Raw genomic sequence first — 72,089 nt, 5'->3', positions numbered from 1 at the left:
GAAGGGCTAACGTTTGGAATACATATTATACATAAAAATGCAGGCAAATAAACGAACAAAAGTTGGGGGGATCGCTGGCATCAAAGCGTCCTTGGGCCAGCTTGGACCCGAGCGGTGAGCCGTGTGTCTTTGCGAGCAGGAGTCTTGGAGATGTTCGGCACATTTCAGAGCCCTGCTTTAGGGGTTTGCAGCAGCTTATCCACAGGTCTTTGAAGCCCAGAACCCACCTGCTCCAATCCCAGCAGTGCTGCCCCTCCGGTTTCCGAGGCTGTGGTTCCATTGGTCAACACAAACAGCACCTATGAGCCTCAACCCCGGGGGAGCTCCTGTTTATTACTGACCAAAGTCAGGATGGGGGGCTCTACACCGCCCTTCAAAGAACAACCCAGCAAATATGCTCCTATGAAATGTGAATCCACCGGATGAGTTGCTGGGAATTTGACATTATTCAAGCTGTATAAATCTGTCAAACAAGGTTCAGCATGTCTTCGTGCAATCTACCATAATGAAAGTGAGATAGAAATCCCCAGAAAAGACAATATAAACTAGGGATGTAGTGAGAGGGCAGAGGGCACATAGCTTCATGTAGTATATGCATCCGTATACTCCACTCTAAAAGCATTTACTTTGTTCAGAACTTTACAATGCGCCTCTGTCATTGTACACATCATTGTAATTGAAAACCCAACTATGAGATTGAAACATAAATGTACTATAGGTGTACAATGTATCATGAATAGAGATGAAATACACACTCCTGAGGTATGTGTCTCTCTCTCTCTCACTCGCACTCGCACTCGCGCACACACACACACACACACACACACACACACACACACACACACACACACACACACACACACACACACACACACACACACACACACACACACACACACACACACACACACACACACACACACACACACACACACCTCCCATCAAAGGTACAGAAACAGTTTAGTAGCCTAAAAAGAGAGTGGAGGACAAGAGAGAGAGAGAGAGAGAGAGACAGGGAGGAGACAAGAAGAGAATAAACAGAGAAGACAGACTTGAACATTAACTAGACAAGGTGATGCCATAATATACAAAATAAAGAACTCAATACTAAGGAGTCAAAGCAAGTTGGTATGATCCATCACAGTGCCACTATGCATGTTTTCTTTTGCTCCAGGCTTTATGGATCAGATGTGATATTGTGAATTTAAACATTTAAATAAATTGCTATCATGGGACAGACCTACACGGGATGGTACTTTCACAACAGCCACACCGACCGTTTCAATATAGTGGTAATATTCCAGAGCGAAACTGTGCACATAGATATCGCTCCTGCTCCGGCTCCTGCAATCATGTCCCGGTTTTCACACACATAATTAAAATAATAATAGTTGTTTTGGGTAGTCGTATAGACGTTTGTGATGTTCTTTTCATGTAAACATGCTCACCTAACCAATCAGAAACATGAATGCATTAGGTGTCGGAACCTATTGGTGTGTGTACTATGCATGGTGTGCACGTGCATGAACGTGCATGAATGGGTGCACGCATGACATCATTTAAGAGTCCCTAATACACACACACACACATACACACACTATGAGTGAGAGAGAGAGAGGGAGAGAGATAGAGAGAGAGAGAGAGAGAGAGATGGTTGAGCATAGTGACTGGGGGAGACCGTGAGAGGATTAAAAAAATACTTGTGTGAATGGCCAATGCTGATGCAAAATGTCAGTGAAACTGCAAACTACCGTCAGGGGCCTGAATGAAAAGGGGCCTGAATGAAAAGGCCCATCTCACATGCTACCTTCACGGTAGAATGAATAATACATGGGATGGCAATGGACACAGAGAGGGTTTATCAATATTTTAATACTCCTGCCTCTAATTTCAGTCTCCCTCACCCCTATTGCCACTACTAGTACTGTCCCAACACAGATTCTGAACCGCAGCTTCTGCACAATGCGTACTGTATACACACAACACAGGAGAGAACACCTTCCAAAAAACTACAGTACACTGACTTCCTCCGCCGGGAAAAACCCTCCTCCAAACTGATATTTAGAACCAATAACCAACGTAATCTTGCACATGTAGGGTAATCATAATCGAGAAGCACGTACATCATAATTCATCGTAATTAAGTCAGAGATAATAGTGATCTAATTGAAGTCATATGTCTACTATTGAGGAGACAAAGGCCAGGTATAATAGCTGATGAAATGAGTTGCAAAGTATTTTCAGTAAATGGTGCAGGCCTACAAATCAGCATAAATACTGCAAGAATTCAACTCATATTTACAAATAAATTATAAAACAGGCCTATAGGGTAAAAAAAAAAGAGAGTGGTTAACAAAGTTTGCAAAATGACAGTGGGAATTCAATTACTTGCACCCAATGAGCTACGGGTGGCGTGCTGGTGTTTGGGAAGATGTCAAATTAAAAGTTGTTGACATTTCTAGGTAATGCTTAATAATATTATGTCAAAGGGAAAATATACATGCTCTAATTCTAGAGCCTGTCAGTATCAAAATCGTCGCATGCAAATGAATACATGCAATTAGGCTAGATTGGATGCCATCGAACTTCATTTCCTTTCAACTTTCTTTGCTTGCGGTTCAAACTCTGGAGGCAAATGAGATCTAGTCCCTGACCCGGCGTGTATGTGAACGCCTTTGTCGTCCCCTTTTATAAAGTGTCACTGTCCTGATTACCCTGCAGTGCGGCAGAGAACGGAGCGGGTGGGAGAGAGAGAGAGAGAGAGAGGGGGTGATGTGTGAGTGAGATGCTCAGTGACCTCACTCACGCTGCCATCACAAAACACCAGTCTGATCTAATAACCTGGCTGGCTGCGTGAGACAGCCAGCGAGAGGGGGGCTCGCTCAACGTCAGCCCATGCACCCAGCCCTGCTCCAAACCTCATCTCAACACACACACACACACACACACACACACACACACACACACACACACACACACACACACACACACACACACACACACACACACACACACACACACACACACACACACACACACACACACACACACACACACACACACACACACACACACACACACACACACACACACACACACACACACACACATTAAGGTAGCCAACCTTGTCACAAGTAAAAGTGCTCGAAATCTTACTTGGGTTAAAGTACATACTAAGGGTTAAAGTATACTAAAGTACATATTAAAATGTAAGTATAGCAAATGTAAAAGCAGGAAGCTATTGGCCTATACTTAATCACAGTACTCTTATATTATTAATGTTTGACTATTAATTACTATTAGTGTTTAATTATTATCCTTTTAGCATAATATAACTGACGTTACTTGGCTGGAATGAATGCAGTACAGACAGGTTTTTCTTTCTTTTTTTTACAATATAAACGCTGGCCACTGGTCTGTGTTTCTATTATAGTGTACTGGCATGGATTGTGTTAACAAATCTGCTAATAATGGTATTTTATCAATCAAACAATTTCTATTTAGCCAATAATGTACACTGTGCCAGTGTACATTTGCCTCTGAGATGTAGTGGAGTATAGAAGTAAAAAGTATCAAGACATTGAAATACACAAGTAAAGTAAAAGTACCTTGAAATCGTACTTGGGTAAGCTGGGTATATATACTTTGGTAAATGTACTTACTCACTTTACATGACTGAGACCCAGCCCTGTTCCAGCCCTCGTCTCTCAGCACCAGCAACTCACCATTCAAAAAATTGCAGGTCTAGTAAGCAAAGGCTGAACTTACTGTAGGTTACACTATTAAATTCTGAGTATTGAGAACAGACGGAACCATTTTTGTTCCCCTTTGTGCTCTCTGAGTTACAAATGTATGAATTAACACTGAGGACTTGACTGTGGGTTTTCAAAGAATTGCAGAAAGCAGTTCAGATTCTTGAAACGCACACACACACACACACACACACAGTAGCATTACACTGCGGAATACTCCTCATGTTCATTATCTACTGATAACTCTACAGTCTGCATTGGATGGTTTGGCTGCTTTGAAGGTTAGCCAATCAATATTCTAGACTCTTGTCATTTATTAACAAAGCCGGGTCTGGTTGGCTAATGACGACCATGCAGGCATCCAGAGACGGCTATGTGCAAACAGGCCATTAGAAGTATAGCAGAGACCTCCGGATGAGTACGGGAAAAGGGGACTCTAATTGAGAGTATGATTGTTTGTGTGCAGCGCGGTCACCTCGGATATCGCAGAGCTCATCTCCAGAGCCAGACCCGTCGGGCAGATTAGCGTCCGTGCATCAGTGCCTGAGCCGTGCCAAAGTTAAAACACTCAACCCCATAATAGATGGGATAAACTTAATTATTTAATTAGGCACAGCTCTGGAAAAGTTTGCATCCGTCCCCCGTCCCCCCCCTTCCTTCTCAACTCCTCCAGCCCAGCCTTTGAGTCCTGGAAGTGCTGAGCAAAGAATTGGTTCAACAACGCAAAAGAGAAAAAGGCATAGCCTATTAGACGGCAGCGCCACCGTAGACAGACAGGCCAATGGAATGCCAGCGCCATGGACATCAGCGCGAGGGACTGGATGCATCCCATGTCTGTTCGGATTAAACCAGTAACCGGCGATGTTAATTAGGCAGCGTAAACTTAAACATCAGCAAATGATGTAAGCGGCTAGAAGCGGAGAGCCCCGAGTAACAAAGCGTGATACCAGCCAACACAGCTTGGCAGTCCCTTGCCCTGCCACTTCACGCTGATGTGACCATGGTCGATCAAGCAGAGGAGCCTCAAATGCCAATTAGACATGAGCGGGTAATTGTGTCAGGGGGGGCTGGTGGGGGGGCTGGTGGTGGCACCAGGGACTCCATGACAATGTCCTGAGGCGCTGTGTGTGCATGTTTTACTCAGGCATCGCAACCGACATAACCGAGTCACTAATAGGTGAATATATGCACGTGCATGTTTGCATGCATATTCATACACAAAAGATCAATACATCTAGAGGTAGAGAGACATTGATGAAAGAGAGAGAGCGCGTGAGTGAACATGGCAGGAAAAGGCCAGCTCATATGGACACTGGGCATGCAGGGGTCCTGTCCAGAGCCTGGGCAGAGGCCTTTTTGGGGGCGGTTCTGGATAACCGTGGGTCCGACCGCCTCGACACCGGGCACTGCAACCCCTGTGGTGGTGTGGAACGTGTGTGTCGAATTTGAAGTCGGTGGGGCGAATGGTTTTCTAGTTACGTGGATTACAGACGTGCGTAGGTATTACATACACACACGCAGAGACTTGTACATTGTCTGATCATTAACCACTTAGTGTAAGGCTTATTTCATACTTAGGATATTATTTAAAAAAAATAGCAGATCTGCAAGCTCACAACGCCTCGCAAATCGAAAGATTTTGAATATATTTACTAGTTATACTAACCTTGTACTGTACCTTGGAATTGAACTCAAGTACAGTATTTGAGTAAATATACTAAGTCAGTGGTTTTTAACTAGTGGTCCGTGGACCAGCAGTGGTCTTTGAGGAGGTTCCAGGTGGTCCGGGGACCAGCGGTGGTCCTTGAGGAGGTTCCAGGTGGTCCAGGGACCACCAGTGGTCCTTGAGGAGGTTCCAGGTGGTCCGGGGACCAGCGGTGGTCCTTGAGGAGGTTCCAGGTGATCCAGGGACCAGAGGTGGTCCTTGAGGAGGTTCCAGGTGGTCCAGGGACCACCAGTGGTCCTTGAGGAGGTTCCAGGTGTTCCGGAGACCAGCGGTGGTCCTTGAGGAGGTTCCAGGTGGTCCGGGGACCAGCGGTGGTCCTTGAGGAGGTTCCAGGTGGTCCGGGGACCACCAGTGGTCCTTGAGGAGGTTCCAGGTGGTCCGGGGACCACCAGTGGTCCTTGAGGAGGTTCCAGGTGGTCCAGGGACCACCAGTGGTCCTTGAGGAGGTTCCAGGTGGTCCGGGGACCAGCGGTGGTCCTTGAGGAGGTTCCAGGTGGTCCGGGGACCACCAGTGGTCCTTGAGGAGGTTCCAGGTGGTCCAGGGACCACCAGTGGTCCTTGAGGAGGTTCCAGGTGGTCCGGGACCACCAGTGGTCCTTGAGGGGGTTCCAGGTGGTCCGGGGACCAGCGGTGGTCCTTGAGGAGGTTCCAGGTGGTCCAGGGACCACCAGTGGTCCTTGACGAGGTTCCAGGTGGTCCGGGGACCAGCGGTGGTCCTTGAGGAGGTTCCAGGTGGTCCAGGGACCACCGGTGGTCCTTGAGGAGGTTCCAGGTGGTCCGGGGACCACCGGTGGTCCTTGAGGAGGTTCCAGGTGGTCCAGGGACCACCGGTGGTCCTTGAGGAGGTTCCAGGTGGTCCGGGGACCAGCGGTGGTCCTTGAGGAGGTTCCAGGTGGTCCGGGACCACCAGTGGTCCTTGAGGAGGTTCCAGGTGGTCCGGGGACCAGCGGTGGTCCTTGAGGAGGTTCCAGGTGGTCCGGGGACCAGCGGTGGTCCTTGAGGAGGTTCCAGGTGGTCCGGGGACCACCGGTGGTCCTTGAGGAGGTTCCAGGTGGTCCGGGGACCACCGGTGGTCCTTGAGGAGGTTCCAGGTGGTCCGGGGACCAGCGGTGGTCCTTGAGGAGGTTCCAGGTGGTCCGGGGACCAGCGGTGGTCCTTGAGGAGGTTCCAGGTGGTCCGGGGACCAGCGGTGGTCCTTGAGGAGGTTCCAGGTGGTCCGGGGACCAGCGGTGGTCCTTGAGGAGGTTCCAGGTGGTCCGGGGACCAGCGGTGGTCCTTGAGGAGGTTCCAGGTGGTCCCCAGCTAAATGATGGGTCGGTAACCAAATTGACCCGTATTATATCTTTTACTGTTGAGAGTGTAACATTTATTTAATGATTCTTATTTTTTCCAATCTTATCCAACGTCAACAAAATATTCTTTAGTCTTGGGTCGGAGAGGCTAAGGGCTCCATTTTCGTCACCGCTAAACCCCTTGCCTTAAACTTTTGCCTTTTTTTTGCTATTTTGCTAAACATTTTTGAATAGTAAAAATGGCCAGTCTACAAGCTCACAACGTGTCAATGTAGATTGGATAGTTGAACTATTCAAAAATGTTTTTCAAAATAGTAAAAAAAAAAAGGCAAAGCAGTTTAGGGATAAGGGGTTTAGTGGTGACGAAAATCTCATCAAATGGTGCTTCTGTGGCTCAAATGCAGAATAACTAATGGGCCTTGATATGAAATAGGTTGAAAACCACTCTACTGACTGAGTTACCTTCCATCCACCACTGATGGTCTGTGCATCTCTCTGACCGCCACAGCAGGACACATAGCAGGATAGGCCTCTCGCTGAGAAAATCCCACCACGACCCCCCACCACCACCCCCGCATCTCTCCTCTTTCTTGACTGCTCCTGATTCTAATTGGCTCAGACCATGCCAGTGCCTCGGTAATGTCTGCATGTTAATATTCTCTACGGTTAACATTCTCTTGCCTTAATGGCCGCACAGCGAGAGGCATTTTCAACCGCATTACCTCTTATCGAGTTACGGAGCCCCATCGTTCCAAATAAGACAAATTTAATTGATCCGGTCTATAAAAAATCCAAGTGCCGCTGTGAGGGACGACTGGATCCTTAAGGTTTTATTTATTTATTTATCTATCGGTGGTTTTCCACCACCTTGGCCCGAGCGTGGCCCCGCATGACGCTCGGGGAAATTAGGTTCATTCAGCAACATGGAAGAGCGCGGGGAGCTAGCCGGAGAAATTCAAAGGTTTTTCGAAATTAGATCAATGGCCTTGACAATCAATCAAAAGGCAGTGGGTTCTGCGGGCGCTCGCTTCTGATGTTAGCTCAAAATGAACCTTTAAAACAGCAGGCGGAAGAGTCCGCCCTTCAGTGAACTTTGCAGGGGGGGGAGACACAAGATTGTAGCATATAAAATGTTTTTTTAAACTAGAGAAAAATTCAACAACAAACACCATTCACTTACCCTCATACATTTTATGTACACTAGCAACCAAAGAGGAACCACATGCACTCTGTCTCTCTCACACACACACACACACACACACACACACACACACACACACCTCAGCGTGTCGCCAAGGACAGGCCTGGCGTGAAGTCGTCAGTCCGGCAGTTGCCTATAGAACCACCAATCTGACCAATATGCCCATATACTGTAGGTAGGTATAATATATGGAGATCGCCTGCCGAGCTGTCGGATATGCCCATATATCCATATATGGGCGTATACTGAAGACAGGGATCTCCATACATGTGGGCATAGAAGAGAGACATGGACAGATCGTTACAGAGATCTCCATATATGGGCATTACAAGGGGACACATGCAGACAGAGGGGTAATACCCGTACTTCAGAACTGGGTGGAGCATCCCACTGAGCAATTTTCGGCTTTTAGACGAATTGGGGTGAAAATTAAGTTTTTTAGCAGTCTAGGCTTAGATTAGACGTTGAAACAACGTCGTTTCAACGTCTATATATAGACGGTCTACATTTAGACCTTGATTAGCCTGGCTAATCAAGCTCTATATATCTATCTATATATAGACATTGAAACGACGTTTTTTAGCCGAGTTTTTTAGCCTAGACTGCTAAAAAACTTCAGTTTTTAGACTATTTTCACCCCCGTTTATCTATTACCTTTTTTTGCCATTTAGACGTCTATTAGACTACAAAAATGCTCAGTGGGTTGCATTGGTTGCACGTATCGTTCCCAGCGTGCGTGGTCCCTGAGAGGCCACTGCCCAAAGGGCACCGGTCAGCAATAAGACAACTTGTGATGGTTTAAAGAGACACATGCATAGTGCATTAAGCATTCGAATCCCCAGTGAAGTATACTAACTGAGAATGAATTCACATGGCGTGCAGGAGCTGGTGAAATAGCCATGAACTACAAAATAGTGTTAACAGCCAAGAGCATTTACAGGAGAAAAACATTACTTTAAAAAGTTGTTTTAATACGGTATATATAAAAAGTGTCTGCCTTGCCCTCAATTTCAACCCGCATGCATCCAATCCTGTTACTGCCCGCTGAAGATATTGCGCTCAGGGATACTTAGTGATTAACCAAAATAAATACTTGATCCGGTGTAAAAGCTAGGGATTGAATAGGAGATGAACATTAAAACACTGGATTTAAACTCGCCTGCTTAGAATAAAAGGTGATAGTGAGGGGAGAAATGCTGAAGTAATCCTACCAACAGAGTGGTTCCCCTGTGAAGGATTTAACTATTCCCAGCAACTAGATATTACACAGTACAAAGCTGTGTGTGAATGTGTACCTCTCTGTGTGTCTGGTATGTGTGTGAGTGCGTGCATAATTACGTGCGCCCGCCTGCGCGGTTTGTCGTCATGAAGTCCTTCTTTTCCATGGCCAGGCCTTGGACATATACAGTACAGCTCCTCTGTGCTGACAGATATTATATAACAGTCTGTGTCCAAAACATATGCCAATACATTTTACCACTTCAAACTATTTCAAGCTCTGTCGTACGGTGTCACACAGTGACTACTGTACAAGCTTACTGTACAATGCATCACAATGCGACGTGTTGTGAGCTTTATAGATTTGTTATTTTTGAAAAAAAACGTTGAAAAAAGGTTGAAAGTGGTCCATCAAACTAGACCGCTCTCATACGTAACTATTCCACGGCGTAGACGAGGACAGAGAGAGAGGAGGTCTGGTGGTACGAGCGAGGGGTTATAATTTGCCTAGGGGGATTTTCATCCTTGCGGTGTTGTGTAAAGAGGGCTGAATTAAAACCCTGTCCATTAAATCCCATGTCAGGCTAGAACATTCCCTTTCCATTCCCTTTCCTTAACCTTTTAGATAAATTTCCATCAATCTCATTTTACGCACGATTACAGTTTTAATGAGCGATGGGCAGTGTTATTGCTGGGGTTAATCTCAACTTTCTCTTTTTTAATGCTGGTAGCTGGGCTAAACAGCCGCTGATAAAGCTCGCGGCTGGCGATGGAGAAAATCCTTCAATTTACCTCTCTTTCAAAGCAATTTTTCTTTCAACTTATTCGACAATGCCAGCGTACAAGTCGTAGGAATTTAAAAGTTAATTGCCTATTACATAAATCCAGATTTATCAAAACAATCAAATCCCCCTCCTGGATTTCATTAAATGCTTAATCAATTCACGATTGATCTAAACATATCTCATAGTAACGGGCTTTACTCAAAGCTGTCCGCTAATGACCAACCGCGCTCTCCAATGATCCTGTGCCTCGGCTGTGCGTTTGATCTGGCTTGTTTCAGTCTATGCTGCTGTAAACCCGGCATTATGAAGTCCTTTTCCGCGAACATGACAGGTATGGCCCTGATGTCAACCTTCCTCTCCGGCTTCTCTTTGAAGATAGTCTCCGTCTGATGCACTCGTAACAGTTACCAAACCTTTCTTAGAGAAGACGGTAAACAATGGCTTGGGTGTGCTCGGCGCTCAGAGGCCCCCGGTCAAACCTGGTTCAAGTCAGACCAAATAGAGTGTAAGGCTCATCTAAGGAACACAGGCGGTTAAGCCATTTAGAACTGCTTTCGATTCTACAAATCGACCAAATCGTCTTCCAAATCAGACAGTTTTCTGAAAAACCTATGTTTCTATGTCAGTGGTTCTCAAACTATTTCATTTCAAGGACCCCCAACATCATATGTAATAGGCCGCAGACGCCTGAAAATGTGTTGTTCCAGGGACCCCCCAGAAGCAAAGATTTGATTTAAAAACGTTCGCTCTGAAAAAATATATTCAAAGATTTGCACTGCATTGTCACGACTTTTCAAAAATAGCAGACCTACAAGCTCGTAGCGCGCCACTCGGTGGCGCGCTATGAGCTTGTAGATCTGCTATTTTTGAATAGCTAAAGTATAACATAATGCTTAGTTAAAACACCAAAAGGGGTTCCCGTTCAGAATGGGTTAAGCTAATCAGATCTGAACAATCTCAGGAGTGAAGGGGGCCACAAACATCTGCACTGTACATGTGGCTGGGTCCAGGATCCCTCACAGTCCCTCAGGGTGGGTTCCAACAGGTCTGTAAATCCAGCTGTGCACTCAAGAGTTATAGGGGGGGGTACTTGAAATAAAATGGTTTCAGAAGCAATTTGTTTTGTTTTTTGACGAAACGAGTAATCCTTTTAAAACGACTGCCCTCTTGAATACATACTGTAGCGTGAAGAGCATTCAGGATAGAACTAATGTGTTGTATCGAGTCTCTGCCTCTCCATCCTTTCCCTACAGTGTCAAATCATCAGGATTAATTTAATGCTAAAGAGTGTAGAAATGGACCCTTATTGTGAGTCCATTTGTACTCTCTTCGCAGTTAAATTAACACTGATGATTATGACGGGCCAATCCACCAAATAACTTTTCAATGCATAACATGACATGACATGACATGCACTTCTGGTGCCGGGGAATCTTTCAGAATGAAGGTACTATTATGCCAAGCAAATGAGGGGGATTTTACTCTGAAAACCCCCACCTTCCATTTCTTCCCAAAACCGGCAACGGACGTTTAAAAATATATATATGTTAGTGCTCCCGTTTTATATCGATAAAGAATACTTCAATACGTGCCCATACGTCTTTAGCACCCCACAGTTTTTATTTAATAAGACGTGTGTGGACATCCTGAGCATCAGAAGTATAAATTACTGCACTAGACAATCTACACCGTAAGATCTGTAGTATTATTTTAACTCCGAAAGTGTAAACATTTTGACCCTTTCAGAATCAAATTAACCAATCGTGTACTGAACTAATTTAAACTTCAATGCTTGAAAAGGGAATCAAATCATACAAAGGGTGATTGTGAAAATAGATTTACCTGTACATTTAAGAAGTGGGAGTATCACACCAAAAGTTTCAGAAACAGGGAGTGAAGAGGAGACATCGGCGACATCTCTCCTTCTCACACGCCTTCCAAGACGAACGCTAATGAACTTTGGAGAAGGGGCTGATGAACAAAACGGGTACGGGGCAATTAAAGAACGCCTAAAGCAACTTTATTGAGGACAAAGCACCCCGTCTTTCTAATTAAATTCTGTGGCAGACACCTGGCCTTTCACCTCCTCCTCCTCCTCCATTTCCTACTGCTCCCCTGTGACAGTCACAGGGGGGGCGGTGAGGGAGGGAGGGGTGTCTCACTTGTTCTTTACTCCTCGTCTTCCTTAGAGTGGCTGGAAAAGCCCGTCTTTTTCATGGACAAAATGCTCCCCACAGATCCAATCAATGCTGGAGAACCATGGGGTCAGGGAGGGGATAGATATCAGAGCCACCGTTTACTGCTCCTCTCTGCTTCCCACATGGTTCTTCTTCCCCGGTGTGGTGTTTATGAGTGGAAAAGACTGTCAGCTGCTGGAGGCCATCAGAAAGCCGTGTAGGCTGAGACCCGTTCTCAACATTTGAGATTATTTCCCCCCCCCCCCCCCCCCCCTGTTCTCACAGAATCCCTCCTATACAACAGGTCTTAAAACTATAGTTAAATATCCAATATTGATGTCAGCTCGTCCTTGGTGTGGAGCTCACAGAGGGTTCGATGCATGGTGTCTGGTGTCTGGGGTTCTGAGGCTGGCCTCGAAGCACAAGGCCAGACGGGACGGAGCCCCGACACTGTGCACAGCGATTAAAGAGAAGACAGTGGAGAGGGTACCTCACGTTCACTGTGCTCAGCGATTAAAGAGAAGACAGTGGAGAGGGTACCTCACGTTCACCGTGCACAGCGATTAAAGAGAAGACAGTGGAGAGGGTACCTCACGTTCACTGTGCTCAGCGATTAAAGAGAAGACAGTGGAGAGGGTACCTCACGTTCACCGTGCACAGCGATTAAAGAGAAGACAGTGGAGAGGGTACCTCACGTTCACCGTGCACAGCGATTAAAGAGAAGACAGTGGAGAGGGTACCTCACGTTCACCGTGCACAGCGATTAAAGAGAAGACAGTGGAGAGGGTACCTCACGTTCACCGTGCACAGCGATTAAAGAGAAGACAGTGGAGAGGGTACGTCACTTTCACTGTGCTCAGCGATTAAAGAGAAGACAGTGGAGAGGGTACCTCACGTTCACCGTGCACAGCGATTAAAGAGAAGACAGTGGAGAGGGTACCTCAGGTTCTAAGCAACCACATCCCACTGGGGATCTCGTAGAAGTGGGAGACGGTGAGAGGGAGTAACCGTCAAAGGGAAGAGAGAGTGGTAATGGTACGGAAGTTAATAAAAATGAAGCCCAGGTAATGGAAATTGGTTTTAAACCACTGGCCAAGTTCCTCCTGAGATAGAGATGGCTCGGGCTAATGAACCCTGACAGCCCATTCCAGGGCACTTCCACACTTACAGCACATTCACCACCCAACGCCCAGGAGCAGCCAGGGGAAAGAGAGGAAAGTTACAACTTCACTCAGATTAACTACTCCCCATTTCCTGGTTATTTAACACCCAATCGAACTTCAAAGTCGGCAACGGCAACAGAGCTTCTCTCACGTCAAATACGCCAGCACTCTCTCTCTCTCTCATTCTGGGTAATTAGGTAAATGTGGCTTGCCCTCCGACCGCGACCCCTGGAGCGCTGCTTAACACGGAGCAGAGCAGGGCACATCACCTCAAATCACACACACAGTGTGGCAAACCCCACCAGCCACCAACCATCTGGCACCTCCAGAACATCCAGAGCATTACTTCACTACAGATCTCCAGGGCCAAAATCTAGGGATTAAGGGCCCAGCAGAGCTCCAACATCATGGGGCCATGTTCAGACTGGCAGATTAGATTTTTGGCCAGTCCAGATATAGGAATGAGATTTCATAATGAGATAGTTTAATGTCCAACATTGTCTTCTCATTCAACAGTAAACAAACCAAAATACAGTATAAGTGTATACAGGGTATCCTTATCTGTACATTTTTAAAGTAACAATTTCATGACACATTAACGTTAATTAAAGCATGTATTAAAAACATCTCAATAAAAGAAAGCAGCTAACAGAAGCGCTTTAAGTGTAAAATAACTGAGCGTTGCAGCAGACCTGCAGTTTTCTGAGAGTTTGTTCCAGAAAACTGACTGCTACTTGTCCACGTTTAGCTCTGATTCTAGGGACATAAAGCAGGCCTGTCCCAGATGACGCCAGAGGTCTGGATGGTTCATGATATAGCACAACATCAGAAATGTATTTCATAAACCATTCAATGCTTTATAGACCAACAGTAGTATTTTTAAATCAATACTTTGACATACAGGGAGCCAGTGTAAAGATCTAAGAACCGGATATTGATATGCTCAACTTTCTTGGTATTATTAAGGAATGGAGCAGCAGCCTTCTGAATCAACTGCAGTCTGAAGATCCTGAAAAGACTTGAGAATAATAATATGCCTGTATATGTACAGTATGGGATATAGGAAATATCAACACAAATAGGGCACTATCATTCTTAACCCATTTTGGCCTGACATCGAAAAAAAAAAAGCTTCTTTAAAATGTATTTATTTTCTGAAAAACCACCATCAGTGTTTCTCAATATTACATGTCAAGAACCGCCGACCCCCATCTGAAATGTTGTTCCAGGGACACCCCAGAATCAAAGATTTTAGTTAAAAACTGAAACTGTGAAAGAATATATATTCAAAGATTTGAGGCACATTTTCACGACTTTTCAAAAATAGCAGACCGAGAAGCTCGTAGCGCGCCACCGAGTGGCGCCCTACGAGCGGCGCCCTACGAGCTTGTAGATCTGCTATTTTTCAATAGCTAAAGTAAAACATAATGCTTAAAACACCAACAGGGGTTTCCGCCCAAAATGGGTTAATTTAAAAGCATCGTGAAAGGTTGAGGTCACTGATGAGAAATGATGGAGACTAAAAGTTCAGTGCATGCGGTATTCCTTAGTGGTTTGGCCAGACCCTCACTGGTCTATTTACCTTGAAGATAATTAACCATTTTTAGACAATTAACTCTGGGGACTACAGTGCTTTTTAAAATGAGAAGTCTATGTAAGGTTAATTGTGTGTGTGTGTGTGTGTGTGTGTGTGTGTGTGTGTGTGTGTGTGTGTGTGTGTGTGTGTGTGTGTGTGTGTGTGTGTGTGTGTGTGTGTGTGTGTGTGTGTGTGTGTGTGTGTGTGTGTGTGTGTGTGTGTGTGTGTGCGCTGCTACAAAACAGAGCAAGGGAGAAGAAAGGAGAACCATTTAAATTATTAATCCTTTGTCACGTAACTTACTTATCCATAAAACAAACAGTTCAACAACGCAGGAGTTGAAAGAGTCGTGAAACATTTCACTTAATTCGGTGGAAACGTTGGATAATAATAAATATACAGCATCGTGGCTATGTGTGTGAGGGCCTTTTTCTCATTTTTACATTTCACTTCATTGCCTTTGAAACAACGAAGAGAGAAAGTTGTAGGGAAAACGCAGAAAGGAATGAGTTCTACTGAGGTGCAGTTAATCTACTGCACATGGCAGAGGAGTTGAGAAAACAGGGGGGGGAGAGAGAGAGAGAGAGAGAGAGAGAGAGAGAGAGAGAGAGAGAGAGAGAGAGAGAGATGCTTGAGCAAACGTAGGTTTTTAATATGTCCCTGCCTGCTAATATTCCCCAGCTTCCCTCCTGCGGTGGACTTCCCCTAACCTCCAGCTCCTCTCCGTTCTTCTGTTTCATTCTGTTCCAAGACGACCTGGAACTAATGTGTTGTTTATTTCCCTCCAAAGAGAGTGTCTGGAGCTCTCTGCTCACGCAACCTGTCTTCATCTGCAGACGCCCAGCCCCAAACTGCAGGTGGGGAGGTCTAAACAGAAAGCAATGGGGACAGGGGTGGGTGTGTGAGGGCTGAGAGGGGTGCTGCGGCGGGTGTGAAAGTGTGCTGTGTTTCCAACTTTTTGATTTCCTGTTACTCTCTCACGATACACACAAACACACACATGTGTGTACACATATATATGTTAGAGAAAGAGAGAGAGAGAGAGAGAGAGAGAGAGAGAGATACTGTACATATTGGCATATTTATAACTATAAATGCACCAAGTCTCTGTGTGTATGTATATCTGTAATACACGTATCTTGAGAACCGTTTGCTCCACCTACTTCAAATTTGACACACGCGTTCCACACCCTGACTTTAGCCATATCAAAAGTGCAGATGTATAGTTTGAACTGTTCTCTGTGAGCAGGTTGACGCCTTGCATGGATACCTCCGCAGTCGGTGTGTGAATGAAACACACATCTTTGGACAACGGCACTACAGTACAGAGTACAGAATAGCCATAGCTAACGTCTATGATATACATCTACCATTGGTGTAAGATGCAAGAACCAAACTACATCTACAACGTTCAGTAACGGTATGTCTACGGTACGGTAAGTAATATGTTTGTCCAAGTGTCCCCGAGCAGGACACAGAACCCCCTAACTCCTTACTGACCATCTGAGTAGTCATCAGCTGGGTGAAGCTGAAACTGAACTCCTGCGGCAGGAAAAAGAATAAAAGAAATAACACAAATAATCAAACGTTCTATTTCATAATAATGTACCATTCTGTGATTGAGGGAGTGGCTATGCCTTGGTTTTTGAATGAAGGAGGAATCACAAGGAGAAGAATCTTAAGGCAGATCCAGCCCAGATCCAATAAAAAAAACGGACTGCTGCTTTCAGTGGACGTAATGCATGCTCTTTCATGGCTCTCAGAGTGATAAAACATAATCTCAGATTGTATACCCTGATAAAGGTCCTTCTTCACAACCCAGTGAAAACACAAGGGGGACCTTTGAAGTGGAGAGACTGTGGGGGGAAGATGCAGTCCCCCGTTACTCAGGGCATCAGAGAGACAGAGAGGGGATCTCATCTCAGCCCCAACTCTCCTGAACATTCATAAATAAAATATCAAGGAACCGAGACCCTAACACAATCCTCTCCGTGCCACAGCAGCAGACGTCTCGTCCTGACGGGAGCAGGCAGGAAGAGTTTGAAACCCAGTGGCGTTGGAGCGTTATTCCTAATGAATTGGAAACAGGAGCTTTTTTTTCCCTTTTTTTGTTGCAGACCCCAGGTTGAAGAGTGGCCCCCACAAGACCAAAGCCCAGCCTTCAGAGAAAGGTGCTCCGGCTAATCTGGCCTCATTTTATGCCTTTTTAACCATGACCAATGTATTTAAATGGCTGTTCCCTTTGACAGATGCTCAGTTCAAATTATTCCTAACTGGAAATTTGCAGGAGCGATATTAAATATCCTTCAGGCCAAGTCAGCCTAAAGAGAATGTGGAAAACATCAAAGACCTCTGCCCACCTCTGGGGAGCAGGAGGGCTCCAGCCTTCTGCAACATCCTCCTGGCCAGAAGGAACTGAACATCACCCCCTTTGTGGAGATAAACCCACCGCTCTCATTTAAGATATGTAATGTAAGATATCTAATGTCCGTCACCTGACTATCAGAATCTACAGCAGAGCAGCGTGTGTTTAACCCACAGGGGAACATCTTCTTCTTATCTCACACGTTAAAACCAATCTTCCCTCAACAACAACAAACTTATGATGAAGAACGAACGCCACAGTATTTCAGCACTTTGAAGTTTTTGTGTGCTGCAGACAGTGTGCTATACTTCAGCATCGACAACTATAGAGAGCCTTTAATAAAGTTTTTGCTGGGTATACTGTATATATTCTGTATACTGTTACAGTACTCACCAAGGACGGAGCTTCACCACCACCGTGTGGAGCATGAGTGGCAGGGTAGAGAGAGGGTAGAGAGACCTAGAGAGAGAACAGGAGAGGACGCGGTATAGATTGGGAGGAAAGAGAGGAGCTGAGTGTTGTTTTTGACAGCAACATTTAGATTTTAGTTTCAGTCATATTGTCTCTTGATTGGTTTTCATTTAGTTTTAGTCACATTTTAGTCAACTGGAATGTTTTTGTGTCAAGTCTAGTTTCAGTCGATTAAATATCATAAGATTTTAGTCGTCTAAATCTACAGTTGATTCAGTCGACTAAAATGTATTTTGCAGGGCCTTGATGCCGTCGTAATGACTCATTTTACACTTACGCTGAAAATAGCCCATCTACAATCGATCTGTAGCCGATCTGCAAGCTCACAACACAATGCGTTGTGAGCTTGTAGATCGGCTATTTTCAGCATGCAACCAAAACGTAAAATGACTTTTGTCTTTTACTTACTTATACTGGATCTCACATTTTAGTCTAGTTTTTATTTGTTGATGAAATTTGTCAATATATATAGTCTCAGTTTTAATCATCATAGCTTAGTTTTAATTTAGTTTCCATTTAGTTTTCCTCAGTGAAAAAAAGGTTGTGGACGAACATTTTTCGTCATAGTATTAGCCGACAGTGGCGTGCACAGATAGACACTAGGGGGTGCTAGAGCACCTTTCCCTCTGGACAAATGTGCCCTTTTGATTTTTTTTTCTTTGTACAGTGTACAATGTACAGTATGTGGACCATGGTGTCATTGATCAATTCTTGATAAAAAGCTTCTAATTTATTACTTACAGTAGGCCCCAAAATCTATAAATCTCACACTTTAAGGCAACCGGCCGGTTCCACGCGCTGCACAAGGTGCCCTTTTTTCACTTGAGCACCTGCCCCTCTAAATGTCTGTGCACGCCACTGTTAGCCGACGAAATCAACACTGTAGAGGAGTGCAGGTAGAGCAGCTGGCAACATTCATTTTAGGCTTTGATGGGATGTGACAGCGGTGATTAAGTCATAAAACTAGCCCAGCTCCAGTTTGTGAGTGAGGTGATTACACAGACCCACCTGGTCAACGGGGTAAGAGGTGAGGAGGGCAAGAGGCAAGCAGGGCAGCCGTGACTCCTTCAGTCCTCTAGATCCAGGAACAGGTCTTGGAGCTAATATGAGTTGAAGGGCAGGAGCCTGAAATGTAAATGTTAAGCAGTTCAACAACCATGCACACAAGAGCATAAACAAAATCCTTAATCAGTGTTATATAGTCTGATGTTGAATAATTATGTGCATTATCACAAATGCACATAATTGATGAAGGTTAAGAGAACCACAATTAGTGCTACAAATTTAACAATTAGTTTTACGACCAATGAGAAGATTTAAAATTGCATAGATTGAGACTCTGATGTAGACTTTAATCCATTTAGACCCTGAGTTGAAAACATTCACTTTGAAAGAATATATATTCAAAGATTTGCGCCACATTTTTTACGATTTTTCAAAAATAGCAGACCTACAAGTTCATAGCGCGGCACTCTGTGCCACGCTATGAGCTTGTAGATCTTCTATTTTTCAATAACATAATGCTTGAAACACCAAAAGGGGATCCCGCCCCCAAAATGGTTTCCCACATTATTTCCCATAATGCCTTCAGAATATTGCCAAGAGACTGTGATAACATGCATAGATTATTTCCTCCGATAGGTTTCCAAGAACATGTCATAAAGAATTCAGACAGGGAAACTCAAGCGTTTCTGTAAAGGACAACCTATGCACATTAGTGACATTTTGAAATATTAACAGTGAAATGAATGGACACCGTATGGCGGGCTGAATGAAGTGCTGTCTCTGCCAGTGAAAGGCAGTACGGTATTTTGTTTCTTCTAGCGGTGGAGGTTAAACAAAAAGCAAATGTTAAAACTTTCATTCCTCTGAAGTTGTGCCTGGCTTTGAAAAACAAAACCTACAACTCTCCAGGCTGGCCCTCACACCCAGTCAAATTGAATGCCTACACACATCAGTGCTCAGAATTTATGACAGTAGTATTTTAAATGCTATTGTTATATCGTTGCTAGTGCTACCATAGCAGAACGAAGGGAGAAACACTCAAATAGGCCATAATTTAGGCAGCTATGTGTAATAAACAGAATATTGATGCTTTCAGGGAGGTGGTATCCACACAGGCTGCCCAGCCCATGGGCTAATATTTGGTTTAGGGATGTCATGGTCAGACTGAACACAATGCATTCCAGCATAACGTCAAAGCTATTCCAATTCTCACACATACTTCTATTCTGGTCTGGTCCTTCCATCATTCCTTTGTGTTTAAATTCATAATGTATATACGTAGCTTCAAGATATTCCAGTCAGTAACTTAATACAAAAGGACCAATATAATGCATCTGCAGATGGTGTGTTAAGTAATACTGGAGAACTATTGTCATATTTCAAAAACATACAGTTAGAGTTAAATTACCCACTTTTGCCAAAGAATGAGGTTCTTTGATTCATATTTCACTCTACTAAGAATGTCTAAGAATGTCTAAGAATAACTAATGTCTTCGGGGCTGGAAAAAGAATGGCTTTTTACTGTGAAATATTACAGTGCTATTAATTATAGACGAACAGCTCACCCTGGTAATAAATGTATCTTCCTTATGATACATTCCTCTTAAAAACAGCTACGCGGTCCATTAGACCCCACAGGACAGAGAACATCTTAGCAGGTGGAGGCGTTGCGTGGGACTTAAAAGCGACGGAGGACCAGCTAAGGGGGCCGCCACAGAAGAACAGGCCCCTTTTCTGCCAATCACTTTCAATGAAAGACATTTCAGCAATTTAAAGTAGAGCCATTTGGCAGTCAAGAGCTTGAATATTTCACAGGCACGCCTTGCAAGAGTCTGAGCTCTCTGGGGCCAGAAGTGTACGAGAGTTTGGTTTCATCCAGCCATTTTTGAAGTTTTGCTCAATGGCCAATTGTATCGTTCACATGACCTTTGATGACAACCAGTGGTGAAGGAAGTACTATATTTTTTTCTTTTCTTTTTTTTTTTAAGTAAAATTATCAATTCCACTATATAGAAATACTCTGTTACAAGTAAAAGTCCCGTATTCAATTTTCTACCCAAGTTAAAGTACTAAAGAATTGGCATAAAATGGACTTAAGGTACCAAAAGTACTCGTCTCATACAAGTTACAGTATATTCCTAAATGTGTCAAATTGTTTTTGAAAATAGCAGATCTACAAGTTCACAATGCGTATAGAAAAATAGATATACTCAAGTAAAGTAAAACAACCTCAAAGTTGTACTTATACAGTAAGTACAGCACTTGAGTAAAAGTACTTGGATTTCACCACTGATGACAACAAACTAAAAGTTTGAAAATCTGCAGATGTTTTAACAGCTCATTTCAAGGAATTAGACAAATATGTGTACCAAAGCGGTAGCAAGCCGTATAGCTCTAAAACTAAAACTTTTTTTTTTTTTTGCCCTGAAGTAAATTCATTTAAAAAAAGATATCTTGGCAATGCATGGCTCGATGTAAACCTTTAAATATTAACCTGGAACAGGCGTCCTCTGGCCCTCTAGCCCATTCTGACACTGAGATCAGATTCAAAAAATGTCTTCTACATCCTGACTGTTTTCTGAAAAAGCTATGTTTCTATGTCAGTCGTTCTTCGATTTTTAAAAAATAGCAGATCTACAAGCTCATAGCGCGCCACCGAGTGGCGCGCTATGAGCTTGTAGATCTGCTATTTTTCAATAGCTAAAGCATAACATAATGCTAACACCAAAAAAGGGGTTCCCGCCCAAAATGGGCTAGAACTGCAGGGTTCACCAGAAGAAGAATAAGCTCACAGTCCTGTTAGCCACATGCCGCATGGATTTAATTTTCGCCATCTGCTGGCTTCATGCTTCTACGCTTTCCATCCCAACTGCACATTCTTCACAAATTCAGTAGCTTCCTTCTTCTACATTTGTAAATGTTGTTGACTGTGGAAAGCGTCCATGTTTACTTTGAATCCCCGGCCCATTCGTAGGGCCCTCTCTAATTACCTACAGCTGTTCACTTCTCCACTGCTTACTTTGGCCTTTGCCTTCAAATGCAAGGTCCTATTTTTTCAATGTAAATTATGAGATCTGTAACAGACTAAATAGAAAAGTCTCGCTGTTATATGGGAAGCTACATCATGGCTCACTGTGATAATGATATTTTGAGATTATGTTTTCACGACAATATTGTGATTTTTTTTTCTGGCACACTTCTACACGGATATTATAAGTGAAATAGTTTTAGTTTATATTATTTTTTGCTTTTGTGCCCCCTGATCTGGACGCAGGTTCACAAAGGAGTGACTGAGTTCTTTCTCAGGTTGAGATCCATTTAATGTGTGACACCATGTCAGTTTAAATGTACTCACACATCAGAGGTTTTAAAAACATGTAAAAAATTGTGAATTCATAATTATTTTGTATTTCACTGTGATTGGTAGACACTAACAATGTGTATGTTCTACAACCCTATGTTAGTGTGTGTGTGTGTGTGTGTGTGTGTGTGTGTGTGTGTGTGTGTGTGTGTGTGTGTGTGTGTGTGTGTGTGTGTGTGTGTGTGTGTGGTTTAGAGAGAAGTCGACTGTTCTTTGCCTGAGGACCTTGTCTGCACTCACCTGCTCTGTTGGGCAGCAGTAACGGCAAATTCTACACCGTCTGGGACACAAATTGGCATTTTGAATTCTGGTTATTTCTCCAGTATAATCTAATTAAAGGACAGTGCCAGCGGGGTACAAATCAGAGCATTATAAAGTTTGATAGACAGGGAGGCATAAAAATGTCTGGAGCTCTTTTAACAAAAAACCTCACATCAGAACTGGTCAGAGGTGTAAAACTCCAGAGACCTCGGCTGGAAAAGGTTTAGGCAAAACTAAATCAGCCAAACTGCACACGTAGTGGTGAGGATAAGCACTGCAGTGCAAGATAACCCATTTAGGCCCGACGTTGAAATTTAAAAAAATTCTTTTTTAAAATGTATTTTTTTGTGTCAGTGGTTCTCAATATTTCATGTCAAGGACCCCCAAAAATATCTGAAATTGGCCGCTGAGCCCCATCTGAAAATGTATTGTATCAGGGACCACCTCCCAGAAGCAAAGACTTGAGTTAAAAACGTTCGCTCTGAAAGAGCATATATTCAAAACTTTTTCATGATTTTTCAAAAATAGCAGACCTACAAGCTCGTAGTTTTAAACATTATGTTATAATTTAGCTATTGAAAAATATCAGATCTACAATCTCATATGAGCTTGTAGATCTGCTATTTTTCAATAGCTAAATTATAACACAATGTTTAAAACACCAAAAGGGGTTCCCGCCCAAAATGGGATAAATTACAATGTTTTGGCTTTGAAGTCCTGCCATAGGCTTTCTGCCATAGACTGACATTAAACTATGAATGGGCAAGTGTTTTCCTTTTCAATTCCATGCATGGCTAAGTGTTAGATTCACCTGAAATGCTGAAAACAGCTACTTGCAGTATAAAAACTAGGAAAATATGTGCTGAACAATACAAGAACATGTTAATTTTGCTCCGTAGTAGTACACTAGTTTTCTGGAAGATGTACTGTATACATGACAACTTTTGTACATTAACATCCTAACGTGATTGTATCACATTCACACCATCAATGTCTGTCAGCTCTGAACCCTGAGAAATTATATAATCACCCAAGAGATTATTCTGGATATTGAAATATCATATTTTCCATCATTCCCTATCCTATCTGAAGCAGTAAAACCACATTATAATTAGAGAGTGGGACAAAGTGTTTTAAGCTCAACTGAGACTACTGTACTTTCTGTACATATCAGACAGTTGTGGGACTATACAGCTTATCATGTCAAGTCAAACCTTCTGGTCTTATAAGAAAAATAGACCCGACGCACTTAAAATGTTTTTCATCAAAGAGAAACTGAACAAACGGTACATTTGAATGTCATTTGGCAATGTGATGCAAAATGTCTTCCAGGGCAATGTGTCCCATAATATATAACTTAATGATGACTACCACAGTAACACATCCAAAATCAATTAAATCAACTGTGTGATATAAATCCACTGAATGCAGTGTAACCTTCATCAAACAGGATAGTAAATGTATCAACAACTCTCCAGGATAGCTGAATTCTATTGCGATGTATTTTATTATAAATATAAAATTGACAGCTTTCCAAAAATCCAATATAGGGGCAACATTTTAGAATGTTGGGGTGGCTGAGCCAAAGTGTTGTCATACCAATTTATTAAGCAATACAGTGAGTACATAGTAAGCTGACTATCATATATCATTCATCTTTACTGTCAATCTGCACTTTAACCCATTTAGGCCTGACGTCATGTTTCTGTATCAGTGGTGCTCAATATTTCATGTCAAGGACCCCAAAAATGATATGTATTTGGCTCCCATCTGAAAATATGTTGTTCCAGGGACCCCCACAGAAGATTTGAGTTAAAATGTTCGCTGAGCAAGAATATATATTCAAAGATTTGCACCACATTTTCACGATAATTTTTTTTTAGCAGACCTACAAGCTCATAGCGCGCCACCGAGTGGCGCGCTATGAGCTTGTAGATCTGCTATTTTTCAATAGCTTTAAACACCAAAAGGGGTTCCCGTTCAGAATGGCTTAAGAACTACAGAGTAATCCATATGACAAAAATATGCTAAGATATATGGGAATGTTAATCTGCAGTTAGAATTGATAGTCAAAAGTTTGAGTTTTTTACAGGAGACCATACAAAAACCTTGCCAATAAAAAATAATCAAAGTTTTAATTACGGCAATGCCATATGGCATTTGGCTGGACACAAAAAATCTATGAAGTGCATTTACAGCAGATTATGTTTTATTTGATCTCTCAGAACTACTAAGCTTTCAAAAAACACAAGTGATTAAAAACCTGTTTGAGAGACATAAATATGTCTTTCCAAGGACAGATAGTTTGAGAGGGCCTCCAGGCACTCTTTCTTTGCATCCCAGTAGGGTGCTTTCATTTGACTGCCATGAACTAATTCAAACAAGACCCATCACAGCCACGGCTTCAACCAAACCACCCCTCTGAGAGCCCTGGCCCAGAAAACCCTCCTTTGACTCACATTACTCCCTAGGTTTCACATCACAAACTACCACTCACACTCTAAACTGAAAAATAAGAGTGGGCTTTTCCATTCTAATTGTTTCTCCGTTCAACACAGTGTCTCTGGTCATACCAGGGGTTGATTTGAGGGTAGTTATGAAACCACACCAACCCATAAAGGCTCCACAGTCTCTTCCACTGTCAGCTCTGATCAGCAGGGAAAGAGTTAAATGGCCCTGGTGTCGGAGCGGGGACCACTAAGCTGTCCTAATGAGATATCACAAGCGCCTCAAAGCCACCGAAAGTCTCCGACCAATCTAACCAAGCAGCTACACAACCACAGCCCATCAAACAAAGTGCCCTAGAGACAAGCGTCTCAAACAGAGGCTCCCCCTATTGCAAGTATTCATGGCTATATGGCTGTCCAGTGTGCATTAAGAGCAGACACTTTCCATGGCACATATTCACTTTCAGAAACAGGGTATGGGATATCTGCCCCTAAAACCACAGGACCTCTGAGATCTTTTCTTTTTTCTTCTTCTGCAAAGCCTTAAGCTTAAGCTATCAGTTGCATCTCGGAGAATTAAGTTGAAAACACATGGCTGAATTGCAAGCCCCCTAAATGAGACTGCAGGAGGGAGATTGCAACAATAGTCTACTGCACAACTTGGGACCATTTAAGGGACTATAAATAACCATATAAGACTCTCGGAAATGTCAAGGACAGCTGTGTGAACTGTGAAAGGCGGCATTAAAACAAGGCAAGCAGGCCACAGACATGTTCAGCTGGTTGAGAAACCAAACAACACACAGATAATACTTCACAGGAGGAGGAGGATATCGTAAATCCCACTTCTGGTAAACACATGAGCAAAATGCCTGTCTTCATAAAGACGAAAGGCCTATCTCATATATTCTGCAAGAAGATAAACATGACCCCTGAGAATTATGACAATTATCTCAAGCAAAGCAATACATCACTGCTCCAATTAGTTGTGTTACACGCTCAATTAAACATTTCACATTCAGTGAGTGCCAAATAGCACCACAGCCTAATTCCACTAACGACAAGGAATCTGGTGTTTCAGTAAGAATAATACAACAAATGTCCAAAACAATCTTGTATTGAGACACAATTCTTGTAATTAGATGTGTGCTCAATAAGAAGGAATCTATAGGCACCATGGGCTACGTTGTTGAACAGAGTTGGTCTGTATGCATGTTGTACAGTACAGTGTGTACAGTATGTATACATACTTGCGTACGGTAGGCCTGTATGTGTTTATTTATGTACATCATGTATGTACATGTCCGTGTATGCAATGCATGTATGTGTGTGTTTGATAGGGATGGGTCATAATATGGAATATTCGACTAATCGTTAATAGGATAAAAAGCTAATATTAACAAAATATTATTATTTTATTACTATTATTTTAAAATTAAAAAAAATCTGTTGCAAAGGCTTTATTGTCTGGCCATAGTAAACTACATTTAGAGGATACCTAGTACGGGTGTAATATTTATTTATTCTATATTTTACATGTACAGGAAGTAGGTCTAATTAAAAATCAAAATGTACCTAGGATGGTCATTTGATGAAAAATATAAACAAATCCACAGATCAAATTTCACGCAAACCCCCCCGCCCCCCCCCCCCACCCAAAAAAACGTTAACTTAAACACGTTGTGAGTTTGTAGATCTGCAATTTTTGGTTATTTTTAAATAGGGATTAAGTGGCATTAAGACAGGATTTGACTGCAGTGTCTTGAGTCACAGGATGAGAAAGGCTTCATCAGTGGAGAGAAATGCTTTGAAAAACACCATAATGTTAATATTGACAGCATGCCAATGCCTTTACTACAATCACATGTGATCGCAATGAAGCATTTAGGAGATTGTGATTGACCATCTGGATCACTGGGACAAGCGCCCGGAGGCCGGCGAGTGTCACTGGTGGTCTGGGTGGAAAAAGCAACTCACTGGCATGTCGTCTCCGGTTCAGACAGACTGAAATTCCAATCAATAGACTTTATGGATCTTTATTAGACCGATGATGTGGCCCAGTAGTTTAGGGGGACGTTTGTCATCTAAATGAAATGCATCAACATAAGGTGTGCTGCAACCTTTCCCAAAGTGAGTCAGCTCAAAATGAGATCAACAGGCCATAAAACTTCAAACGGCAATAGTAAGTGTCAGCATGTACCAGAAGCAACTTTTACTGTTGCCTCTGCCTCGAGTCTGGCTGCCCGGAAAATGCCACTTCAACTGCTGTGAAGTGGTGCAAGGAGACCTTTCTAGGAGACTATGCCATTGTTGTCTCCACCAGGCAGAAGGCATGGGGAGAGAGTATGTTTTATTGTCTCCACCAGGCCGAAGGCATGGGGAGAGAGTATGTTTTATTGTCTCCACCAGGCCGAAGGCATGGGAGAGAGTATGTCTCCACCAGGCCGAAGGCATGGGGAGAGAGTATGTTTTATTGTCTCCACCAGGCCGAAGGCATGGGGAGAGAGTATGTTTTATTGTCTCCACCAGGCCAAAGGCATGGGGAGAGAGTATGTTTTATTGTCTCCACCAGGCCGAAGGCATGGGGAGAGAGAATGTTTTATTGTCTCCACCAGGCCGAAGGCATGGGGAGAGAGAATGTTTTATTGTCTCCACCAGGCAGAAGGCATGGGGAGAGAGTATGTTTAGTTGTCTCCACCAGGCCGAAGGCATGGGGAGAGAGTATGTTTTATTGTCTCCACCAGGCCGAAGGCATGGGGAGGGAGTATGTTTAGTTGTCTCCACCAGGCCGAAGGCATGGGGAGAGAGTATGTTTAGTTGTCTCCACCAGGCCGAAGGCATGGGGAGAGAGTTCGTCTCCACCAGGCCGAAGGCATGGGGAGAGAGTATGTTTTCTCTATGTTTCCTCTGCCCCAAATTGGGCCTGTTATAGCGTCACCATTTTATCCATACATCAAGCTAATCGGTACACAACATCTCTAGTCATGTGATCAACACGGTTCTGATGGATTGTCAAATTCCATCCCGATTGGCTAAGATTGCCTTCCAAAGTTTGCAGGATTGGTCCGTTTTGAAAAAAATGCCTCAAATCATGAACACAGCGTGCAATTTCTGTGAAATTTTGCACACACATTCCCACTAGGCCGAGAAAGAAATGGCAATTAAAAATGTTCAAACCAGCCTCATGGTGGCGCTATAAGAGGCTGCTTCATGTTTTTATCTAGAACTGCACCGATCTGTGTAAATTCTTTGTTTTCTCATATTCCATTGGCTACGATTGACATCTCAAGTTTGCACGACTGGCCTGTTTAGAACAAAATGCCGCAGATCATGAACGCAGTGTCCGATTGCGTTGAAACTGTGCACGCACATTCCCACTTGACATTTTCCAAATCAGCCTCATGGTGGTGCTATAAGAGGCCAAGTCACGTCATTACCTACAGTATAACTGCACGGATCTCTCCCTAGAGGCAAAGGAAAAAACATCTGGACTACATTTTTCAAATCTGCCTTTTATATTTATATTTATTCCGGTGAGCCGCCCGGAGTCCGAAACGGTCGAGAAATGACAGTTACTGTGTGGGGGAATTAGACACGACACCTCTCTCTCTCATGCACAATCCACATTGTAATTAGCAGGTAACAGTGCTAACACTATCACTCTCTCTGTTTCTAGCACAACAGCGCCACTTTTGCCCCTACTGGTACTCTAAACATACATAGGGATGGACGGACGGGACATTGCTGTTCTTTGGAGTGGTTGCACCACTAAAAAATCATGATACTGTAAGTGCAATAGAATCCTCTTAGTGAGAAAATCTATCCAATGAAAAGCCTTTATCAATAAGAGCTGAATGTACAAGATCAGATTCTTAAAATGTCTTCTACATCCTGACAGTTTTCTGAAAAAGCTGTGTTTCTATGTCAGTCGTCCTTCGATTTTTCAAAAATAGCAGATCTACAAGCTCATAGTGCGCCACTCGGTGGCGCGCTATGAGCTTGTAGATCTGCTATTTTTCAATAGCTAAAGCATAACATAATGCTAACACCAAAAGGGGTCCCGCCCAAAATGGGCTAATTCGGCACAGGATTTCCCGGGACTCTAATAAGCAAGAACAAACCCAGAGTCGAGCATGAAAATAGCCACTGGGTTCCCCTCCTCTCCCCTAGCCCAGGGTTTTTATTAATTTTATTTAATTATGCCACAAAGCTCTTTTTTACACTGTGCCATATCTGCCCGTGCCCTACTCCCATTGTGTGAGCTGTGTAATTTAATAAAGCCTCATTTAAGAGAGGAGTTGATTAAAAAATTAAGCTCCAGTGATCACCCCAGCCACCGCCCGCCCCGTCTACATGACAAGATCCAATATTTCATATTGTGAATATGTCGAGAAGAAATTACCACCGCAGGACAAATTAATGCTTTCCATAAGATCACATGATAGTGACAGCGAGTCCTGCCATAGAGAGTGAAATATGTTCCATAGTAATGACACCTAGAGGGAGAACTAGCTCAGGTACTCTCTCTCTTTTCCATCTGCTGTCTGCCACCATCATCAGTGGTGGAAGAAGTGCATTCTTTTTCACTTAACCCATAATATTGGACTGAGGTCGATAAAAAAAAAGGCTTCTAAATCCTAACATTTTTCTGAAAACCCCATGTTTCTATGTCAGTGGTGCTCAACCTTTTTCATGTCAAGGACCCCTAGAATTATCTCTATTGGGCCACGGACCCCCATCTGAAAATATGTAGTTCCAGGGACCCCCCAGAAACCAATATTTTAGTTAAAAATGTTTGCTCTGAAATAATTGGTATTCAAAGATTTGTGCCACATTTTCACGTTTTTTCAAAAATAGCAGAGCTACAAGCTCGTAGCGTGACAGTTGGTGGCGCGTTATGAGCTTGTAGATCTGCTGTAAAAGTAACAATACCTCAATGTAATACTGAGGAAAAGTATTGGCATCAAATACAAATATACTTATAGTACCAATGTAAAAGTACTTAAAATAAATATAAATGGCCTGGGCCATGGCTCAGTGGTCCAGTGTGCCGCGGGTTCGACTCCCGATCCCGACGGCCTTTACTGCATGTCACTCACCCCCCACCCCCCATCTCTCTCCCCATTTCCTGTCAGCCTACTGTCTGTCCTTCCATAAAAAATATAAAATTAAGACGAAAGCCACAAAAAAAAACCATTTAAAAATAAATATAAATATCTCACTTGTTTTAAAATGTAAAAATGTTCAAAGATTTACGAAAACAACTGAACTACAATCTCACAATGTAATGCGCTGTGAGCTTGTAAATCGGCTATTTTCGAATAGCCATACATATGTTTTATAATAATAATCTAAGTGACTAAATTATTCAAATAACCATAGTGGAGTAAAAAAGTACACAATATTTGCATCCGAGATGTAGTGGAGTAGACATATAAAGTATTGAAAATGGAAATACTCATGTAATTTAAATTAGTAAATGAGTTACTTTTCAGCACTGCATTCATGGGTTAGCTTTTCCTCTTGTTTCATTCATAATTTACAACTTCCTACTTCATCTGACAGCAGGTGACTGCCTGAGAGTGCATCAAAATGGCTGTGATGGAGTTGTGCGAGTGAATGACGACACTGGACTGCAATCTCAAACCAAGAAGGAGGAGACATTTCAGCCAACTGCCCGCTGCTTGGCTTCAGGAAAGAAAATTGCACCGATGGCCTAATTGTTTACACACAGCATAATGGCGCTTTGAAATACAATCTGTCTAAGCTATCCCATCTGTGCAGCAAACTGTACACATGCACATAAACTCACTGATATAGAAAATGTGCAAGCTGTCATTTCCCATTGTGTGTGTGTGAGTGTGTGTGAGAGAGAGAGAGAGAGAGAGAGAGAGAGAGGGGGGGAGGGGATTCAAAGTTAAACGCAATATCTACACTGCAGTTTAAAGTTAAATACCTTCTCACTGCAGGAGAAACATAATCCACACAATTAATGCTTGAAAATTACAGCCTGGATCTCGTGGCGGTTTTGAACCATAAGTTATTGATTTGGAAATGAAAACCTGTAGTCTTCAAGGTTAAACCCAGTCCACCCTCATTACGGCTCTGTCCTTGAGAGGCCCGCATTAAGGTCTGCTGCAAGGAGCAGAGAGGACTGCTTTAATGAAGGTGAATTTAATGGGATTTAATGTAGCTGGGGGCAATGGAGCAGCAGAGATATGGTTTTAACAAAGAGCAAGGGACCAAGGGTATAGCCCATTCTTTTTATTTATTTCACATTTGGCCAGCCGTAGTAAAAGGCACACCGACCACATCTTAGTTGTAAGTGGATCCCGAGGGTCAGTGGTTGCCCTTCTGCTCTGAGGACGGCATCTCCACACCTTGCTATTGACCCTGCTATTGTACAGCGTGATATCGTTTACAAAATATTGGGGGGGAAATGTACAGTACTCCACAGCCACATGATCTGAATCAAGAGAGTCACTGTTACTCAGTGGCTTTAAGCAGTATTAACCCATACTGAGGTCGATTAAAAAAAAGGCTTCAAAATCCTAACATTTTTCAGAAAACCCTGTGTTTCTATGTCAGTGGTGCTCAACCTTTTTCATGTCAAGGACCCCCAGAATTATCTCTATTGGGCCACGCAGGGACCCCCCATCTCAAAATATGTAGTTCCAGGGACCCCCCAGAAGCCAATATTTTAGTTAAAAATGTTCACTCTGAAATATATATTCAAAGATTTGCGCCACATTTTCACGACTTTTCAAAAATAGCAGACCTACAAGCTCGTAGCGCGCCACTCGGTGGCGCGCTATGAGCTTGTAGATCTGCTATTTTTCAATAGCTAAAGTATAACATATTGCTTAAAACATGGGTTCCCGCCCAAAATGGGTTAAAACACCTGTGTGTAGAACTATTGGCAATTACTTTTATTACTTATGACTAATTGTGCTAATCATGTAAATGATATCATATACATCATATAAATATAAAAAAATGCATATTCTTTAAATCATATTAGTGTTTCACATTTTGCAAGAGCTTAAATAATTTGGACAGACGAGGCCTAGTAACGAGGCCTGTGATCTTTGACCCATTATAGTAGGCTTTAGGACACTTCACGGGACACGGTACTGTATAGTCCAGACCACGGTTGTCAGTTTGAAACCCGGTCCCATTGTTAACCGTTTGTAGTTCTCACTAAACACTGAAGCCATTTTACTTCATGCAGTCGCAGGCCCTGTAACATAACAGCAAGGTCATGGATGACATGGCCGTGCCTTCGGCTTTCGCAAAGCTTGATGTGAACAATGTGTGCTTTCTGCAAATAACATTAAACAGCCCGCTCCTACAGTAATGCCCCATAAATATGCCAAAATCTTGAAGAAAAAAAAAGAAAAGGAAAGGAAAAAAGAAACTCGCTCTCATACCTGGAAGTGAACCTCGATCTTCCCCTTCTATTTTTTTTTCTTCTTTTCTCTCTCCTGTCCACAAATCTGCTGGTGAACTGGCGGCTGGTGGCAGGCGGCTAATTCGAAAAACATAAAGAGAGGAGAAAGGCAAAGAGGTGATACAAATGTCATCGTTCCAATAAGTCATACTAGGTGCCGTTATCAGCAACCATTCTTAATGATCACATTGGGCCAATGACCAAACCCATTACTGTTCTTGCCTTCCGTTCTTATTAAACGCTGGGTACAATGTACGGGATAAATTACTGTTCCATCCCTCACTTTGCTTCCACGCGCCCTCTCCTTGAGAAGCAAAGGACCAAAGAGAAATGCTTCAGCCCCTGCTTGCAGAGAACACCACTTCTATCTGCATTTTAAATACTGAATCACTCTGCAAGATGCATCATTTGGAAAATTCCATGAATCTCAGCAGGCCAGTGGTAGTGAAGACACAGGACGGACTGGAATAAACACTAGTTCAAAAAAGAAAGAAAATCTCTGTAAAAGGTCAAGCACGGGGTACATAACTAAAGATATATACCTGGACGTGGCCTCGCTTAATTAATGTGCGGGCACGCTTTTCTCCAAATGGACTGAACCTCCGCCAGGTTCAGTCCATGTGTGGATATGATGTTTCAGACCAGGGCTAACGGTAATGAGCGAAGGGGGTAGAGTTAATCCAGCCTGCCCCTCACCTCTCTATCCTGAAGCGTTTGGGGAAGAATCAAGGAGGCCTTTATGTCAGGGATAATAACCCCAGGCCAAAGGGTCACACTAACAATTCACAACGCACATATAAGACAAAATCTACTCAGAAGTCTGAACCCGATAGCAGAGCCCATCACACATGCACGCATGAGGCCCATATGAAAGTGATTCGCTGCCCAGATGATCCAATTAAAGTGTTGCTTAGCACTTCTCTCTTTTATGTTCCTCTGCCTGTTGACTTGAATTAGGTCAAACTGGTAAACATCCCACGCAGCACATGTGCCGTTTCAGAATAGCCACCTTAACCACTGATCAGATTCTAAAAATGTCTTCTACATCCTGACAGTTTTCTGAAAAGGCTATGTTTCTATGTCAGTCGTTCTTTGATTTTTCTAAAATAGCAGACCTACAAGCTCGTAGCGGCGCGCTATGAGCTTGTAGATCTGCTATTTTTCAATAGTTAAAGCATAACATAATGCTAACACCAAAAGGGGTTCCCGCCCCAAAATGGGTTAAGCCCTATACTTCATTGTACGACAAATCCACAGCCGATCTACAAGCTCACAATGTGTCGCAATGCAACGTGTTCAGAGTTTGTTAATGTGCCATTTGTTAAAATAAATGACAAAAATTAATGAATTGAAAAGCGATGTTATAATATATATATATATTCGGTTTCCATCGTTTTGTAATCAGTGATCACATATGCGGGCATCAGGAACATAATGTCAACCTCCATTATAAGTGAAGAGAACATTAAATGGCTGGGATCTGGCCTCATGTTTATGAAGTCATACAGCTAATGTAGATGAAAAAGTAGGGAAAAACTAAATTTTGCTACAATGTCTGCGTTTTCCACCAAAACTCATTTCTATTTGCATGAAGTGGGATTAGGAAACCATGTCAATCCAGGTTAAAACATTTTTTTAATAATTGCTAACTAAACAGTTGTGATGGCTATTGAATGAGACACATTGTTCGCACATCTGCATTTTCCATTTAGTCCTTGACTTTGATTGGAGCTGTCTGTAATCCTTCAAACATGACTAATGGGAAACATTAAGTACAACTTTGGAAGCAAGTGGTTTTAATTAAAACGCTGCTTTCACAGAGGACCTTGGACAGGGGGGGATTTTTTTTCCTCTTTATCCTTCTTCAGAGAAATCTTCATATGTTTTCCCTTTTATTAGCAATCATGGGCACACTCAGATCTCACAAAAAGGTACATTTTCACAAGAAAGAGGGAGAAGAGTGAGAGGCTTGCAACCAGTTCAGTATTCAAACCACATTTCAACCCAACGACTCCTCGGAGAGTTGCACAATAAAGGAAGTATACTCCAAATGAATTAGCAACTAGATAATGAAGATGGAACACAGGGCCCAAACAACAACAGTGTTTGGAGAATGTTGCATTTCCTAAATGCGGACATAAAGAAAACAAGAATAAAATAGCTAAAACAGACGAGTGGCATATATGAAAGAATCTTCAGAGAGCGAAGAACTAAATGACATATTTTCCCACTTCCGAGGAGGTAGAGGGGGAATCGTTCACGACCTTCTGCTGGCTGGCTGCAGCCGGTTCCGCCCACATGTACAGTGAACTCAACAGTATGAGACTTAATGAACAGCACTTGCAGACATTTTAGCATATGTCTGTGACACTGTGACCCGGCAACTTTAAAGGATATTACATATGGGCGTAATCACCATAGCAGATCCTGTCAACATGAGTTTGTGCTGGGCGGCGCCGTGAGCCACCAGGAGGAAACAATGGCTTTTCAATACATCCAATTTGTTCCATCACTGTGATTGAGTGAGAAAATGCAGAGGTTCTTCGTGGGGTCAACGGCTTACTTCACAGTCATCTCATATGGTTTGGACTGATATTCAAATGTACGGTTGATGTTGTCACTGCCATGTGATAACGTTGTATAGTATAGTCCTAAACAGCTGCTTTTCATTGGTTAACAGACAGATTTAACCACTCAATATTGTGTCCCTTATTTTGGTAATGCCATCTCAAGTCATTTGCAAATATAAAGAAATCAGACACGTCTGAAGTGAGTGGTGCTGTTGGTACTGTACTATACTGTACTGTTCTTCGTAGTACAGTACTAGTACTGCACTGTACTTTGAAGTAGAGTACAGTACAGTACAGCACTAGTACTGTACTACACGGTACTGTACATTGTAGTGCTGTACTGTACTTTGCTGCACTGTACTTTGTAGTACTGTACTGTACTGTTCTCCGTAGTACTGTACAGTACTTGCACAGCAACACGCTGTGAGCTTGTAGATCTGAGAATATTTGTACTGTGCATGTGTCTGTTCGGCTGAGCAACAGTGTAACGTGGTGGTGAAAAAAAAAAGGTACTTCCGTGCTTAGACATGCATACAGATACAGACACACAACACAGACAAACATTGCTGCGTGTATGAGTGTTTAGCACCACTCAAAAAATATATATATTTTCGCTAATACTCTAGAATAGAAGAGTATTAGCGAAAATATAAAACACAAGATCATCTAGAGTCTAGATGATCTACTTAGAACTATTGTGTAAAGCTTACAACTTGTTGCAATGCAACGCGTTGTGAGATTATAGAGTGGCTATTTTTGCACGACGACATCATACAATGGCGTATGACATAGAAATAGGGCATTAATTTATGAAAACATTAAAAGAAGTAAATATGGAGATACAAGGCTTCCACCTGACAACAATATTCTACTTCTAAAGTAGAATATACAGGAGTATAATTATTTGTTGCTGTGGTGTTGTCATGTTGTCATGGAGGTACAGTAAACATAGACATGTCACTGTGGAAGACAACAAGCACTCACACTGGAACACATCTCTAAACATGCCCCAGCCTGACAGCTGTCTGGCGCTACACTACAAAACTTTGTAAACAATTCAAAAAGTTTGCAATCTTCTTAACCACTTAATTACCCAGTCCAGTCTTAGTGAAACGGACCAGAGTTGCAACTTGCAACTGTATAGTTGGACCGCTTTTTTCCCTGTCTACACCACATCTGGTGTTGTTCCCCCCAGAATGCATGCTGGGGTTAAAAAAGTTACATAGTCTGCCCAGTGGTGCCCAGGTAAATTAAAGCATTTGTTTGTTGTTGGCTAATTTGTCCAGGAAAATGACAGAAAATAGTGTAAGAAATACAATCATCATTTATGCTAGTTGCTAATGTGTAAAGACACTATACAGGAAAAACTTTGACACTGTACGATACGTAGTATCTAATAAGAAAAGAAATTTGTTTTCAGACATTTTAACATTTTTAGTATTTTTTATCAAAAGAACTGTGCTGTGTTTCTGTATAAATCTTTCAATGAAATATGAATGCTAGTCTCAAACAGATGCGCAGTCAAAAATGAATTATTTATTGTTCTTGCCATATACCCACTGGCGCAACGCCTTTCAAGAATTTGTTATCCCCATTTACAGCAAGCACCACCTTTCAGTTTTCAAAAATGTAAACAAAATGTTATAAAACAGCAAATCTACAAGCAAATCTACAAGCTGAAAAGTGAATAATGTTAAAAAATTATCTGAGGCATCTGCTGAAGAATGCATTTGCATTATTTCTGTAAAATATTCCATCTATGTATCAACTATCTACAGAATGGTTCCCCGAGCCATGTGGCCCATAGGTCAGGAGCCAGTCCGCAGTTTCGTTTAGCGTGAGGTAGATTGATGTAGAAGTACAACCCCCTGGACATGACGCTATGTCACAGGGGCTTAACCCCCAATCCAACCCTTGATGCCGAGTGCTAAGCAGGGTGGCATTCAATACCATTTTCACAGTCTCTGGAAGGACTCGGCCCAGGGACTGAACCATGACCTCCCCTGAGTCTCACAGCGGACACTCTAACCACAAGGCCACTGAGCCGCATACCCTCTGTATTCATACAGTGTAAACAGATCACCAGCAGAGGGCTTACAGAGGGTTACAGCCCTTGTTGTGGGGCCTTTCGTGTGGTTCCGAGTACCATTGTGATGGGAGGAGATGGTTGGCTGAAGACAAACCATTGGTCTATCCGTGTCCATCTGGAAAAGGCATTGGATTAAAGTAGGTTTTCGGGGGTCTATTGGAGGCTCTCCTGGAGGTTGTCTCCGAACTGCCTCTTAGACCTGGCCACGTCCGTGACAGCCCCTCTCCCGGTGAGCTAGCCGCTATGATGAATGACCACCTCTCCGTTCTTTATTGCCCCTCTAAATCATACGCTTACCATGCTTTTATAACCAATTTTTGCTGCTTTGTTTTATTTATTTTTTTAAACCTCAGATTTTTGGACTACAACTACAAAACACTGCTCTTTCTCCCTTTGTTTTCCTTTCATAAAAGGGGATCATGGTAATCTCGGAGGATACAGCATCACATTGGTATTCAGATGGAGTGTTGGGATCTGGCCGTATTAATCAGATTTACAGAGACAAAATATGTCATATCTCATTGTGATAGACTGGAGAAATGCTCTGGAGAAAATGCTCTATCTAAAGAACATATCTACAGTACACATACTGTATATCTACAGCATTTGCTTTTATTCATGTTGTTTTGTTGTTTAGTTTAGTTTTTTTGCCAGTATACCCACTGTGCAGCACTGCTTCTGTTTCACCTATAAAAGCAACAACTGGAGTAGCATACAGAAATAAGTTTATTGTAATTCTGGAATAATATTAATTATTTATGTGAGGGCCAGACTTGATGTTTCAGAGAGAACACAGATTGACAGGCAGACAGCATGGCAGACAGTCAACTCAGAATGACAGGCCAGGGAGAACGAGAGAAGGTTTAAGAAGCCATGGCAGATTTTTCTCCCTCGCTGTAATAAAGGATGGTGTAGCGATGTGTTTACGAATGCCACAGCCTTTATTAGCACCTCTTCCTATCTCTTACAGTATCTGATAATCCAAAGTATTTTGACATTTTAAGATTTTAGCATTGATCAATTTATATGAACAAATCAATACGTTAAGCACCGTGTGGTGCACCAGTGGTGCTAACTGAATGTTTCATAAATTCATATAGGTTTACTGTATGCCATAAATATTTAGTATAATGTTAAGCAGTTGAATGTTACTGTTCAATGACTAATACATTATTCACAGTAAGGCCTGCATATATGTTTTATTTCACAGTCTACATCCTGGACCAATCAGGAGAGTTCCCATACATACAGGTTAGGATACAGAATAAACAAATTAAATTGTGATGAACAAAAACTGCAGAAACAAAATTGGAAGATATATCTTGTGTTTATACTAAAGAGCTGGAGGGACGAGGAGATTCCTTGCTGTTACTTTTTAACAAACAAACCACCACAAATCACAAGTCATACAGTAGCAACACAAGTCAGGGAAATCACACTGGAGGTCAGGTGATTCTACCGAGCAGTCATTGATTTGACACACTGTGCTATTCCCAAACAGACTACATTTCACCTGCTATACTGGGGTATTTTTTGAAGCATCAGTTACTGTATGCGTCCTGCATCTCCACAGACTATTTAGTCTGTGCACTTTAGAGGACACCGAAATTAAGCCTTCCATGCAAGTTATTCAGATTAAAAGTTAATTTCATTTGACTCACCCTGACAAGAACATTAGACGTGCACTACCTAAAGTTTCCGGTTTCCACTCAGAGGTGCCAGTGACATTATTTATTTATGTTAGGTTAATAGCACAACCTACATTACAGTCAGAAGTGCTGATTTGTGGCCAAGACCAATTCTGCTGCGCTCACTACACTAGCCTCTAAAATCACAAAGGCCCTCACCCTAAAATACTGGAGTTCAGTCCTCATCCATCAGAGCGTTCGACAGACAGGCAGGTCAATACACACATGGGACACCAACAGGCTTTGAATAGAGCTATTTTCTTCTTCGTTTTAACTACACGCCACCCATTTAGGCCTGAGGCAGATTCTAAAAACACCTCAATCACATTTTTTACATTTTTGAATACTGTACATACTGTAAAGAACACCAAAATGGGTTCCCGGCCTGAGGGGGTAAAAAACGATGAACCTCTGCCGAAAACTTTCCTGAACGGCCTGTTATAGCGCCACCAGGAGGCCGACTTTTGTTAAAACACATTATTTTCTATTACTCCTCCAGATTTTGTCAGAAAATCCCGCAAATCGTTACACAGTATCTCTATAGTCATGTGCTCAAGACGGATCTGTCCAATATTGCATATTCCATCCAGATTGGATAACATTAACTTTCAAAGTTTGCAGGACTGGCCCGTTTTGAACAAAAAGCCTCAAATCATGAATGCAGCGTACAATTTACATGACATCTTTCACACACACTTTCCTACTAGGCTGAGGAATATATCCCACCCATTTCACATTGGCCTGTTATAGCGCCACCAACAGGTGGAGTTTTTGCAAAACACATTTTTGGAACAAAATGCCTCAAATCATCCAATTGCCATCAAAGGACAAATGGCACCCTTTTTACATTGGCCTATAATTATATATATATATATATATATATATATATAAATAATAGTGCCACAAGGGGGGCAGAACCTGACCTGCCCTGGTGGAGACCAGACACCTTTTCTAGTTCATTCTGCTTCTGGTCAATTCTGGAGACTCTACACAAAGACATGTTTAGCTACAAATACTGTACTCTGTCTCCCCCTGGTGGACAGAGAAAATACTAGCCAGTTCATGTGGGTCTTGAATTATGTCACTGCTACATGCTGATTTTTCCCACGCTGCCGGCCAGCACACTATCAGCATATTATAATGGACATTCATGGACAAATTACAACAGTGCCTGCACAATCACATCATGGGCGGACAGTTCCCATAAATGAACTGTTAGATTTTAGTTTAGTTTTAACAATTCCTAACTGCTTGGCTCATCAAGAAATGTATAATAACCCAGATCTATAAATGAACAAAACAATTAACTATTTTAAATTTCTCTCGTTGAGATCAGAGCTTGCGTATTATTGGAAAGAAAACAATCATATAAACGTGTGTGGGTCATTTTGAATCCTCCAGCAGCTAATATAATCTGACTGGGCAGTGAAGCCCATTCTACATTCCTGCAATGACTTACCGGTCTTTATGATCAATCAATCATCTAAACAAAGCTGGAGTGCAAGAGCCACTGCCAGGGGAGGTCTGACCTGCGGCCTAGCGTGACATTCACGGAAGGAGTGCTGCTCACCCAGGAAATCCCATTACTCCAAAGTATGATGGATATCCACACTGGAAAAGCTCATATGTGGTCTGACATATAATTTGTTATAATTTGTAAAAACTGGCGTGGCCACATTCACCTTTATCACTATTCTTCTTTTTTTTTGTGTGTACTTTTTTCAAAACTCCTACCCGAACACAATGATTCACTAGAATATTCTGTTCATCCGTCCCTGTGTTTGGGAAAACATTACAGTATCGTCTTTGAGGGTCTACGTCGCCGGGGAACCCAGAATAAAAGCCGCTAGCCTGCTCAGTTTGTGAAGTTAGTTACCTAGCTGAAATATATTACAGCGTTAGATTATTCGGAAGGCTCTACTCCCGGTGGGAGCTCAGTACGATACAACAGCAGTAACAACAACGCTAATGTGCATTTACACAAAGATTTTAATGTTAATATTACAAACTTAATGTGAAAAGAAATGCTATTTTGAAGTTTTTTTTTTTTTTTTTTCAATTTTCAAACCTTGAAAATTCTGTTTTCATTGTGATACCAATAAATAGGAACTTAAAAGTGTACTACGTTAGTTCCAACTTCCATCGATTGATTCATCATTAAAATAAACTCAGTCAAAGTCAAATAGCTGCGGTCAAATAGCTGTGGTGGTCAGATGGGTGGGCCGTGAACACTTAGATTTTAAAGTGGGTCCCTATCCAGAAAAGGCTGGGGACCACTGTGGGACTAGGGGACCGACTAGGGGACCAGGGGACCACTGTGCGACAGTTCTGCATCTGTAGCAAAGGTTCACAGCAGAGTTATGTTTGCAGCCATGCATTATCATTCCAGGTCTAATCAATAGCACCAAACAGCTGATGGCACACTCCCAGTATGGGCAAAGGTGAACAAAGAAGCGTTGCATGTTGTGAAAGAAGTCGTGCTTATCAATGTCTGTGGCAACCGACTGCCTCTCAATTCAACTACGCTGATCTCTGATCGTATTAGTGCTTTAAGGGGTTAAAAAAAACACTATAGATATCACATCAGTGAACTTTGGCCTCGTCCAAGACATTTACATCAGTGTGGTTCTCAAACCCCAAGGACCCCAAGCTTGGAACCCCCAATAAGAGACGATTATGTGTTGTTAAAAGTTTAGCAAAATGTTTAAAAACAAGCTCAAAACATGCTATTCGATTTTGATAATGATGGCATGTACAAAATAGGGACACAAGGTTGAAACTGGCTACAAACTGCCACAATTGGATTTATGAATTCAATAATAAAAAGGCATAATCTTCATTTCCTCTCTATGAAAACCTGTGATCTATATATGAGCTGTTTGGTCACTGAGAGTGAGTCATGTTTATCCACCCTCCCCTTTATTGTGTTTCGCTGTGATAAGAGACCAACAAACAGACAGAGGGCCAAATCTCAGGGTTTTCTCACACACACACACACACACACACACACACACACACACACACACACACACACACACACACACACACACACACACACACACACACACACACACACACACACACACACACACACACACACACACACACACACACACACACACACACACACACACACACACACACACACACACACACACACACACACACACACACACACACACCTCATTCCATTCCTCTGGGGAACTGTTTAGGATCTGACCCTTATCTAGACTAAAGGTCACTGGAGTGGAGTGTCTGTCAATCCACCATGACAGCGTTTCTAACTGATGATGAAATGAAGAATGTATTATAATTATTAACTGACTGAGACCAGATCAGGAGGACAAAGAAGAAAACTACCATAAAGCTGTGTAAAGGAGGAGACACTTAACAGAACAGAACACCTCTGATAAATGGAAGCTTCACTGAATAGGTGAGTTGGACGTCAGTGGAGAACACCGGGCCATCTCAGAACTCTGTCAACACAACTTGCTCTAGTTCCGCCTGCGTCAACATACCGATGAGAGCCATGAAGCTGACGGGGACTATGCTAAAACTAGACTCTGGTGATTACAATACCAGCTCCCTGGATGGCTCCTGCTCCGTGGTGGCACAGTTTGACAACTTCACAGTGTTGCACATGGAAACAAGCATGGCAGGTATGTTGGTGACACTCTCGGCGCATTCACTGCCACCTAAATCAGATACTGTGCCATTAGCAGTACTAGTAACAAAACAAGAACTGGGGAATAATGTCCGATAACTCGACAAAAAGATGCTTGTATTTTTTATTGTTGTATAAGTCAGGGACATGCAGGGTTAGCGTTCTTGCTAACTCCATATTAACTCGTTTTGGACGGGAACCCCTGTTGGTGTTTCAAGCATTATGTTATACTTTAGCTATTGAAAAATAGCAGATTTTTTTTTAATCGTGAAAATGTGGCACAAATCTTTGAATATATATTTCAGAGCGAACATTTTTAACTAAAATATTGGCTCCTGGGGGGTGCCTGGAACTACATATTTTGAGATGGGGGTCCGTGGCCCAATAGAGATAATTCTGGGGGTCCTTGACATGAAAAAGGTTGAGCACCACTGACAGAAACATGGGGTTTTCAGAAAAATGTTAGGATTTAGAAGTTTTTTTAAATCGACCTCAGTCCAAAATGGCTTAACACACTGCTTTCTGTACTGCACTGTTCATTAATATAAGTAAAGTGATGGGAGGCTGTCTCAGCACTGAACATCCACTCAGTCTAAGCCTTAATGGAGCAATCTGAAATGGGTGAATATTGTTTTTTTTATATGTTTGTATTGGCCGTTCGCAAGCATTGTGCAGACCAGTGGTGCTTTGCCATAGGACGTCGCACAGACACAGTAATTTACACACAGCTACATGCCACATTTTCATGACATAGACACAAAAAATGTGCCTTTGCAATGACCTCGGCTCTCATTCCGCTAAACGCTGCAAAAGTACCAAGCATTTATTCCCACAAGAAGGACAAGAGCTGCTGGAAATACCTCCCTCCTCCCTCCTCTGGTAACCCTCATAATCTCATTTCCAGTTATCATTAGGGCTCTGTTGTGCTGAATCAGAGCCTTTCTTTGGCACTTTTAAAGGAAATGCTTTACCAGTAGACTGCACTTCAAATGCAGATAACTGCGAGGCAGATGTATTCTAATCTCTTGATTCAATCTACCCGATCTTTGAGCACAGAAAGCATTCTCCTTGTTAAATTGTAATCCCTGGCTGCGCTGTCTCCCAAAACTAAGTGTGCAATTTACATACATTACGGCCCGGAGCCATTGTCCATGCGAGCGTGGGGAACACTACGCCGACGGAGTGTATTTGATGGTCAGTGGTTATACGAGAGACAATCCTGTAGCAATCGAATACTGACAGGAGGCAATTTAGAGCAACATGGAGGGAGATTGAATTAAAAAAGAGCTCCCAATGTAAAATTAGCCAGAGGAGGGTTGTGGACTTTGGCTTACTACTGACCTCTAACTGCTTTAATTAAATGTTGAGTTTCCTCCTCCTCTGAGTAATAAGTAGCAGGGCTCCTCAGAGGACTATAAGTCTGGCAGCCACAGAGATATCTCTACCTATGACCCTGCTTTTATTATCACTCCTCCTGGCACAGCCCGTGCCAGACTTGTGCCCTCATGCTTCCTATAGCAGACCACAGGCTCACAACCAGGGCTGGGCTGGGTCATTATCATGATGGCACTGGCAGAATGGCAGCACGCCCGGACCTTTCCTGGTGGCCTGCCGCCTATTGGCCTGCCTGCCTATCATGGCGGCCCCCTACAGTCGTGGCCCACCGGGAATATGCCCGGTACGTCCTGTGGCCAGTCCAGCCCTGCTCACAACCGAGCATAAGATTTTTATTTATTTATTTTCTGTTAATTCTTCTGCCTCATGGCAGTGATGATATGATTGCATATCTCTGCCACACCGGGCAGCCTACCCAGGGATGCATGTAAGCGGTGGGTTGCACCGTCAGTGCCCAAGAAGGTTACGGGGGAAATTAAGTTTCTACGACATACGTTTCAACTTTTGTGGCAAGTGATGTTGGAGGTGCATGCTATAGAGGTCGCTCAACATGCAGTTCCAATTTGGGGTCGATCAGACAATGTGTTCATGATTTCTGACATTTTCTTTTAAATAGGCCCTTCCCACAAACTTTGAAAGCCGGCAAAAACATGGCGTATCGCATGACCCCAGAGTGATAAGTGATTTTGTGAGTTTGAAAAAATCTGTAAGAGTAGAAAAGGTTTGTTTTGGCCCAGGCCGTAGCGTAACGGTCTGGGCACCGGACTGGTAATCCAGTCGCAGTGTGCCGCGGGTTCGACTCCCGGACCCGACACGGCCTTTACTGCATGTCATCCCCCCCATCTCTCTCCCGTTTCCTGTCAGCCTACTGTCTGTCCCTTCAAAAATCAATAAAAGGCGTAAGCCGCAAAAAAATATCTTAAAAAAAAAAAAAAAAAAAAAGAAAAGGTTTGTTTTGAAGAAAATGTTAAATGGCGGAAAATCTAGTTAGTGTTTGGCCTATACGAGGAGTTGTTTCATGATCTAACCTTGTTTACAACTTTTCCTCATCTCACAAGGAGAAAAACCTGGTAACGAACTACAGCAGAAATTGAATTGTCAATAGGGTGGGACTTCCGTTGTATGTAGGCCTACTTCCCCTGGAAGCTGTATTTTTGACCAATCAACACGATGTTCATGCCCTGGGAATATCACCAGACTGAGATGCACGCACGCACTCACACACGCACACACACACACACAATAATACAGAGGTACGTGGTTAATCAGGCTAATCAATTTAGTTGATTCTAAAAAAGTTTTTGAATCGAATCGTTGATATACAGTACATTGTTTATTCTCCATTATTTGATTAACCTACATGTGCAAGATTAAGTCTGTCATTGGTTCTAAATGATCCGTTAAGAATTTCGAGACATTTCCAGTTAACTGTCCAGCAATAGCGTTGGTGCTTATCTGCTGTCCTACCATGGTGACATTCTCTCAGTTAAATGATCTGTCTCAGATGCTTGTGGGGCTTGTTAGTTCAGCCTCACAGATGTTTATTTATTCATTGGCAGCCATACAGAGTCCCCACACCGTTACACTACCTCTCTTGTCTCCATTTCAAAGATGTCTGTTGTTTTCCTCCGGCAATGAATATGAGAAATGCATTATACATCAATAATCCTCATCGTGATGGCATCATTGTGACAATAACAACAATGGGTGAATGTAATGCACAATCTATGTAAAGCGCCTTGGATAAAGGCGCTATATAAATGCACCATTTACCATTTACCAATACATGTTATTAATAAGAAGAACCTTGCACGGAATATCAAAATCCGTAAAGTAATCTTCAAACCAGAATATCCATTAAATCAAAACTTTAGTCTTTATATAGCCATTATGTAGGACTGCAACTATCGATTATGCTCTATTGTTCTTAGTGACTATTCCATCGATTACTTTTCCGCGATTCATCAAATAGAGGGTATGCGCATGCATGAAGTGAATGGCAGATCGAGTGGCAAAGTGAGTGACAAAGTGAATTTAATGTTGTTTAAAGACATTTAACGGTGCCGGAGATTAGCTGTTCACAGATGGACGGAGTGCAAAACATACTCTCTCCCCATGCCTTCGGCCTGGTGGAGACAAACATACTCTCTCTCCATGCCTTCGGCCTGGTGGAGACAAACATACTCTCTCCCCATGCCTTCGGCCTGGTGGAGACAAACATACTCTCTCCCCATGCCTTCGGCCTGGTGGAGACAGTTAGTTTGATTAAAAGTTTCACCCCTACTATTATGTGTTAATCGACAGAGTCAAGCATCTCAGCACACACCTCTGTACCGCTGCCGCCCAGTGGGAGCGTGTGTTCCATCTGTGCCGACGTAGCCACGGGGAAGCATTACGGAGCGTTCAGCTGTGATGGCTGTAAGGGCTTCTTCAGGAGAAGTGTCCGCAAAAAACACGCCTATACCTGCAGGTAAGATAAGATGTCACACGACACAGGGACATTGGTTAGGGAGATTGTGAGCTTGTACAGCAGCTATTTTCCTTTTTTATTATCCTTTAAAATCTATAGAAAAGGAAATCCTTTTTGTTTTTTTTACATTTTTATCTATAATGACATGCCCAGAATAGTGACACCAAATTGACAACAACGTGGTTGAATGACAGATAGCTTTGTGAAACTAAATGAAACACAACCAATACTAACTTAAGTTGCACAGTGTGATGATACAAGTAGGTGAAACATCCATCATAGAGGAGGTAGCAACCAGAGAATAGAGGAAAACAACTTGTGGGTCATAGTTACTGGGATCTGCCCAGACAAGGAAGCAATAACCTATATGCAATGACAGAGGATTGAAAAATCAATGGTGAGATATAGCTGTGGGCTCGCCGGCGTTCCCATGAGAGGAACTGTATAACAAACTTTATACGTGCGTGTGTCTATTTTGTCAGGTTCAGCAGGCAATGTGTCGTGGACAAAGACAAAAGGAACCAGTGTCGTTGCTGCAGGCTACGGAAATGTTTCAGAGCGGGGATGAGAAAGGAAGGTGAGAAACAAGTAGAATGTATACCCACTGTCAACCTAGCCTTGGTCTCACAGCCTTAGGCCTGACTCACACCTTCACAACAGATTGATGTATAGCTGATGCATGAGACTTGTTTACTGATGCAAGCTCGCAATGCATTTCCAATGGGAGTCACATGGTTTGACACAACATTTGTGTTGTATGAGGGGGGGGGGGGGGGGGGGCAGTCGAAACACAGCTGAAGGCCGTACAACACAAATGTGTCAAACCATGTGACTTCCATTGGAAATGCATTGGGGCAAGATGTAAACAAACCCTTTGTTTACATCTGTAAAGCAAATTAAGCAAATTAAACGTCATTTCCTTGAGCGGCGAGGGCCAAAATCCCGCTACTTCTGCCAAATTCCAGCAATGAACTCTACAACATAGGTCTTGCTAGGGTGCTGTCAACCTGCCGTTATTAGCTGCAACATTTACCCAAATTGCATGCATACATACAGTACTAGAATTGTTGCGCGCCTACGCTGCGCTCCAGTCTAGGGGAAACAATAACAATAATATTGGTGGAGTACAGTAATTGCTAACAGAAAGGCATTTTTCTACATAACCGTCATAATTTATGAATGTCCTAATTCAGGCAGTTACGTTTGCAGTAACTCTTACCGTTGTGAACAATACACATAAAAAGCAGATGATAAAATGAATAGCCGGTGGTAAAAAGCACATTGAAGTGAATCCCAAATGATCTTGTGTCTATTTCTAACCATGAGGCATAAGCAAATATTGATTTAGACATTGTACAAAAGATATTTGGAATGAATCATCTAATATCATCATATTGATCGCAGCAACACTGTGCAAACAAACTCCCTGTACTCTAGTATGGCCTCACTCACGACACACTTGTGTCCTGTGTCTTTTTACTTTACTCGTTTATTTGGTCGGGACAGTGTATATTGATGAACATTACATTAAAAATGCAGTGTAAATATACCAGATTTATCAAGACTTGCTAATTTCCATCTGCAGTCCCCAGACATCAAACATCAAACAATACAAACAGGACTGACGTACAGGACATATAGCATACAAATACCTAGTACATTTCAAACGTAATAAGACTAGTAAGAATAAGAAAAGATTTAAACTATTAGATAAAAACTATTATTAGGGTAGGTTTACTCTAATACTCTCTCTAACACAGCATACAAAAGAAATGCACCTAAAATAATCATGAATGGTTGCAGCTTTGGTTTTAGAGCAACCATTTTTTTTAGATTGTATTTAAAAGAGGAAAATGTAGCATATTCCCTTACATACAGAGGAAGTCCATTCCATTTTACAGAGCCCTGTACTGAGAGGACATTTTGGCCCAATGTTGTCTTCTGTGTGTCATGGCCGCCTCAATGCATTTCCAATGGGAGTCACATGGTTTCATGACACAACCTTGTTGCATGGCTGTCTTCTGCTGCTCCCCCCCCCCCCCCCCCCCCCCCCCATGCAACAAGAAGGTTGGGTCTTCAAACCATGTGACTCCCATTGGAAATGCATTGAGGCGGCCATGACACTCCCAACATGCAAGACACAATGGGCTGTATTTTGCGTGTCTTAAGTACCAGGTCTTATTACTTAACTTAAGACCTGGAGGCGCGGTCAATGCTCTTTGGCCACTCAGAATAGCCAAATGGCATTGATCACGCCTCCAGGTCTTAAGTTAAGTAATAAGACCTGGTACTTAAGACGCGCAAAATGCAGCCCAGAGTGTCTTGCATGTGTCTTACTGTACGCGTGAGTGAGTAAAGCCTTCTCAGAGTTTGTAAAACATTTAAACTCTATATTTAGTAAACTGATACTTAGTTGATGGGGGGGGGGGGGGGGGGGTCAGCTCTGTACATGGTCCGCTCTTCCTCCCTACACCAAATCTCTTTGCCGAAAATAGACAATCTACAAGCTCGCAACGCTGTTGAGTTCACTGCATTGTGATGTGTTGCGAGCTTTTAGATCTGCTATTTCCAGAAAATGTTCCCTCCCAGAATAGGAATGCTAGGGTTTAAGTGGTTAACATTTAATAGACAAAACAATCCACATTCTCAATAGCAAAAATGATCTCAATTTCAAATCCTCCATGAATGTCCTTTTTAACAAAACCATTAAAAACCTTTCTACTTTTCATATAAAATATAAAAAGGCCCCATTAAAAATAAAAAGATGAACATAAAAGTCACATTATGGCCAATAGTCACGTCTACGTTGTTTGCATGGTACACTTTTGTTGTGCCCAAAGGCTCCATTAAAAATTGCTTTTTGTAGTAATCTCCAATAACATTATGATGAACATCATTTCACTGAGGTCCGGTATTACCAGCACAGAAAACTGCAGTAAGCTACAGTATGTTTGCAGAGGTTAATGTACAGTGTTATTTTTTTACAGCGAGGTTTGATTTAGTTTTAGTTATAGTCTTTTGAATTGAATGTGAAAAATATATATACATATTTATATGTATATATATTATTATTTATTTAATATTTATATTCCCCCCTTTTTTTAACATGTTTTGTGCACCGTGCTTGGCATTATCTTCCAGTAGCTGACACAGATAACCAGGGAAGAGAGATGAGATTAGAGGAACCATGGATTGCCTCCCCATATGAATAATTAACATGGCTGAGTATAGGCAAATATTTGCTTTGCAGTCCTCAATAGAGACATGCGACTCCAAGCTCCTTGTCCCAGGGAGGGAATGTTACATAAAGAGAAACCAAAGTTTAAACTCCCTGAAGAGAAGGCCAGGAATATTTCTGCCTCACTCATTTTGTCAAGCAGTTTGAAAACCACAACGCCATTTCACATTTCACGTACATTTTGACAACCACTTTGAATTAATATGAGTTTTGTTTTACAACACACATAGAGTGAAACAAAGCAACCTCAGACGTATAGACCTTTTAAGCCTGATATATGCGGCGTGTAGTGAGCTTGTAGATCTGCCATTTTGACACCATCATACGACAGAAGAATGTGCCCCACTGGTCTCCACCAGGCCAGGCCAGGTAGTAGAAGTCAATCTTAGCCAATCAGGATGAAATATGAAAAAGCGAACGTGTATTGATGTGTTAATTAATCAAAGTATAAAATGACAATAGACATTAACTCGGTTTTAGCAAGGTTTATTAAAAGCATTTAAGCGTCCATGGAGGTTGCAATATTAGCTGAATAGACCTGAGTATTTCGCCCACGCTTGTACAGAGTCCTCCGCTAAATAAGGCAATGTTACCTGAGAATAACCAATGATAAGCAGGGATATATTCTAGGTGGTCAGCAATATATTATTACATCGGATCAACAGTGAATGTTTCTGACCCCTCAGCCTCGTGATGATAAAGGAGGGTTCAGTTCGCATGGACAGGGTGTGAGTGGAGTCTGGATACAGAGAGCATTACTTCTTTCCTCCGTCATTCCGTACACTTTTCATGTGAGCAATACACGATAGCTCCTATATGAAAGATCTTTCTAAGTAGAACTCCTAAAGTAATACAGTAAATATTACTGCCATGGGAGAAGAAAGCATGGGAGATGAGATGGTGCAAGCAGTATTTACTGGGCTTGCTCTGGTCAATCAGCACTGGACAGTGTTTCTGCCAAGGGTCAGGGTGGCCGTGGCTAATTGAGGGCCCTGTAGCCTGAGCTAACGTGTTAGGTTTCTGGTCTAGAGGGGCGGGTCGCGGCTGAGATTTGCGCACGCCCTGATTGGATCTCATCGATCTGTCCGTCACCCCCGGCCCCTCCTCTCCCCCCTAGTGCAGCGCTACGTCACATAATTTGGAGCGACGCCCACCCGGAAGGGTTGACTCCCAATTTTAGACCAGAGCGGCCAATGCGTTCCTCCAGGCTTTAAATTTTTTCACCAACAAAAATCAAAGACTGGTACCGAGGCTAAGGGCCCTGAGACAACGGGTCATATTACATGCAGTCTACTACAGGCAGGCCTCCATGCTTCTCTTCCTGGCTGTATACAGTTATACCCCCCGTAGTACCCCCCGTGGGGGTACTGTGCCCTGGGTGCGTTTTCGCATTTTTTATTCACTAATAAATTCATTATTAATTTATAATTTGTTAAATTGGAAAAAGGGCTTCGTTAAGACCTCCATATTATTATGGTCAATGCCTGTGTGGGAGCGATTGGTGCAGGCGGTGAGGAGATACGGCGGTGTTTCTGACACAGACAGACAGACATTCAGACAGACATTGACTGAATTATAGTATGATGATGATGATAAAACAGCAGATCTACAAGCTATAGATAAAAGAAGACATCAGTATGTCTTGATGACATGACTTTTTACAACATTATGAAACTACAGAATGTAAGCTTTCATATGATGTATGACGCATTGACAATTAAAGGAAAATGAACGTCATAACGTGTCGTTTACGTCATATTGTCTCTTTATTGTTTGTGTTGGCACCGTTTGTTACATCACCATTACATCACCTAATCAAACATGAGTTAGACTTTAATATATTAGCGCCCCTCACTTCACATGGGTGTGATTTGTTTGTCTTACACAAACATTAAATTCCCATTGACAATTAATGGATAATTTACGTATGTAGACGAGCAAATTGGCTACTTTTGTCCTAAACAAAAAAACAAATTCCCATTGAAAATGAATGGGTGATGTACACCGGTGTGATTTTTTATTTATATATTTTTTCTTTATCATAGTCACACTTTTATGTTGTTGTTATTGTTGGTTGCCTGGGAGTTCAGACTGTTCCAGACCACACAGAGTAACTGCTAGCTTACATAATATCTTAAGAGTATAGGACTCGAGTCTAAGATGTACAGGTCATCCATCCATCAGTGGGTCTGTAGGCTCTGTGTTTGTATCCTCCAAAGAGCAACAGCACATATGTTGGACATGGGCCTTTCCCCTTGGGCTCAACCTTCTTCTAGAAGGTTTCTGGATTGAATTACCATAGATCATTGAAGTTCTCCAAATATGTACAGCTCTCCGTTGTAGGCAAAGGCTGAATGACCCCTGCGTTCTTCTGGAAGAAGCTGTGCAGAAGGTGTGCTCAGGTTGGTGTCAAACACTCTGATGTTGTTGTAATACACCCACTGGTGCCCCCAGCCCCCAAATACAAACATTTTGCCCGATGATGGTGGCAGAGTGATGGTATGTGGTAAAGTGTCTCTGGTGTTGATTGAAGACCAGACCATTGCGATGGTGTCCAACTTGTACGTGTCAGTGATTTGCGTTTTGGTCCATGGATAAACATGGCCTTCCCAAAGACACAGACTGAAACCCTGGAACAGTCCCAGACACCCTGAGTTTGAACAATATGTGGGTGTCGACATCAAATGTATAAAGCACATTGTAGTAATCCTCTCTCCAGTAGCCTCCCCAGATGAAGACGGAATCTTCTACCAGCACAGCTGTGTGTCCAGAGCGATGGGATGGAACATCAAGGTGACGTTCTCCTCTCCCAGAGGTCACTGGGGTTATCTTCCTCCATCCAGCATAAGGTCAAGACACTGTGTTGAAGATGTGAACATCAATGTCATCACCGTTTCCACCAAAACAGTACATCTTGTACATCAGCACCACAGCTTTATGGCGACATCCCTCTGCTCCTCCTTTTAGATGGAGAATCTTCTTGGTTCTCTGTCCCAGAATGCAGTTCTGTCACCGCATGATACCTCTTATATCACTACAGCGGTACAAACGTCATGTGATGTCTACGGCCAATCCATAAAGCCAGCGTGTTGCGTCGACCAATCAGGGAAGCTGAAGGACCTGTTGATGTCATTGGTCTAGAAGCACTGGTTCTCAACGTGGGGGTGTCTGTACCTCTGAGAAACCCTTTTCCATCGGTGTCTCTGGGACCCCCCGGCTTCCTGTTCTTGTGTACCATCGGAATGATTTTATTGGCTGAGCACGGAATGTGATGTATGATCTATGATAAGAGCACCCCTCACTTCACACGAGTGTGATTATTTTCATTATTTTTCCGAAAACACCTGCCTGCTGGTGGTGCTATAACAGGACAATTTCTTCCTTGACAGGCCGTTCTGCAAAAACCTGGGCCACTGGTTCTTCTCTGGCCTCTATGGAGTGTGTGAGCACATTTTCACATCGCTCAGTCCAGCTGTCCACAGACAGACGGATGGACGGACAAACACACACACACTGGAGGCAAATCTTTCCGGTGATGAAAAAAGTCAACAAAGAACAAGATTCCTGTACAGGATCTCCTTCCCTGGTCCACAAAAACAACTTGAGGACCCTAACAGGAGCCCTTGTACAGGTTTATTTGACTATGCATGCACCTCAAAAGGCCCTTAAAACAAGGCTCCAGACCCAAAACAAACTGGTCAGGCTACTACTTGGCTTCAATCCCCGAACCCACCTCACCCCTGCCCATTTTGATAGTCTGGAATGGCTTAAGGTTGACGACCCTAAGTCCTAAGCCAGTACAGCACCTTGCAATGGGTCTGGTCTTCAAGATTCGATACACCACCAAGATACCCAGGTATAAATACTTCCTTAATGTCAACGAAGTCCACACTCACAACACCAGAGGGAGTTCAACAAACCACGTGCAACCCAGATTCAGCTCAAACAAGGGATTAAATTAATTTAGCTCCTATGCCACTAAAATGTGGAATGCCCTACCTAACAGCCATTAAGACAAGGGTGACTCCTTCAAAATCGCTCTCGAAGAGCACCTGCGGACGGCTGTAATTTGAAACTGGCCCCGGTAAATAAAGTCTGAGTCTCTCTCTCCCCCCCCCCCCCCCCACCGCCTTTTCCCCATACTGTACATGTTTTTCCCTTTCTTTATATGATGTTTTCCTGTTTTTTTATAGAAGTGTATTTTTGTATGTCTTGTTGTTCTGTTGAATTGATGTAAACGAGTCGTGTGCTTTTCATGGTGTCATCCACAAAGTAACGGTTTTTCTATTGACTTTCGTTTGAAATAACCTACAGTCTACCTACTGTGAAATAAAAAATTAAATCAATCAAACACAATTCAATTCAATTCAATTCAAAGGGCTTTATTGGCATGAGAAAACATACGTTTACATTGCCAAAGCAGAAAGAACAGTACAACAATACAGCAATACAATCAAAACAAAAACAAAAATTATGTACTTTGTCAGATTCTTCAATAGATCAACTTCTATGTTCAAGATCACTCGATGCAGGTATAGTGCAGGCATATACACAATGATTAGTCTTTACGGTGGTTGTGTTCCATTTGATATCCTTCTCCTATCACAGCAACTCACAAATCTTGCTGCTGTGTTTGCACATTGTTGTACTTCGCCCAGCAGATATGGGAGTTTTTTGTCATTGGTCATGTTTTCAAAATCTCCGTGTGTGGTTGTAATCTGTGGGAAGTATGTGTCTCTGATGTCTTGGTACAATGGACAGATGGTTAGGAAGTGTAGCTCGGTTTCCACTTCATTTAGTGTGCAGTGGGTGCATAGTCTGTCTTCTCTCGGGATACAGGTCTGCCTATGACGGCCTTTCTCGATCGCGAGACTGTGCTCACTGAGTCTGTACCTAGTTAAGATTTTTCTTTGTTTTGGGTCGGTCACAGTGCTCAGGTATTCTGCCACTGTGTATTCTCTGTTTAGGGCCAGATAGCATTCTAGTTTACTCTGCTTTTGTGTTGCCACTTTCCAGTGTGTCAGATAGTTTTCCTTTTGCTGTTTTATAATTTGGTTTAGTCCAATGGGTTTTCTATCTCGTGGCTCTGTTTGTGTTTGTGCCCGGAGTTCCAGGGCCAGCTGGCTGAGGGGGCATCTCTCTAGAGTTTCACTGTGTGTGAGTGCCTTGTTATGGAGTGCATCTAGGTCACTTTCTTTTAGGTGGTTGTAGAACTTAAGTGCTCTCTTTTTTATTTTGATTATGAGTGGGTATCGTCCTAATTCTGCCCTGCATGCATTATTTGGTGTTTTTCGCTGGGTACGACGCACGGACAGGGGCGAATACATCGTTTCGGCCTGCACGCCTTCGGCCTGGCAGACACAATTCAGCCTTAGAGTACCGGTTCTACAACCTTTTCTGGCTTAGAGACCACTTGAAAATCGCAAAAGCGTTCGTGACTCATCATTATGACCATGTGGTCAGATGTGCATTTTCAGAGTATGTTTCTTTTAATGTTCAAATCAATCAATTGTGTTTCGACTTTGAACAATGGAACCAACATACCTATATCATGACTTATTTTTTATTTTTTTACATCGTTTATATTTTTAAATTATACATTAATGTCATATTGGGTAGGAACCCCTTTTGGTGTTTTAAACATTATGATAAAATGTATCTATTGAAAAATAGCAGACCTACAAGCTTGTGAGCTTGTAGATCTGCTATTTTTCAATTTGAAAAATTGTGAAAATATTTATTTCAGAAAACTGGAGGATTTAGAAGATTTTTTTATTTTTATTTCAAGGTCAGGCCTAAATGGGTTAACAATAAAATCTTACTAAGCGCCCACTTGCAAATGCCCCTGCGTGCGCCCCTGCGTGCCCACAGCAGGTTGGGGAATAGCTGTAACTATAGAGCCTCTTCTCTCTCACCACCATCGGGGCTGTTTCAATCTATCACTCAAGCCGGTGTATCATAGAAGAGTCATTTGTGACACTGTCACGCAGGGCCATGTCGCTGGAGCAGAAAGGGACTCTCCTGTTCTCGCCGCTGCTCCAGTTTGATTAATAGGCTCCTGATTGGTTAGCGAGAGGACAGCTCTGATGACTGATTGCTCAGAGACTGGGCCTTGTTGTCTGACTTTGTGGGGGCATATTGGAATCAGACGAGAGGCCAACCGCGTTGCTCTCTTTCTAATGAATTTCTTTTAGGGGTCACCAAATATTGTCGCTGTCAAAGTGGAAAGCTTGTATGTTCAAAGCCGTTACTGGAATCTTGCGCTCCGTTCAATCCAATGTATGAACAAGAGGTTGTGGACTGGATAATAATTATTCAGTCACAATCTTGTTGATACTTTATTTGTTCTATATTTATAAAACCCAATGACATGCATACATCAATTTGACTTTGATTTTTAAAGAGAATTCAAATATAGCCGATCTAGATACGAGGTTTCTGCCCAACAGCAACACTATGAGAGTGTCTCACCTGTGAAGCACAATCAACGTGATCAAGCTGCCCCCACACGCACATATTCCACATGTCAATGTATGTGATAGATTCAATGAAAGGCTAGACTACTGCCAAAATGTACTGTAGCCCTGTACGTTCTGTACTTTGTGTACTTCCGTAGGAGTCAGCAGGGAGTGTTGAACAGGAGGAGTAGGATGAATGTGTGGGGAGGAATCAATTGGCATTAATACTAAATTGGGGGAAAAAAGGGGTAAAAAAATATTGTCTACTCTAAGTTAAAAAATATAGGATACTGCAAGTCAAAATGTCATAGTCGCGCAACAGTTAATTGAACAAATAGATTATTTTTTGCATGTGATTATAGGAGAAGTAAAAGTAAAAAAATTATATATTTTTATACACGTATATTAATGTATGTATATATGATCTATATTTGTATATTTTTGTCTGACCGTGCTGCTCTCTCAAAATATATTTAAAACAAAAACACGCTTCGACTACTTGATTACCGTAATCGAAAATAAACAATAGAATTATATATCGCTTGGAAAATAATGGATAGTTGCAGCCTTAATTTAGACAGTCATACCTGTACTTGGTGGAGAGCCGACCTATCAGTCTCCTCGGCCGATGGAGAGGCTTTTTAAGCAGCTGCTGTCTCTCCTCCACTGTGGGGACAGCTGCTAACACAGCCACGCAGACATCAACGTCCTCCATGTTGTCACACAGGATGGAAGGTGAGCGTGGAGGACAGGACCACCAGGTATTTTTGGACCTGTGGGATGATGCACCTTTCAGGAGACACTGCAAGCAGCTTCCCTCCTCTTCTCCTCAGTGGTGGAAGTAGCACTCAGATCTGCAGACAAGTAAAAGATTACCACAATGTTACAAGTAAAAGTCCTGTATTCAGCAGTTTACATCCAAGTAGTACTTAAGAACAGTACTTGAGTAGATACTTTTAGTTTCCACCACCACCACTGACTCTCCTCCACTACGGCCTGGGCTCCCAGCATGGCGTTAGTACTAGGACTGGGCGCAACATCACTTCAAGTCAATGTCAACATTATTTCAAACCTTTTTTTATTACGATTGCTTCTCGAATATTCGATTAACCTACATGAGCAACATAAAGGTGGGTTATTGGGTCCAAATTTCTTTTTTGACATACTGTACCTGTGCGATTGGTTAATTGCCCAGCACTAGTTGGTATACTGTGTATTGTGCACTGCCGGCCAGAAAAAGACACTTCCTTTTCTTTGGCATTCTGGGGAGTAGTCTGATTAACCACTTATTAAGCTTTGTCACACAACATTGAATACCAAATAATAATAATAATTGTATTCAAATAATTGATCAAATCAATTAGTTCGGTTAACTTTTCACTCTACATAACCTTCCTACCTACATGACTGCCTGCCTAAATATGTCCCAAACCGCCCCCTCAGGTCTTCCACTGCTGGCCAGCTCGCTTTGCCTAAAAAATGGCAACAAAAAAATACGGGGAAGCAGCTTTTTGCTTCTACGGGCCGACGGCATGGAACAAGCTCCCACTGTACCTTCGTCAGGCAGCCTCTGTAGTTTAATAAACTCCCACTGTACCTTCGACAGGCAGCCTCTGTAGACATTTTTAAAGCACAGCTCAAGACCCACTTCTACACCCTTGCTGTTAATTGATCTTTTCATTCATTGTTAATCATGTCCTCACTGTATTGCATTACTGCTTGTTTTTTTATGTTTATGCCTTGCTTTTCTTTTCTTTTTTTCTCCATTGCTCTGTAAAGCACTTTGAGCTGCATTTCATGTCATGAAAGGTGCTATACAAATAAAGTTTTATTATTAATTATTATTAGTACACAGAGACGGTCCTGATGCTCCCTACCTTTGTTTTAATCCCAGCTGTGCAGAATGAGCGCGACTGCATCAGCAGCTACAGAGCGGAGGGACAGACTGTGGGCACTCTATCCATCAACGTGCTGCTGCACGCCGAGGCCACCGTGCATCAGGTATCACACTGTCACTTCACAACACTACGCTTATTCTTAGATACAAAGTCTTATGTTGGAAATATACGGGCTTCCATTTCCCACACAGCCCCGGCCAAGAGAACCCTTATCTGTTTCTGAGAAACATGCAGATAACGACCTATAGATCGTGAGGATACAGGCTTGCACTTTAGACAAGGCACGCCATTAAATTCCCTGGAGATTCGAGCTCCAGGCTGGATTCAGTTACTCCTTAGAAAGTACAAAATTTCCCAGGGACCCCATCTAATCAGAGACTATTTAATTGCAGCGCTATAGGTCTGGGATTGTGCGGCAATGTTCAATTACCTTCAGATGCATAATAACAACCAGATATCCCTGTTTTGCATGTGGAAGGAATGCACAGAAATGAAATAAGATGATTGACAAATGAACCAGTAAATGAGACCAGGGTGCGGTTCCAACCTGTGATGTTTCCTGAGGTCAGCCAGGCACTCTGAGTCTCTGATCACCGTCTGACAGTACCGCTCTCGCCTTCCTACACACGCTACAGACACGTCTCATTTTGCTACAATTATTTGTGACAAAACGACCTCACACTCCAAGTACCATCTTCACTCCCACCAGAACTTGCAGTGGAGGAAAGTAACGAAGTCCATTTACTCATGTACACTGTACAGAACAAGTTTGTAGATTGGCTATTTTTGGACGGGTTTGAAAATTTGAGCACATTTACTTCGGTACTAATACCATTAAGTATATTTCGATGTCAATGTACTTTTACAATGTGGTAGCCATACTGCTACTTTTACTTAATCCAAATTCCGAATACTTCTCAACCACTGATTACACACCTATCTTGCCTAGCATTCCCCAACTCATCCGCCCTCTCCTCCAGTTCATTCCCACATCACACCAACACCTCCTAGCACACTGAGATGGTTCATTCCCACATCACACAAACACCTCCTAGCCCACTGAGATGTTCTCATTTGACACTTTCAGTTCCCAGCCATGGCCTTGCCTATGATTTGTGACATCAACACCAAAAAGATAGCCTGCGTGGGAGATGTGTTCGAGTCCATGAAGCAGCAGCTCCTCCTGCTGGTGGAATGGGCAAAGTGCATCCCAGAGTTTTGCAGCCTCCCAATAGACGACAGGGTATGAAATAATGAAAGCCTCCACAATACATACTATAGAATCTTAACATGCATTCGCTGTACACCTTAACATGCACATGGATCAGTCCTTATGAGTGATTTCAGTCATTTTTATAAGAGTATCAGAATAGATAAAACTAGCAATAATAGAATATATTGCTAAAATTGTAACTTCATGTTCAGAAGCATCATCCATAAAACCCTATAGTCTCTGATATTTCATAAAATATATAGCCTCAATCTGTGATTAACTGGTTGGCTTTCGGTAGAACAGCAAGAACATGGGTTTAGTTTAGAATGATAATAGCCTATATATAAACATCATAATTCTACATATTGTTTAGGAAGCCTGCATGGACCGCCCATAGATAGATTTAGAAGGCCCCCTAGTGGCCGTTACGTTAGCTCAGAGCCTTAGATGGCTCTGCTTTAGCTGTAAAAATCCATAGATAAGCCGCACCGTTGTATAAGCCGCAGGGTTCAAATCATGGGTAAAAAGGTGCGGCTTATAGTCCGGAAATTACGGTACAACAACAGTCATTCAGAATCAGATCATCTGTGTTTATTCTGGTATTAAAACACTTGTTTTCATTTTACAGCAGTAGTTTGGTTCACTAACCATTTTAAAATGTTCAGCTGTATTTGACTGGTTTGTGTGCATTTGCAGGTCTCCCTGTTACGAGCCCACTCTGCAGAACACCTTATCCTAGGGGTTGCCAGACGCTCTCTACCATACAATAATCTCATCCTTTTAGGTAATAAATATAGATATTATTCACGAATGTTCTATCATTATTTGTGTTTATACAGTGTGCATGTACATACAGTGTGTGTGTGTGTGTGTGTGTGTGTGTGTGTGTGTGTGTGTGTGTGTGTGTGTGTGTGCGTGCCACTGTCTTATGCATATCCATATTCATACTGCAATTTACAATTACAACATAGATACATAGTATTTTTTCATTGTTTGGTGGACAGGTAATGACTTCGTGATCCCAGTGAGAGGTGCAGAGCTAGAGGTGTCCAGAGTGGCTGTTCGTGTCCAGGAGGAGCTGGTCAAACCTCTCAGAGATTTGGACATCACTGACAAAGAGGTGGCCTGCCTTAGAACCATTGTCTTCTTTGACCCCGGTCAGTAATTCAACATGCAGGTCACTGTCACTGACGCTATTGCAATGTTCATGTAAAGTTCAGGTATTTTGTGCCAGGGACCGCCAGAGGAGAAGATGTGCGTTTCAAATATAATAATAATTCCAAATTATTGCAGAATTTTCAAACATTTCCAAGATTTTTCAATTAAAAAGATATTGAATATCCAAAATATAAAATTAAAGTGGTTAATATGATTGTGATGTTATATTACTTAATTTAGCTGGGGACCCCCTGGAACCCCTTCAAGGACCCCTGGGGGGGGCTCAGGACCCCACTTTGAGAACCAATCTCAGACTGTCATGCTCCACTGTCATGGCGGAGACCGTCTCCCAGACTAAAAGCACAGACACCTTGCAGGAATCTAGCCAGCCTTCTCTTGGGTCTCTATCTTTTCTTCTGTCCTTGGAACATGCACATTAGTCTGGGCTGTCTAGTTTCACCGCACTGTGGGGGAATCTAATAATAATATGATGGTGTGATGATGACAGGCTTTCAGGGAGAGGTGGCTGGCTGCATGCAGGACTTTATGGCCTATTTGCCTGGTCCTGTGATTACAGCTGGAGGACCAGGGAACTATTAAACTGGTCAATGTGACTCAAAAGCAGCACAACCTGTCCCACATTCACACCATGACAGCTACAATGTGGCAGTTACATTAGGGCTACCTCAGTAAGAACACATCTATTTCATAGATTATAAACAGTAATCGATAATCGATTGGCTATTTCCGCTATTTTTTGTCTGAAACTGTTTTATGACTAATTATAAAATAGGGCTCGAGTGGTTAACCAGACTATTCGATTTAGTCGACTATATATTTATCGATATGTAAAAAAAGACAAATTATCCAACAAAGCCTGCTTCTGAATAATTCAAAATATCAAAAGCTTAATCTATAGAATGATAAGCTACAGTACAATACAGACATAATATATACACACACGGCTCTCTATTCAGTAGATAATCATGTCCATTAGTATACATTGACCAAGCTTTCTTTAAGGATTTGCAGGTATGCATAATTAGTTAATTGATCCAAGTAGGAGAACCTTAATTGGTAAATAATTGCTTTACTACACTTGCCATTCTGCAGTAGATAGATGTACCGCAAGCTTTTCCCCAACACTTCACCTGTCCCTGTAGTAGTATTGTTGTGTTGTACATGTAATTTCGGGTGCAGTACTTAGTTTAGACAGTTTTTGGTTTAGACTAGTCATTGGTTAGACCAGTCATTAGTCCTACAACTACAATCTATCTCAAACCCTCACCCTAAACCTAACCTCCCACGGGGCAGCACACCTAAACCTAACCTTAACCCATGTCTAACCAATGACTAGTCTAAACTAAGTATGCACCCCGTAATTCCAGACTGCCCAGGCCTACAGAGCCCTCAGACGGTACGGCATCTGCGTTTCCAGGCCCAGATGCTGCTGGATGAAGCGACGTGCGAGCAACGAGGCCGCTTCGGGGAGCTCCTGTTGATGCTGCCCCCGCTACAGAGCGTAGCGTGGCAGATGGTGGAGACGCTGCAGCTGGCACGGCTACTGGGCGACGCCAGGATAGACAGCCTGCTCCAGGAGATGCTTCTTGGGGAGGAAGCCAGCATGGAACGGGCTCTACCAACAGGTAGGAATCACTGTCGGATACCTTTTTCCTTCATATTTTCTCCCAATTTAGCCATTGCCAATTCCCCCCCAGCTGTGATCCCTGTCGTAGCCAACCCACCTACTGTCGGTCTGAGGAGGGGGAGACAGAAAACCACGTGCCTACTCTGCTCCGATACACATGTAGTCACCACCGTTCGCTTCTCTCCAGCAGTGGAAAGTAACACAGTACATTTACAGTATTATAGTATTCAAGTACAATTTGGAGGTGCTTTGGCTTTACTTGAGTATTTCCATTGTTCGATACTTTACACTTCTACCCCATGACGTCTCAGAGGCAAATATAGGCTACTGTACTTTTTACTCCACTATAATTTGAAAACATTAATTATTAGACATTGTAGATTTTGACTATTATTACAAAACATAGATTGCATACTACTACTTACCTGTAATCCCTATTTTATACTTATATTGCAAATAACGGGGTTTCACCAGGACAGTGTACAGCTGTGGCTGTTCACTCCCATCTCCCCCATTTTCTCTTGCTGAATTGTAACCATGACCAAACAGCATGGGGGGATAGTGCCCCCTGCTGGTTGGTCATGGATTTACAGCAAGAAACAAAGCCATGCTCCATCTTTGGCTTCCTACAGAGAAGTCAGTTGAATTCCCATTTGTGTTTGTGGGAGGAGGCACCCGGCCAAGCTGGGGGCAGTGTTGCATATATTTAAAAAAAATATATATATATATATATATATATATATTTTTTTTTTAAACCACACACACACACACACACACACACACTTTTTGAGTGGGGCAATCACTCAAAAGGAACAGCAATGTTCACCTATGCCTATGTTCACCTATGTGTGTCTGTGACACTCTGTGTTGGTTAATGAGCACCAGTATATGACTATGAGTACCAGTAGGGGCGCTGTTGTGCCAGAAACAGAGAGAGGGATAGTGCTGCACTGTTGCCTGCTAATGAGAGAGAGAGAGAGAGGTGGAGGAGGGGGGGGGGGGAGTTGCACCACTCGGTTTACACAGGTGTGATTTATTTTTAAGCACTGAATAAAGTGTTTCACAAAGAAGCATAAAGCTCACATGCCACTGTAACATGTGTGATGGTAAACCAACCAAACATAAATCTGTCCTTGATTAATAATTACATTTAATGAGTTAAACTGTTCATCTGCCTACCATCCACAGGATCTACTCGAGATGTGCTGACAGTTCCCCTTCCTCCAGATAATAGCCTGACCCAGGACCAGCTACTAAGACTGACTGTTCCCCTTCCTCCAGATAATAGCCTGACCCAGGACCAGCTACTAGGACTTCAAGGTTTACCCAGCAACTTTACCTCCGTCATACTTCCTGTCCCCATTGGTGAGCTTCTATTCAGCCTTAGGCCTGACTCACACCTTCACAACAGAATGATGTATAGATGATGCATGAGACTTGTTTACTGATGCAAGCTCACAATGTATTTCCAATGGGAGTCACATGGTTTGACACAACATTTTTGTTGTATGAGGGGGAGGGGGGGCAGTCGAAACACAGCCGAAAGCCGTACAACAAAAATGTTGTGTCAAACCATGTGACTTCCATTGGAAATGCATTGGGGCTGCCATGACACTTACCCTTTGTTTACATCTAGCATCCAACAATGTTGTATGCTAGATGCGAAGGTGTGAGTGAGGCCTTACTGTTCGCTGCTTCGTTTAGTTCTGGACAAAGACATTTTTACCAAACATACAATTTAGGCATTTAGCACTTAATCCAGAGCGATTTACAATAAGCTACTGGGGGACGCCAGTCACACCAGGATAGATACTGTTGTACACATCAATGACATCAAACGTCTAATAAAAAAGGAGTCAGTACCACTTCACCAATTTTCTATATATAATTGGTCCTTACTACTGCTCACTATTCTGTCTACTCGCTCTGTCTCTCAGAGGAGGGCTGTGGATAGTTCAGAACCCTGCCTCAGTATAGGCAGGTCTGGACATTTCAAACAAGATTTCAAAGTTTTTATTTTATTAATAATGCAAGAAAAATGGCTTCCATTTCATCATGCTAACTTTCCAGGAGGAGAAAGGCTGTATTTTCCATTAGCCTGGAATCCCCATCAATGACGGAAATTGTGGCATCTTTTACATTAGTGAGCACCAAAATCTGACGTGTGTTTTACTGGAAATCCCAAAGGCAAATCTTAAATCACATCATATAAGAACTGTGTTCCAGAATTAAACAAATGACGCTGGAGTGGAGATTTTACTAATATACTGTACGTAGATACAAAGCATCAAGCATCATTTTGCCCCCATCCAATTCCGATCATTTGATTTTGAGTATCTGCCAAGATCGAATAGCACAATATCCCAAATCACAGACAATATCCAGTCTAATATCATTATATGGATATAATATTGTTTATTTGTTTATTTTTGGAACGCAGTTCGTATATGCCATAAACTAAGATTTGCCTATGACAATTACAATAGAAAAAGTTGTGACCTACTGAGGTTGTGGGAGGTACGTCAGGACTGTGTTATGGGTGAAGTGCTCCTTTAATATTTTTTGGACTGAGGTCGATTAAAAAAAAAAGGCTTCTAAATCCCATGTTTCTATGTCAGTGGTGCTCAACCTGTTTCATGTCAAGGACCCCAAGAATGATCTCTATTGGGGCACGGACCCCCATCTCAAAATATGTAGTTCCAGGGACCCCCCAGAACCAAATATATATTCAACATTCAACATTTGAACGATTTTTCAAAAATAGCAGACCTACAAGCTCGTAGCGATGAGCTTTTATAGATCTGCTATTTTCTAATAGCTAAATTATAACATCATGTTTAAAACAACAAAAAGGGGTTCCCGCCCCAAAATGGGTTAAGGTAAACATGCACAGCTAAACAAGCATCCTCCTGGACAACAACCCTTGTGCCGTCATGGTAAGTAAAAATGACACACAGTGAGCTCATAGTGTTGATCATCACCCATGGCCCCACGGCGGGTCTATCAGGGGGCCATGGCAGTTGTTCTGGCCCAGCCTTATTCAACCTGCCCTGGGCACGCCTGGGTCAGCGCAACCTCAGCCATGACCATGAGGTCAGACTCTCTCTAATGCTCTGAGCTCTAATGCTCTGAGCTCATGTGAGGGATGTTGATACTGGGTCTGCCATCTACCATTAATGTAACTATACAGTAATTTCTATCACATCTGTGTTATTATATGGTGTCTCTGACGACGGTGGATGTTCTCACTTGCAATGACTTCACATGCAGTGTAAGTGAATTAATAGCTGTACTATGTTCTCCTTTGTGACATTACGGTAATTGTGGTGTTTGTACAGAAAGGCTCAACCATATTGATTTGATTGTCCATGCCTCTATGCACACAGAATAACTCTTAAAAAGAGTCATGTTGGCTCACTGGAAACCCTCTGCTACACCAGTGGGTCTCAAAGTGTCCTTGAGTGGGTTCCAAATGGCTCCGTACGGGTGTCTTAATTTGTACACTCAGAGTTACTGTATGGGGGTCCTTGAAATGTAAAGGTTTGAGAACCACTGTACACTAAAAGGAACAGAACCAGTTAAATTAATTAGTATCATTGGTAACACCCAAGGACTGTCTAAAGAGGACGAGACGCGAAGACCGTACGGGCTACGGGCGACCGCACGTTGAGACCAGGAAGTTGTAAATGCACAAATTTGTGCATGTACAACTTCCTGGTCTCAACTGCGCATGTTTCTTTCCTTCCATGGAGCAACATGGCGTCACCCGTACGGTCTTCGCGTCTCGTCCTCTTTAGACAGTCCTTGGTAACACCTAGGAAATAGAGAAAGGGCCCGGAAGTAGGAAGAGTTATCCTGTGTGCATATGGGATTCCTTTATTGCTGAGCCTGGGAGTCGATAGGCACTGATGGGGCGCTTGTTTATATATAACTGTATGGACTAGACCACGACGGAGGCCTGCCATCTGAAGCGAACTTGAGCCACGTGAGACACCACCGAGCAAGCTAAAGCGAGCGAGTTGCCGCGTCGAACGATGCGAAGTTCGCTTAGCCGACTCAGGGCTGTTTTTTTTTTTTTTTCAACAATGTATTTATTTTCCTTTTTTTACACACAACTGATAATACAAACATACAAAAAACGACTCAGGGCCGTTTTAGTAGAGACCCGGTAGGCAGAGAATAGTAAATTATGTTCTGGCGAGATGGTCGTTTTCCCCATAACCCCGCCCTACCAGTAGTAGCCACCGCTGTAAAACAAGTGTCCCCCATCAGCGCCAATCGACTCCCAGGTTCCGCAAATACGGTTGCCCCGCTGTGTGCATATATATAGCATATTTAACGCTGATGTCTGTCTCACACAGCTCTTCAGGTGGCGTGCCAGCAGGTGCCCACACAGACTGGCACCGAGGTGTACAGACGCAGCGAGGATGCCAGTGTGCCCACAGTGTGCCAGTGGCACCCGTCTACCTTCGCCTCTCAGAGACATGTAAAAGAATAGCAGCTAATACTACACACTCACACACACCAAGCACACAGAGGGATCATTCAAGTAGTCAGTGGGGCGTTTTCAGTCAAAATAAAGATCACTTAATGTATTTAACAAAATAAATAAAAAAAGAGAGTAGACTTTTACTTGGACCAACAATAAATATGTCATAATGATTCTTAAGTCTTTTGTACCGTTTTGTTACTTTGAACAATAATAAACTGCACACTAATATTTTTCAGCATGGTTGTTATTTAATGACTATAAATGTAAAAAAAAGAAAAGCATAAACAAACAAAAACAAATGTCAACAGTTGGGATGATTATTCCATGTTATTTTGGCCAAGGAGCTGTGTGTTGGGATAGGCTAATATATGTAGATTATTAATCTCAGAGGTCATTCAGCACATAGACAGGCAACAATATAAACAATAACTACAGTAGACTAGAAGGGAGACAGTGAGCTCATGGTGGAAGGGCTGAAATCATGTCATGGCTGAGTGGATCCTGGCACTGAAGCTCTTATTTCAGCTGTGGGGGAACTGTCTCTAACTTGACAGCAGAGGGCGCTCAAAGCCCGTTAAGAAATGATTTTCTTGCCCTTTGAGGATGTGAGCGAATGTATTTCTTTGCTCATACTAGCAAAATATAGAATGCTAAATGGAGGGCTTCTTATAAGAATGCTTCAAACAGCAGAGGTTGATTTGGAATTGAATGGCAATAATCATAATTAAAGCTGCATTCTGTAAATTGTTTTGACAAATTAAACATTATTACTTTGGTGGTTGGTTAGGTGGTCTTCCCTACTCTTCCATTGGTCAATGACAAACCCTGGTGTGCCAGGGAGGTAGGTAAATAAGTAGTAATGCCAGAAACTCATAAGCACAATGACTTTCCACCACTGGTTGCTATGGGTGGGGCTGAGTGTGAAGCCGACCTCTAGTCTAAAGGCTCTGACTCAGCAGTGGTGGAAGGCATTTATAAGACATACTCCAATTCTTTACAATACCACAAAATAACTACTCAAGTAATGTCTGTGTTCAAACTTTACTCGAGTAAAACTGCAAAATAGTGCCATCAAAATATACTTAAAAGTAGGACAAAAGGTTTGTTCTGAAAATAGCAGATCTAGGGACCTTTCTTGCACGCCTTACCCCTTGTCATGGCTATGTAAAAGCCAAAGGAGGCCACGATATTTGCTTCCTAGTTGTAGTGCAGTAGTATAAAAATCAAAATCAAAAAATGGAAACACTCCTGTGGAAGTAAAAGTACCTCAGGACTTGAGTGAAAGTACTACTGTAAGTTATACTTTCCACTTCTGGGTGTAAGGGACGAGAGGTCAACACAGAGGATGACCTCTAAGGGTCTGTGATGAGTCATCAGAGTTTAGAAGGGGAGCGGGGGGGAGGGGGGAGTCTGCTTAATGAAAGGCTCAGTCTCTCTAGCCACCCTGTGCTTATTTTCACACCTCGAATGCCGAAACCACACGAACGGAGTCAGTAAAACTGTGATGGCAACAATATCTACAACAGTCAGACATAATCTAAACAACTTTAACCCCCATGTGCTTTAATATGACCAAGTAAATCCTGATTTACACTTTCTTTGTATATTGATTAAGCATTAGCCTCTCGCACTTTTTGTCTCCACCAGGCCCGAAGGCATGGGGAGAGAGTGTGTTTTTCACTCAGTCTGTGTGTGCGTTTGTCACGACACGCTTTATGCATGACATGACCCCCAAATTGTTTTCTTTATTGTTGCCATGGCTCACCCCAAACACTGAAGCCCCTCTGACTGATCCAACCTTATCCTCAGATGTTCTGGGTTGGGGGGAAAGAATGGGGGAATTAACTTGTACAACTCGTACCTCACATGACTCATATTGGATCTTTCACCTTCCCTGACCCACATTCAGCCTCCCTGGTTGCTGCTATTTGACTCTTGTGCAGCCAAAACTGTGTTGTTATGCTCCTTCATAATTGGCTCAGCAGCACTGCCTCTCGTTCAGGTGAAGAGATTTGGGACGACCTGCTAGGCTAGGGAGGATTGAGGAGTTTAAATCATTTCTTCCTGTGAGCAGGAAGATGTACTCAGATTAAAAACAAGAATGACTCAGTCATAACTGTCAGGTGCAGAAAGCTTTTGTTTATGAACATCTACAGGATATTCAGTTTGTGTGGCGCAGCCTCTGCCTCGGCTCGCGGCGTTCAGAGTATGGGTTTTATGCCACGTTTTATGCCACGTATGGGAATTAAAGTCTCCCATTGGCTTAGAGGCAGCCTAGAGAGCCAATCATGAAAAAGTGTCCACTACGGTCGCTACTAGACGTAGTAGCAAATGTAGTCCAGGCGTTTTTCAAGCACCTGGCATAAAAAATAAGAAATAAAATAACACAATATAGAACTACTCTGTTACAAAGGTTAAAAGATTTGGGTCGACCAGTGTTCATTCCAGAAGCAGGAGGATTGATCATTTAAATAATTTCTGTATTTCTCCCTGATTCATAAGAGCATGACAGGAAAGTGTGGATAATGAACATTCCCTCTGTAAATAAATTAAAATAAACACACACACACACACGTGTCTAGGCCTACAATATTTATACATGACCTAATTTATTAGGATTACTTTTACAGGGATGAAGCACATTGATCAAAGTTTGTGGAAATGGCCCGTTCATTTACAGTGAGCTAAACTGATTTTCAGCTGCGGTTCTTGGAAATTATGTTGCTGACAAATTATACCAAACTGGGATTTGTGTATTTCAGCATGGATCACAATATATAAATAAATATTATATAAAAATAGATAATTTAATAAAATAATCTATAAATTTAATTCATTCAATTAATTTCATTAGAGTTGAAAAGTAAATAAAAACATTTAAAAAAAAATGCGAAAATAGCTGTCTGTATGCTCATGTCACAAGTGCTCACACGTGTTGTGAGCTTTAGGTTGGCAATTTTTATGGTTTTTGCACAACACCGTTGTTTACTAATTAAAGACTAAGATAACGCCCAAGTGTTTAATCGATTCATGTTTAGTCAACACTACAAATGTAGAGGAGATGGATGATGGAAGGAACTACATTAGGAACACACCTTCCCCATAGTCTGTGTCTGTGAATCTGCCTCCAGATACAGTTTGTTTTGGACTGAAGAAGCTGTAAGTGAAGATTCAGACCTGCCAAGTGGCTTCTGCCAGAAACGGCTCTCCCCAGAGCTCTAGGCTTTTTTGGTATTTTTTATTTTTTTACTTTTAACTAGGGATGCACCGATATGGATATTCTTGGCCGAGATACTGATGTTTAAAATAACAATTTAGCGGGAAGCCAATGCTGATAACGATGTTGGACTGAAAGTGAGTTAATACAAAAACAGGAAAATGACTCAGTCATAACTGCCAGGTGCAACAAGCTCTTGTAGCGCACCGTTTGTTAGTTTCTGGCGTTCTTTTGTTGGTTCACTCACTGGGTTTTGTTATGGCTTTCCTGTAGCTCCAGTTAGCTCATAACATTAGCTGTGTTTCCACTCGCTCCGCGTTGCAGCGTTCAGAGTATGGGTTTTTATGCCGTTCAGACTCCCATTGGCTTGGCAGGCAGCCAATCATGACTAGGTTGCTAGTAAGGTCGCTAGGAGGCAGCCAATCATGGTAGGTCAAGTTTAGTAGTGGTGTGTGCAAAAGTAAACCAGGCTGCTTCGCACCTGGAAAAAAGAAATACCTTGAATATGACGTGATAATGTTTACTGTGATTATGGTAAGCTTACATTTTATATCACAACAATTAGATCCACCATAGAGTAAAAACTCTGGGCTGTAACTTTAACCAAAGCAAAGCAAAGCAAAGTTACTATGTTTACCCAGGGTAACTGGACTAAGCTCAAGAACTTGTTTACAGCCAGGCCCTGCTCATAGAACATTTCATGGTAGAGGTTCAGGTGCTCAAGGACACATTTATATATCAATATTATATTGACCGATAACGGCAAATATCGGTGCATCCCTACAGCAGAATATGTTTATATTGTGGTATTGATACTTTTACTTAAGTGAAGAAATCAGATTACTTCTATTCTGCTACAACTGCCAGCCTCTCTGAGAGAGAGAGAGAGAGAGAGAGAGAAGGGGGGGGGAGTTGTTAATAGCGTGTCTACTCATTCTCAAGTTTCATTGTTTGTCACTGTTAAGAAGAGGTTCACCAGAGGCTGCTGCGGCTATGCTGTTCCCCATCCCAGGAGGGGCTGCCCTGCTGGCTGTGTGTCTTATTGATCTGTCATACATGCCCAGCAGACAGTGCAGTGATCAGTGTTCACTCACAGCCTGCAGTTGGCAGACCAGATCCTCCAGTGACAGGAGTCCAGTCTGGGGAGTTCAAACCGCCCACTGGAGACATGGCTGACAGCTTTGTGGGGCCCCGAATGGTCTCGGGCTATTATCAAAGAAAGCATCCGAAAAACAGAACAAGTTGCTTTAGGTTGTCATTTCCCCCCCAGTTCAGACCTTCATCAGGCAAGGTCTGAACCACCGAAACGCTCAATAAATCTAATTCTGTAAGTGAAGACAGTGTGCGGGTTCCCTTTTTTTCTCTACTTCTCCAGTCTTGGAAACACTGATGTACAGCACTGCACCGATGTACAGTAGGCCTACAGTCAATCATGAGGCAGGACAGTGTGGTAGTGTGTGTAGTGTTCAGTGGCGCCGTCAGGACATAAAAAGTGCAGGGACATTATTATTTGTGTGTGTGTGTGTGTGTGTGTGTGTGTGTGTGTGTGTGTGTGTGTGTGTGTGTGTGTGTGTGTCCGTCTGATCGAGTTGAGACCAAGAGCAACTGCAGTTACTGCACGTGTGCAGCCAATACACAACGACTATTGTGCAGCAAAATGGAAACAGTGCCATTCATTCAGACATTGAGTTAATTAAATTAGTTATTAATTATTTGATAAATGGGAAAAAGGGCTTCGTTAAGACCTCCATATTATTATGGTCAATGCCTGTGTGAAAAGTGGAAGCAATTGGTGCAGGCAGTGAGGAGCTACGGCAGTGTTTGACACACAGACATTCAGACATTCATTCAGACATTGAATTAATTATAGTATGATGATATGATATGATGATGATTTTATACATATCTTATGTTGGTTATTAAAAAATGGCAGATATTCGTAATAATACGTTTACGAATAAGTTGACATTTTTGAATAATTGCGAATGTTTTAACACAAATCTCTTATGAGGGCCCCTGGCAAAATCTATTCAAATGCATATTAAATCAGGGGTCCACAAAAAAAAGTTTTAGAACCACTGACTGGTATACAGTAATTACAGTATGTGGTTCTATGTTGTTGCAATACTGCAGAGGTACACTTCATATCAATCCGTCTCCACAGCTCTGTTGCCGAAGTTTGGAACATACAGTGAAACTGCCAAAAACTTTGGAGATACAGCACTAACACTTTGGAGATACAGCACTAACACTTTGGAGATACAGCACTAACACTTTGGAGATACAGCACTAACACTTTGGAGATACAGCACTACGTGTGCATAAATATGCCATTGACTAATCTCTAACAGGTGAAAATATATTTCCGGTGGCTTTCCTCTCCTGAATGACATGTTGTACTGAGCTAGTAAACTCTGTATCTTCTGGTGATTGTGGAAAACAACCACGTCACCAAGGCCAAATAAATCCTTTGAATCACTAACATTGTCAAGGCTCATTATATTGAAGAATAGCACAGCTACAATGTTAAAAAAGTGGTTTCCAGATATGTTTCATTAGCAGTGATAGCATTGTTGAATTTACAGTAGAATATGTGTGTGTACAACTGTTGTCTTCTTTGAACTCTTGAGAAGGAATTAAT

At 42.4% G+C, this 72,089-nt stretch overlaps 1 protein-coding gene across 1 annotated transcript; it reads left to right on the top strand.

Annotated features, from left to right (window-relative positions):
* Nucleotides 1-42,126: 42,126 nt before the first annotated feature.
* Nucleotides 42,127-66,237, top strand: hnf4b (hepatic nuclear factor 4, beta; the record flags this gene model as incomplete). The annotated part of the gene is made up of 10 exons (XM_083759217.1): nucleotides 42,127-42,256; nucleotides 45,961-46,126; nucleotides 46,609-46,703; nucleotides 57,717-57,823; nucleotides 58,808-58,963; nucleotides 59,630-59,717; nucleotides 59,938-60,090; nucleotides 61,480-61,737; nucleotides 63,021-63,104; nucleotides 66,101-66,237. The coding sequence occupies 10 exons, from the start codon at nucleotides 42,127-42,129 to the stop codon at nucleotides 66,235-66,237; spliced, it is 1,374 nt and encodes a 457-aa protein (XP_083615343.1).
* Between the last annotated feature and the right edge of the window lie 5,852 nt (nucleotides 66,238-72,089).

This window comes from Protomyctophum parallelum, assembly GCF_964188405.1.
Source record: "Protomyctophum parallelum genome assembly, chromosome: 2".
Classification (NCBI taxonomy): Eukaryota; Metazoa; Chordata; class Actinopteri; order Myctophiformes; family Myctophidae; genus Protomyctophum; species Protomyctophum parallelum.
The sequence above is the reverse complement of the archived record's forward strand: the minus strand, read 5'-3'. Positions and strand labels throughout refer to the sequence as shown.